This window comes from Chanodichthys erythropterus, chromosome 1 (genome assembly GCF_024489055.1).
Source record: "Chanodichthys erythropterus isolate Z2021 chromosome 1, ASM2448905v1, whole genome shotgun sequence".
Classification (NCBI taxonomy): Eukaryota; Metazoa; Chordata; class Actinopteri; order Cypriniformes; family Xenocyprididae; genus Chanodichthys; species Chanodichthys erythropterus.
Genome location: NC_090221.1, coordinates 11,561,440 through 11,633,528, shown reverse-complemented (window position 1 = coordinate 11,633,528; position 72,089 = coordinate 11,561,440). Strand labels below are relative to the sequence as shown.

Genomic DNA, 72,089 nt, shown 5'->3' with positions numbered 1-72,089 from the left:
TTTGTTTCCCACAGCATTGACATTATCAAGTATGTGATCTATGGCATTGCCTCAGCGTTCTTTGTGTATGGCATTCTTCTGATGGTCGAAGGCTTCTTCACCAGTGGGGCCATCAAGGACCTGTATGGAGACTTCAAGATCACCACCTGTGGACGCTGCGTCAGTGCATGGGTGAGAAATCACTGGGAGAACTTCATGCATTGTAATGTAGAGAAGGGCAATGACAAAGCCACTGAGATTAACTGCCGCACATAAAGATGGCATCCGTTTATAGGCTATAATAAAAGATAACATAGTGAACTCTGCGAGTTATTCTCTCACTTGTGAAACAAGAAAGATATGTTGTATAATTAATTTATAACACTGAGAGCTAAACTCTACACAGTGAATCTGTGTTCACTGTGTTTTCCTTTAATAGATATTTTCCTTTCTATGTATTTTACCTTACATGTTTGAGTTTTCTGAGAATATATATAAAATTCTTGATTCTTTTTAATTTAGTGTTTGATTGAGTATTTAGACTTCAGTCTTAATAATTATTTTCCTTCAGTTCATCATGCTGACGTACATCTTCATGTTGGCTTGGCTGGGTGTGACAGCATTCACCTCTTTGCCTGTCTTCATGTATTTCAACATCTGGACCATTTGCCAAAACACGACCATACTGGAGGGAGCAAGTTTATGTCTTGACCCGCGCCAGTTTGGTATGTTTCAAAATCTGTGGGTTTCAAATGTTTTTCAAATGTTTAAGTGTGGTTAAGAAGAAGTTTCAGTGATAATTTGTTTTGTTGCTGTAATTTTATTCTTTCTTACTGGTTGGTTATCCAAATAACCAAATAAAAGTGTGAAATATCCATTCCGATAGCCTAAAAACATAGATATTTTATATCTAACTATATATTTTAGGTGTTGTGCCCATTGGAGAGGAGAAGACTGTATGTTCAGGATCAGATAAGTTCAACAAAATGTGTGGATCGAATGAGGTGAGTAAACATCTGTATGAAGTATAGACTCACAAAAACCCAATGTTTTCAAATAGTTGTATAAATCATTTCCACAATGAAAAGCAATCCAGGACTCATTTCTCTCTCAATATTTCTTTCTGAAAGCTGGATATGACTTTCCATCTGTTTGTGTGTGCGCTGGCTGGGGCTGGAGCTGCAGTCATTGCCATGGTGAGTTTTGACTAATACCTACAACAGACTCTACACAATACACTACACAGCTCTTAAAATCTGAACAGATCTTAAAACACTAGGCATCATACACTTGCCGTCTTTTTAAATGCTTACAGAGATATAACAGGGCATCATACACTAAACGACTTTCAAATTGTTCCGAACACAACAAACTCGTCCAGAAACACGTGCCTCGTTGCTAGCAGACGCGTGACGGATGAAAAAAACTTGAAAGTGCAGGAGTAGACTGCTGTAGTTGTTGTAGCGACTCTGTGTGCTGAGTCGCAAAAGAAAAAAAATGAGCTTAGCGCTTTTGGATTCAGTCTTGGGTGGGTAGATGCATTCTACCCTCTATTGTATTTTATTGCAACAGTGGATGCTTCATACGCTACGATATGTGTTCAAAATATAATGTTTTGATATTCTCAGAATGGATAAAATAGTAGTCTAAAGCATTAGGGTATCAGAGTCCATGCCCATTATACAATATTCGATTTTCTGTTAAATTTGTCAACTTTGACTGTCCAAAATCTGCAGACTGGCACACACTTTCTGCAACTATAATTGCGACTCATCTAGACTGCAGATCGATGCAAAAATCTGAGCAAAAGTCATGTAGTGTATTTTAGCCTTTAGAGAAAGTGGTTTTACATATGTGACCCTGGACCACAAAAACAGTCACAAGCCGCACGGGTATATTTGCAGCAATAGCCGACAATACATTGTATGGGTCAAAATTATACATTTTTCTTTTATACCAAAAATCATTAGGGTATTAAGTAAAGATCATGTTCCATGAAGATATAATTTGTAATTGTAAATGAAAATTGTAAATGTGATATTTCCTACTGTAAATATATTAAAAATGTATTTTTGTGAGTGGATGTGCATTGCTAAGGACTTCATTTGTTTAAAATTTAAAGGCGATTTTCTCAATATTTATTTATTTTTTTTGTACTCTCAGATTCCAGATTTTCAAATAGTTGAATCTCAGCCAAATCTTGTCCTACCCTAACAAACCATATATCAATAGAAAGATTATTTATTCAGATGATGTATAAAGCTCAATTTAAAAAAAATTGTGGTCCAGGGTCACATATGGGTTCAGTACTGAAACTAATGTCTTAAACTAAACTAATTATTTTTATTAAAAAAAATGCATTTAACAAAATTAGTTATCCGCTAAAATTTTTCTATGTTCCTCACACATTAAAATGACCTACCTAAATGTAAAATTTAAAGTATATCACTCTGTACATCAATCATGATTTTTTTAATGGAGGTTTAAAGTATGAATCATAACAAATATGTTTATAACAATTTATAATATAATTATATAACAGTTTATACAGTTTATAATATAACTATATAATATTATTAATATAAATAATAATTTAACTTGCACCATATTTTTTGGGAATTAATTTATATTTTTAAAATTTGTTACAAAGTCTATTCATTTGCTTGCTTAATCATAGTGTGGCAGGGTTAGTTGGAAAAAAAAAATAATATATATATATATATATATATATATATATATATATATATATATATATATATATATATATATATATATATATATATATACACACACAGTACAGTCCACTAAGATTTTTAATGTTTTTAAAAGACGTTTCGTCTGCTCACCAAGGCTACATTTATTTAATTAAAATTACAGTAAAAAACAGTAATATTGTGAAATATTATTACAATTTAAAATAACTGTGTACTATTTAAATATATTTGACAAAGTAATTTATTCCTGTGATCAAAGCTGAATTTTCAGCATCGTTACTTCAGTCTTCAGTGTCACATGATCCTTCAGAAATCATTCTAATATGCTGATTTGCTGCTCAATAAACATTTATGATTATTTTCAATGTTGAAAACAGTTGTGTACTTTTTTTTCAGGATTCCTTGATGAATAGAAAGTTCAAAAGAACAGCATTTATCTGGAATACAAAGCTTCTATAGCATTATACACTACCGTTCAAAAGTTTGGGGTCAGTAAGAATTTTTATTTTTATTTTTTTGAAAAGAAATTAAAGAAATGAATACTTTTATTCAGCAAGGATGCATTAAATCAATCAAAAGTGGCAGTAAAGACATTTATAATGTTACAAAAGATTAGATTTCAGAGAAACACTGTTCTTTTGAACTTTCTATTCATCAAATAATCCTGAAAAAAATTATTGTACACAAATATTTTGTACAATTGTACACATTAAATGTTTTTGAGCAGCAGATCAGCATATTAGAATGATTTCTGAAGGATCATGTGACACTGAAGACTGGAGTAATGATGCTGAAAATTCAGCTTTGATCACAGAAATAAATTACTTTGTGAAATATATTCAAATAGAAAACAGTTATTTTAAATTGTAATAATATTTCACAATATTACTGTTTTTACTATATTCTTAATTAAATAAATGTAGCCTTGGTGAGCAGACGAAACTTAAAAACATTAAAAATCTTAGTGGTTCCAAACTTTTGGACTGTACTGTATATATATATATATATATATATATATATATATATATATATATATATATATATATATATATATATATATATATATATATAATATACATTTTTCAATTGGGCATCTGAAATAATAAACTAAGTGCAATGTAGTGTTGTCAAAAATATAAATTTTTCACTACATATCGACACAGAAATATCTGAAACGCTTCCAATACTTATTTTTCGCGGAATTGGTACACATGGTGTCGATGTCAAAATTGTGGCTAGTGAAAACGCAGAGTGGCTAGTAACTTAGGAAAACCACTAGCCACAGTGGCTGCAAGCAAAAAAGTTAATGTCGAGCCCTGCATAGCGGGTAATAAATTAATTCGTTTTTTTTTTATTTTTTTTTTTTTTTTTCTGGCATTTTTAAATGAATGCAATGCAAAGAATTTTTCCCTTTCAACATAATATTTTATATAATGGTGATGAAAGTCCTAAAGCTGACAGCAAAAAAATGTTTAGGGGAAAAGTTTAATTTCCTTCTTTTTCCTCCTGGCAACAGTGTGTTTATTTGTGTGATGCGAGCTAAACTAATGACATCACCTGCTTCAGCTCCTTCATGTAGGTCTAAATTGAAATGGGATAAAGTCATGAATTACTGTCATTGTTTTCCTAGGGCATTCTGGCGGGGGGGGGGGGGGATGAGTATTGGGGGTGTTGTCAGCTATCTCTCATCGCGTTTTCTTTGTTGTTATTTAACATCTTTGTGCCTGTCCCACCCCCCGTCTTCGTCTCTCTCACACACATACATGGAGAGACGCTGGGCATGTCGTTCTGTTGTCATGGAAACTAGGAGAAGAAAGGCCCTAGAGCTTGTAGCAAGCAGCACTCAGTAATTTGCGAGGAACCATTTTCTGAAAAAGAGAATGTGGTTGTTAGTCTGGTATGATGTAGCAAATTATAGAAAGAGCTTTTCTGTCCCCTACTGTGGAAAGAGCAAATTTAACTGATTGTTAAACATAATGCACCCTTGCACTCTCTGGTAATAATAACCAAGCTTTTCCTTTGTCAAGAAGAGAAATTCAGGGTGTGGCCCTATTCAAATGAGCATGCATAATGTAAATCTGATTTGCATAATGGTGCACTGAAGTAAACAACATATAGTGTATTCTCTCGTTCAGGAAAACAGTTCACTCTTACCCTATTTCATATACATCTATAAAATATTTAAAATCAAGACTGCTATCGCCACACACTTCTTTTGATTTCATATAAAGCGCCCCCAACAATATACACGCATGTAAAACCTTTCGCTAGTTTTGCTCGTAAGAAGAATTTGGACAGGGCCTTCATCAAGGTATTTTGTGCATAGGCTATTGAAGTAGACTGTACAATTTCCTCCTAACCAAGGCACACTGCCAGCACACATATGAGAGGAGTCTGGCTGCTTTACAAGGCTGCCTCCTGCTGGTGTCACTGCTAATTTTAGAGTGACAAACATGCGTCATCACAGTCTGCTAAGATCTATCTTATTCAAATGAGCATATTAGCATTTTTTAATCAAATAAATGCAGCCTTGGTAAGCATAATAGACTTATTTAAAAAAAAACGTACAAAACAAAACAAAAAAACCGTAGTCATTCCAAACTTTTGATTGGTAGTGTATTAAAAACCCTATATTTTCTGTAATGCGCTTTTCACAATACATACTGTATAGTTTCAAAGCAGCTTTACACAATGCATGCTGATTCAGAGTTATCATCATCTGAAGTCCTGGCAGAGGTTTGCGTCATCTCTTCACAGGTGTTGGGTCATCTGAAATCTTCATAAGAGGCTGGATCCAAATGAGTTGGCGTAATCTCTAGTTACCTCGGGATGAGCGTTACGATGCATTATGTGAATGCTTTGCTAAAGAGATATGTCCTTAATCTAGATTTAAACTGTGAGAGTGTTTCTGAGCCCTGAACATCATCAGAGAGGCTGTTTCAGAGTTTAGGATCCAAATGCGAAAATGCTCTCCCTCCTTTAGTGGACTTAAATATCCTAGCTACTACCAAAAATTGACAGTTTTGTGACCTTAAAGAGCGTGATGGATTATGGCAATGGAATACACAACCATTTAGGGCCTTAGATCAGTAGCAATACTTTGTAATCGATTTGGAACTTAATAGGTAACCAGTGCAGAGATGATAGAATTGAGGTTATATGATAATTTTATCAGAATTTAATAGAAGAAAATTTCTGGTCATCCAACATGGTCTTTATATTAATATATTATTTCAAAATTAAGAATATTGTTAGAAATGTACAAATAATAATACAATTAATCGGTTATTTAATAAATTTTTTTTCAAAATAAGGATACCTTTAAAGGAACACTCCACTTTTTTTTAAAATAGGCTAATTTTCCAACTCCCCTAGAATTAAACAGTTGAGTTTTACCGTTTTCGAATCCATTCAGCCGATCTCCGGTTCTGGCGGTACCACTTTTAGCATAGCTTAGCATAGTTCATTGAATCTGATTAGACCGTTAGCATCGCGCTTAAAAATGACCAAAGAGTTTTGATATTTTTCCTATTTAAAACTTGACTCTTCTGTAGTTAAATCGTGTACTAAGACCGACGGAAAATGAAAAGTTGTGATTTTCTAGGCTGATATGGCTAGGAACTATACTCTCTTTCCGGCGTAATAATCAAGGAACTTTGCTGCCGTTCCATGGCTGCAGCAGTGCAATGATATTACGCAGCATCTCTCACAAACGTCTCCATGGTTGCAAGGCACGTTCCCTGTGCAAGCAGGGGCTCACAGGCGCTGCGTAATATCATTGCACTGCTGCAGCCATGGAACGGCAGCAAAGTTCCTTGATTATTACGCCTGAATGAGAGTATAGTTCCTAGCCATATCAGCCTAGAAAATCACAACTTTTCATTTTCCGTCTGTCTTAGTACACGATGTAACTACAGAAGAGTCAAGTTTTAAATAGGAAAAATATCAAAGCTCTTTGGTCATTTTTAAGCGCAATGCTAACGGTCTAATCAGATTCAATGAACTATGCTAAGCTATGCTAAAAGTGGTACCGCCAGAACCGGAGATCGGCTGAATGGATTCAAAAACGGTAAAACTCAACTGTTTAACTCTAGGGGAGTTGGAAAATGAGCCTATTTTCAAAAAAAGTGGAGTGTTTCTTTAAGTTTACAGTAAATTCTCCCTTAAATTCAATCTGGCCATGTATGTAAACTAAAAAAAAGTGTCTGAAAAATAGATATGAAAATGTTTAGTTGACTTTATGTTGATGTTATTTGAATAATACATTTTTTTATTAAAGATTTAATAAATAGACAATTGTTTTAGAATAGTATAAACGCAAAGGTTTAGTTGACTCCGTGTTGACGCCATTTATGGTGTTGTTTCAGATCCACTACCTGATGGTGCTGTCTGCCAACTGGGCCTATGTGAAGGATGCATGTAAAATGCAGAAATATGAGGACTGCAAGTCCAAGGAAGAACAGGAGCTGCATGACATCCACTCTACACGCTCCAAGGAACGGCTCAATGCCTACACATAAGACAGGAAGCAGCAGCGGGGGCGAGAGGACCCTCGGTGCTTTCACTTCCTGTTGAAGGGAGTTTTGGCACTGGTGCAGTCCAGGTGGTGTGTCGTATGACCAACCCCATGGCCAACCCATTACCTCTCGCACAAACATTATTATTATTATTATTATTATTATTATTATTATTAGTGCTAGCAGTAGTGTTGTAGTTTTTTTCACATTATTGTATTTCATTTTTAAGAGATTGTGCTGGTTCTTTTTTCCACCACATATTACAATTTTTGAATATATTTCTTTTGAAAACATTTTAGCATCAATACATGAATCATTCTTATGTAGAGGGTCGGTTATTGGGGGAAAAAGCACATTTTTTTCATGTGTGTCTGTCTTTTAAGGTCTCATTATCATAGACTTAAATCATGATAAAAAAAATTTGGTAAAAAATTTCTCTCTCTTTCTCTCTCTCTCTCTCTCTCTCTCTCTCTCTCTCTCTCTCTCTCCTTTTTTTTAATCATCAGAAGGTATGAAGCCCGATACCAGCAGATGGCTTGCTCATTCTGCATTATTTTGGTAAAAGAAAACTCAAAAACTGAGACAGAAAAGACAAAAAACAAAATTAAGATATAACAGATGTACCATAAAGTGTTTATTTATTATTTTTCTACAGATGTCATTGCATAGCTTATCAAGATGATTACAAAAGAACAAAATGGTTATTATTTGCTTGCCGCGCTAGTCGAGTTTTCAGACCGCATCGTGCCAGTAGGTGGCGTTGTAACTTCTCTGAGAGGGAGAGGAACTTTCTGACCACTTTTGAGTGGACGTTAAGCATTTAAATCTTACTGTAGTGTCAGCGACCCCCTCTTCGGCAACAATGCAACTCTCCCTTTACTGGAAGCAAGCGTCACATGCACAACCCTACAGCGTTACGACCCCCTCTTTTTTTATTTTCCTACACAAACAGATGTAGACACAGTAAATCCTTCAGGGTTTTTATTTGACGCTTTTTACTTTCAGCTTTTGTACAAAATCAATGTGTAAATGTATGTACTGTATGTTAGCACTTAAACTTCAGGTGAATTTGTTTTAGACTGAAAAACACATTCCATGACAGGATAGGGTGGGCGGAGGGAGGGTGTTCTTCTGAAAGCGAAAAAGACAAGAGGTGGAGCAAAATCCAGGTGAGACACAGTAATGTTTTGTGACAGTTTCACTTTCTTTCGGTGGGTTTTTTCTTTACAAAGGGGAATATGACGATGAAAACAAATATTTAAAGAGCTTATACTATCTCAATGACAGTTACTCGTTGTCTTGCTAACAAGTCATTATTATATTGGATGATGGAGATGTCTTCTCATTCTTTTAATGCCTGGCAAGTCATGTTCCGTCAGTGTTTCTAAGAGCTAGTTTCGTGCACTTATTTGACCATTTTGTGAGCTCTTTCTTGGTGTAAGTGCATTGGGGTGCCGGCTGCCAAGTCAGACCCCTGTAATGTTAGGTAAAGACTGTGAACCTAAGTGTTATTTGTGGCATGGTCATGCATTCAATGGTAATCGTTTTTACTGGATCAAAAAAAAAAAATAAAATAATAATGATGATAATAATAATAATGAAAAAAAAAATCAAAGAAAAAAAAACAAGAAAAATGTTTTCATTTCATCTTTTTATGAGTTTGATATATGCGACTGTCTTGCTGGGTCATTCCCTTTCTCATAATGTGCAGTAATTTGAATCCTATGCTGAATACATTGCGCTGAAACTCCTACTCTTTGATGGTATAGTGTTTGATTTGTGCCTGTTTACTTTGTGGTGATCTCTCTAACTCCCTCCAAGTCCTCCTCTCACCTTTCTATTACTATTGCTTGTTGAGCCCCTAACTTAATGCTTTCTCTAACCCTTACCTCTCTCTCTCTCTCTCTCTCTCTCTCTCTCTCTCTCTCTCTCTCTCTCACTCACTCTGGCTCACTCTCTCTGTCCTCGTATAGTCTTTTTTTGTACTCTCACTAAAGAATGCTTAGTAGAAAGCTGTTCCATTAATTTGTTTTGTACATAAATGTGCCAACCGCTTGACAGTGGCTTTTCTGATCTGTAGGGACAAACTGCTTGCATAAATAAACTACACTGGTGTACTTGTTAATAAATACTCTACGGTTGTTGTTGTTCTTAACTATATGTGTATTATGTTGGAATTTAAATACACTCTAAAACAATTCCTCAGTTTACCTTGTGGTCAAATCTAAATTAATTGGTTTTGCTTAATAAAATAATCTGACTATAATGGGTTACACAAATGAAAGTCATTTGTAAAGATCAAATGATAAAAAATAAAGCACTTTGAGGGAACAATTGCATTTTTACAGTATTTTGAACTGGTGTTGTATATGTTTTATATTAGGCCTACAATATACTGCATGTTATATGACAGCTTAACATACTGTATATGGTGTTTTCATAAACTTAAGACAAAAATATCAGAAAAAAATGCCGTGGTATGCACTGCCACTATTAACATTAAATATTTAGAACTGACAGGTTTAAAGGTTTGTGGTCAGTAAAGTTTTTAAATGTTTTTGAAAGCCACTTATAGCCACAAAGGCTGCATTTATTTGACCAAAAAAAAAAAAAAAAAAAGGAATATTGTTGAATGTTATAATTTAAAAGAACTGTGATGGCAAAGCTGAATTTTCAGCATCATTATCCAGCCAGAAATTATTCTAATATGCTGATTTGGTGCTCAAGAAACATTTTTTTTTATTATCATCTATGTTAAAAACAGTTTAGTTGCTTATTATTTTGTGGAAACAGTAAAAAAAATTATTTGATTAAAGTTCAAAAGAACAGCATTTATTTTAAATAGAATTTTTTTTATAACACTGTAAGTCTTCATTGTCGAGTTTGATCAATTTAATGCATATTTGCTGAATAAAAGTTCCTACCTGTCTGCTATTTTCATTTAAACCACATGGAGGCAGACTACAAAAGGACATATCTCTCTTGTCTTAAATAACTGTAGCAAACTTGATAAAGGCATTTTTATTATCCATATGGTTTCACAGCAATTGTTTCTACGTCACATTTATTTTATTTTTATTTTTTATTTTTTTTTACAGTGGACTATAAATGTATATGTTCATTTAACATAAAAAAACACATTCATATATACATATTTACAATTCCCAACCTACTGAAAATGAAAATTAAAGTTTAATTTTTTTTTTTTTTTTTTTTTACTAAGAATTTTCTGATGAAAATCAAAAGGAAACAGAACACTTAAAAAAACTGAGAAGAAATGACTGAGATTAAGATAAATGCATGCAAACCAGATGTTGCTACAACATAAGGATGGACACATTTCATAGTGATGTTTTTAATTATGCATATTTTCCATTCATCCTCAAGCAGTGTTAATTTAAGCGCATGTATAAACACCCTTGGGAATAATCTTGTTTTGACAAATTGGTACTAAAGGGAAATGTGTTTATTCCCTACCTTAAGCAGTCTTTCAGCAACTTTTTATACATGCATTGTTGGATAGTCAGTAGGCCTACGTTATTCACTTCTCAATTTTACTGAGATCATTATCAGGTGTCACACACTTGTGAGAGTCACACAATTGACACTGTACTCACGCTCTCATGCCACACAACCATACAAAGAGGACACGGACAATGTGCTGACAGATAGGATTATTATCAGGTTATTTGATATAATTTGATATAAAACAATATTAACCTTTTTTTTTTTTGTTACAAAATTCCTTTTTAGGCACAATATTTAGGATTTTTTTTTTTTTTTTTTTTTTTTAAATATTAAATATCCAAAAACCCGGAAGAGGATTAGGGCCAAGCAATAATAAAAAAATAAAACCATCTCGAGATTAAAGTTGTTAAATTTCAAGAAAAAAGTCTAGATAAAATGTTGAGAATAAACTCATTGAATAATGAGAATAAAGTCATTAAATTACGAGAAAAAAATCGAGATAAAATGTTGAGAATAAAGTCATTAAATTACGAGAAAAAAGTCATTAAATTATGAGAACAAATTCGTAATTTAACGACTTTTTTCTCATCATTTAATGAGTTTATTCTCAACATTTTATCTCAACTTTTTTCTCGAAATTTAACGACATTTTTCTCATAATTTAACGAATTTGTTCTCATAATTTAACGACTTTTTTCTCGTAATTTAATGACTTTATTCTCAACATTTTATCTCGACCTTTTTCTCGAAATTTAACGAGTTTTTTCTCAACATTTTATCTCGACTTTTTTCTCGAAATTTAATGAGTTTTTTCTCGTAATTTAACGAGTTTATTCTCAACATTTTATCTCGACTTTTTTCTCGAAATTTAACGCGTTTCTTCTCGTAATTTAATGACTTTATTCTCAACATTTTATTTTGACTTTTTTTCTCGAAATTTAACGAGTTTTTTCTCGAAATTTAACAACTTTAATCTCGAGATGGTTTTATTTTTTTATTGGCCCTAATCCTCTTCCGTACTAAAACCACTAGAACAGTGTTATATATTTTATTAACTTGTGTACTTACATTATCCCAAATGTTTTCAAGAATGTTTAAATCCAGAGAAATAAGCAATTTTAACCAGGACACGGAAAGTGTCTGTGGATCATCAATAACATTATTCCCCTGTTACCCTCAATTTTGTAGAAACCACAGAAACACCAAAGACACTTTAATATATTATGTATTTTATTAGACAGGTGAGCAACTGTTTGGATGGATACATTCATCGACAGAAAACTAATCATGTCATGTAGCTCAACACAGTAAGTCTTAATGTTTAAATCTCGTTTTCTTGATTTACAGCGAGTACTATGTTTTACCATGCCTAATATATCTATCTAGCTTACTGTAGTGTGCAACTGCCGAGCGAATGCAGAGTAGCACTATAACAACTTTCAACACAAATATATCTAATATGATAAACAGTGCTGCGTTACCCCACATAGGCTTAACCAGAAGAAGCAGAAGAGGTGACTGCGGCATAGGCCTACTAAAAGTTCTGCTGCTCTCGAGCCATGTGTTGCGCTCGTCTCGCATTAGCAATCGCTCCACGGCCTCGTTAGCTCGCACAGCGCTGCTTCATAGAGTAACGTTAATAATCTCATCCATGAACATGATTTCTGCCCGAGTCCCATCCTGATTCTTTTCCACCGGCTGTAAACGTGAAGACAACACCTCCCTTGATTCCACGAAATCAAGGCTTCATCAAGCTATGCCTTTGTTTTGAATAAGTGACCTCTAGCGGTGAAAATGTACATATTGTGCCTTTAACGTGGCGGGTCAAATTGCTGTATGTATCGCCTCAGTTCAAGCGAAGCAGGAGCGCACTCTTCCTCTTTACTAGGCTACTAGTTACAGAACAAAATAAACATGAATGATCAGAGGGTGTTGATATCATCTCTCATGTAATCGCTCAATCAGTGTTTCAACCGCGGATAAAACCGCTTGTAAACAATGTCACATAAGGCCTAACATTTACCTCAGAAAAGCTATAATGTTATTATCATAAAAACGTCATATGCTCTTGTTCTTGTATAAATCAGTTGTAAATTAACTTTAATATTAATTCTGACAGGTTTGCCTAGTTTACAACATTAATCGAGAAAGATTTTGATGTATCAAAGGCTATATCACCCAATTCTCACTCCAAGCTGACCTCAAAAGTTGGCAGCTCTGTCATATCTCTCTCAACTCAGACAGAACAGTTTGGCCTGTCTGCCACCTGGTCTACTATTAGTAAATCATGACCTGTACTTCAGCTTACACACAGGTGTCATCTACCCTCAATGCACGCAACTTAACAGCGCCAGGCAAGGGAGGTGACGGAAGCCAAAATCACTCTCATACAGGAGGTGCAGGTTGGTAAAGTGTCTGGGAGCGTGCGGTCACATGATGAAATGAGAGAACCTTCTTGCTGTTAGCCGATTAGTGTGTGCCTACAGGACTTATCCTCCTCCTCGAACACAGTCACACACTCACACACACAAATAAACTCGTACACACTTCCCATCCCACACTGTTCAACTTTAGTGACCTACTCAGCCTTGAGAAATCCTCTTTCTAATCTCAGCCCGAGCACCTCCCAATCCTCCCACTCTTCTCAGCTTCCTGCGCCCCTCTCACCTGTTAGCATGCTAAACAGGATGCATTCGGCAATGCACTTTTCTTGCTTTTATTCGTTCTCGGCGCGGACTGTTAAAGGGCTTTTTGTTCACTGATGATCGAGTGGGATCTGATGTGTGTGAGTGTGAGTGTGTGTGTCCGTGCTGGTTCGTCTGACTGAAGGATGTATCGTCTGCTGGTGGCCCAGGTTCTCCTGGGCTGCTGGAGCGTGGCGCAACCCTTCTGTCCTTCCCAGTGCACTTGTGTGTACCACGGACGCAGCGATGGCACTGGCAGCAGGTAAGGACACTATTTTACTATAATAATAATGACACAAGTTAATAATAATAATTAAAAAAAAATAGAATAAACATATATAATAAAGTTTAATAAAATTTTACGTTTTTTTGTGTAAGATATGTATAGCCTTGCAAAAGTCATAATTTAGGTTCATCATAGAAATTGTAAAGGAAAAATTGTAGGCAGACACAGTATAAGAAATAGGATGTACTGGAATAAACTGAAAATTAATGTAGCATTTGGAAAAATATCAATATAAGTTTTAATTGTGGCTTTTAATGAAGTACTTTTAGAAATGTTTTTAAACCACAGCCAGATATTTCATATGTATATAAATGTGACAGTTCATCTTGTGTTGACGGACTGGCACTGAAGGGAAATCTGTTTACTTCCTAATGTAAGCTTCTTAATCTGAAGCAGTTGCTAAATTAAATGTTTTATTTGTACATTGTTGCAATGATATTTTTAAGTTTTGGATTTATTAGTCTGTTAAAGAATTTTAATTGTAAATATGTAAATGTATAGAGTTATATTAATTTTTCTTACATACATTTAAATAAATATATTGGATTTCAAACATCCTAACATGTCATAAATAAATAAAAAATAAAAATAGATTCACATGGGGTATAAGCTTGTGTTTATCTTAAGAACTTAGCTTGAGAGTGTGTTCACACATGTTACTGGAAACCATTTTGAATCATCAGAATGTTTTGTAGAGGGTATAACCAACTCAGACTAGTGTAAACGTAATTATACATGTAAAATAATTCCTTGAATTTTCCTTAAGAGGCTATATTCCTCATATAGACTAATAAAAACCCACAATGAACATCACCACACATAGGCTCATACTGATCAAAGTGATTAATCTCTGCTCTAAACATCTGCCACAGGTCTGTTCTATGCAATGACCCTGACATGTCAGATATTCCAGTCAACGTCCCCGTGGACACGGTGAAGCTGCGGGTGGAGAAGACAGCTGTGCGTCGAGTGCCCACCGAGGCCTTCTACTACCTGTCAGAGTTGCGCTACCTGTGGATAACGTACAATTCAATCACCTCTGTGGATCCTGGCAGTTTCTACAATCTGAAAGTTCTTCATGAGCTACGGCTGGATGGGAACATGATCGCTACCTTTCCCTGGGAGTCTCTGAAAGAGATGCCCAGTCTGAGGACCTTGGACCTGCACAATAACCGCTTGACTAGTGTTCCTGTGGAGGCAGCACCTTACCTGGTTAACATCACCTACCTAGATATTTCTAGTAACAAGCTAACTACCCTCCCTTCTGACCTGGTGGACATCTGGCCTCCATTTTCAGGCGTCCTGCCTAGTGCCAATGCTTCGCAAAAGACTGTTCTTGGTGGGTAAAAATGTTGATGACACACCTTAAATATGTAAAATGATGTTGAACATGCATTATTCAATTTGCATTTACATTATTTTTTAAGTATTTATTTTAAGGGGTCTTAATTTATCATTCTAAATTACCTTAGATTACTTTGTTGACATAAAACGAGTCAGCAAAACAAACTCTGTATTTAAGGAGTCACATTACTGGTATGAGCTTTCCCTTTTAAAAAAGAAGTGTGCTTAATGCTGGGTTAAATATGGACAAACCCAGGGATTGGGTTGTTTTCACCCAGCCATTTTTTTCAACCAATTTTGGATTTATTTTTTTAGCCAGCAATATAGTAATATAGTAAAAGGCATGTTTTTGCTCTCACCCAAATAGGGGCAAATCTGTGGGGTATTTTAAGCTGAAACTTGACCAGACCAGAGACTTATATTACATCTTGTGAAAGAGGGCATAATAGGTGCCCTTTAACCCAACCCGCTGGGTTTGTCCATATTTAACCCAACTTGGGTTGTTTTTAACCCAGCGTTTTTTAGAGTGATTGAATGTACACTTGTAATGTACTTAATGTCTTAAAGTATCAGACCAAAAGTTCAACCACTTGTACTATACATTCAGGCTATAATACATTTCATTTAATTTTAAAATGCAATCAATAAAGTGTCCGAAAATTTAGTTTTTTATTTCTGTAATAATTACATTTTTAAAAGTATGCTAAAGTTTTTATTTTTCTTTTACAAGAGTTAGCTCTTCCTAAAATGCTAAAATGCAAAGAATCTGAATGGATACTGTACATACAATATGTAAAACTGAAAGCAAGGTTATTCACTATTCACCATGTCTTTAATAGTAAGTCCAAGTGTGATCTTTAAATATCTAAATCTTTCTTGTGTCTTCACGGGCTCTCCCAAGTTAAGTACAAGCTAATCTTCTAATGGGACTCCCAGCTGTGTCTGAAGCTTGAGATTTGAGTTTCTTTGAAGAGCTCATCTGAGAAGAGGATGACTCATGTATTTGCTCAGTGACATTTAAAGAACAGATTCCAGCCGAAGAGAAAGTCTGATAGATTCATGTGTTTTTGCGAAAAACTGTGAGGGTACACTTGTATGACACTTGGTGAAAGTATAGAATACTTTAGTAGTTGTTGTAGTTGATATGATGTAATGGTGAACGTTTTGTCAAAGTTTTCATTTATTTTAGGCTACAACACTGATCACGGTTGACCAATCTACATGGATTGATTAAGTTTATTTTAAGAAAAAAAAAAAAAATAAAATAAACTGTTCTATTTTATGCATATATATATATATATATATATATATATATATATATATATATATATATATATATATATATATATATATATATATATATAGTATATATATGAGCCCGATCACACGAAAATGCGTGTCAATAGTACGAGTTTGTAATCTCGTAAAATATATACGCCAAAATGAGTTTTGGCGTGCTTATGGTACGCAGTTTTTCGCGTGCATATGATACGCACTTTATGGCGTATTATACGTACGAAGCCCCCACCCCCATCCTACCCAAGAGCGTATCATATACACGCCATAAAATGCGTATCATATGCACGCGAAAAAAACGCGTATATATATATATATATTCTACGATTACAAACTCGTACTATTGATACGCATTTTCGTGTGATCGTGTTGATATATATATATATATATATATATATATATATATATATATATATATATATATATATATATATATACACATTACAATTATGATATACATATCTACACACAATATTTTCAGATGTAATACTTGCTTGAAAGGGAGTGGAAAAAAGTCGAACTTATTTTCTCCCACCCCCAATTAATCAATGTAATCAATCAATGATTACAGACTGATTTTACAGATAAATGTAAAATCTTCAGCCATCTTTAAGGAGAGGATATTTCAGTGATTTTTACACCAATAGGTGGTGAAAAGAGACTTTACAAGAGTGTTTATTCAAATGAACCAATCAATCAATCATTTATTCAACCAATTCCTTCAAAAACACTGCAACATTCAGGAAGTGACTGTCCTCATAAGTGATTTAATGAATCATTCAATTCACCAATTTGTGCAATAATGACACAAGTGAATTCTGGACAGCATACTAGCATAGCCTACAACACTTAGTATTTCTGAAATATCTAGAAACTGTAATAAATTCAGAATCCCTCTTAATGAGTGAGTCATTGAATCATCCAATCAACTGGTTCATTTAAGAATGCCGCTATTGCTTTGCTTGGAGATATAATTTTCTTAGGTGATATAATCGGCAGTATTGTGTTTAAATTGTAAGTTACTTAATATAAAATTATTTATTGTACTGTTTAAAAGCAAAATCACAGTCGGTTTGTCCGAATAGACAGTGTGACTGGTTTTGTCTAAGGCTCGACTTAGACAACAGCATTTTTGCTTGTGTGATATTGCAACAGCATATTCTGTACTTTCACCAGAGGCCATACAAGTGTAAAGATGAGCACCAAAAGCTCAATGTGACCGGGCATTACCCTGTATCATCAGGATATTAGCAGTTACCACTATCCAGCTGTTGAGTTGCATCAGTGGACCGTCTAATTCCTTGTTTATAGTCAACTGATCTTCATCCTGACATAGACAGAATTATGGGTGGACTGTGGTGTTAATGTCCAACACCTGATGTATGCGTGCGAGCCAGACAAGACATCCTAGCTTTAGAATTTACAGAAAGATTTACAACTTTCGTATTTGATGACATCAAACTGCTGTTTTAGTATAGTAGTTGAATAAGTAAACCTGTGGTCTTTATTTCAGTATGTTGAGATGTCCTTCACCATTGCATTTACATTTACGCATTGTTGTTTTATCTAAAGTGACTTTGACATTGCAATGAAGGTATACATTTTATCAATTAATGCGTTCCCATGGGAATCAGATAGATAGATCTATTTACCAAAGAATTAACATATTGCATTCTTAAACATATTCTTATTTTTCAATATTTGCAGGTCTGCAGGACAATCCTTGGTACTGTGACTGTCGGATTTCCAAGCTCATTGAGTTATCTAAGATGACCAGTATACCTGTGGTGTTGATGGATCAGTTTCTATTATGCAGTGGACCAGAGAACTTAGCTGGTGTTCTGTTCCAGCGGGCTGAACTGGATCAGTGCCTCAAGCCATCAGTTATGACTTCAGCCACTAAGATCACTTCATCACTTGGCAGCAATGTGCTTTTGCGGTGTGACGCCAATGGTTTCCCTACCCCCACCCTTTCCTGGACCAGAGCTGATGGATCCGCATTCAACAACACAGGTATGAGGTCTCACAGTATGATTAAATACAACTTAATAACTGCCTAAAATCGGACTAAGGCTACGACCACATGAAGCCAGAGCTTACTCTATCCGATCTTTTTTTTCCCCTCGTCTCAAGAAATATCTGCGTACACACAAAACCACTGAAACGATTTAAAATGATGCAGTATACATGCCAGATCATTATGTGGTGCTGTAATTCTGCAATAGAGATACACTAAAAACAAATAATAAGTCTTGGAGCATGCGCATAAACCTTGCAAATAAAATAAAGCTTTATTTTAATAATATAGATGCTGAAAAACTGTCATAGAACAGAGGCAACTCTGCTGTATATATATATATATATATATATATATATATATATATATATATATATATATATATATATATATATACCTCCTTATGCTAATTGAGCTGATTAACTGAATAAGCTCCTCCCATGTTAATAAGGTTAATTATCTGAACAAGCTCCTCCCAAACTTTGATTTACCCAGTTTAAAAAAATAGCGGTTTCACCTTCTGAAAACGCCAGATCCGTCTGGACAAAATTCCTATATGATACAAGCTAAACTCATGCGTATACAGCTAAACTCATCTCTGTGTGGACAGGGCCTAATATTTTTACACAAAATTGAATTTATTTTTTTTTTAAAAACAACAACAACTTTGTTACCTCTTAATATGGTGGCAGATGTCATAAAAACACTTGTACTCTCACAGTTAGATTACTGTTCTGAGATTTGGTCCTGTGCCGCAGTTCCTCATATCAAGGCGCTTCAAATGGTCCAAAACAAGGCAGCTCGATGTGCTCTTCGATGTCTGTATAGAATAACTGTAAATTAGATGTTATCCTGGTTAAAGGTAAGGGAGAGATTTGAAGCCTCATTGCTTAATTAGACAAGAAATATTGTAGTAACTAAATTTCCAAATGTGCTTTATCAGGAGCTATGTTTTAGTTCTGAGGAGCACAATCATGAAACCAGACATGCCACAGAGGGCAGATTCAAATTACCCAAAGTAAAAACAAATCATGGAAAAAGCACTGTAAAATACAGATCCATGTATTCTTGGAACAACTTGCCAAGTGAAATTATTAATGCAAACAGTAAATATCAATTTAAAGTCCTCCTGAAAAGGCACCTTCTCTCACTTCAGTAGCACCCAAGAAGGAAAAATTGTATTTTCTATAGAATGTTTTGTATTATTGGAATCTCTATTAACCGCAATGAGTGATATTATCTCTCTATTACTACATTAAAGGTGCCCTTTAAAGCCCTTTACCTCGGCATAGTTGAATAACAAGAATTCAGTACATGGAAAAGACATACAGTGAGTCTCAAACTCCATTGTTTCCTCCTCCTTATATAAATCTCATTTGTTTAAAAGACCTCCGAAGAACAGGCGAATCTCAACATAACACTGACTGTTACGTAACAGCCGGGATCATTAATATATACGCCCCCAATATTTGCATATGCCAGCCCATGATCGAGGCATTAATAGCAAAAAATGGCAGATGGAGCAATAATAACTGACATGATTCATGATAACATGATATTTTTAGTGAAATTTGTAAATTGTCTTTCTAAATGTTTCGTTAACATGTTGCTAATGTACTGTTAAATGTGGTTAAAGTTACCATAGTTTCTTACTGTATTCACGGAGACAAGAGCCGTCGCTATTTTCATTTTTAAACTCTTGTAGTCTGTATAATTCATAAACACAACTTCATTCTTTATAAATCTCCAACAGTGTAGCATTAGCCGTTAGCCACGGAGCACATCCTCAAATTCATTCAGAATCAAATGTAAACATCAAAATAAACACTGTACTTACGCGATTAGACATGCTGCATGACGAACACTTTGTAAAGATCCATTTTGAGGTTTATATTAGCTGTTTGAACTTTTTTTTTTTGTTGTTTAAGGCAAGCGCAAGCTCTTGGGGCGTGGAGCACGAGATTTAAAGGGCCACACACCCTGATTCGGCTCATTTCTAATTATGCCCCAAAATAGGTGGTTAAAAAAATGAATTAAAAAAAAAAAACCTATTGGGTATTTTGAGCTGAAACTTTACAGACACATTCAGGGGACACCTTAGACATATATTACATCTTTTAAAAAAGTTCTAGGGCACCTTTAACATAAACTAGATCCTGTGTTTGTGAGTATGTATTTGTTTGTTGTTTTGTGGTTGTTGTTGTGTATTTTCTTTTATCTATAATTTGTATTATTGTTATCTTTTGTCATAATATCCATGTAAATGCACTATGTTAGAAGCATCGACTCCAGGAAGAATAGCTGTGTTTTCACAGCTAATGGAGATCGAAATAAATGCAAATACAAACAAATGAGGTTTTATTAACAAAGTTTGGCAGGAGCACATTCAGATAATTAACCTTATTAACACGGGAGGAGCTTATTTAGTTAATCAACTCAATTAGCATCAGGAAGTGATATATATATATATATATATATATATACAGCAGACTTGCCTCTGTTCTATGACAGTTTTCCAGCATCTCTCCATCACCCCATCTCCTCTGTTATAACTATTCCTATCCCAATCTTGGATGGGGTAAGTACTCTGGGTTCGGGCCAAATTCAGAGTTTGGATCCCTCCCCTCGGACAGCACGCCAAATACGCATAACCTTTACTCTAATTAATTATATGTAAGTGTGAAATTATTGTGTTAGTCTAAAGTGCATGTAACCTAGGACTGCACGATATTAGATTAAAAAAAATGTGTTATTGATATTGGTTAATAAATCGTTCATACTCATTTTCTGTTTTTTTATATTTTTGATTACCTTTCTGTCATCAAACGCTCATTTAAAATAATATTAATTAATAACACTGTTAAATGTAACCTTTAGCAAATCTCGCAAAAATTATCCTGTTTTCATACTATACATTATAGTTTTGTGATATCTATATTCATTAGTATCATTTTAAAATGATTGATTTTAGTTTTTAGTGTTTTATTGTTTTATTTATTTAGACAAAATAATATAGAATTTTAATGACTGGCTAACATGAAAATAAGTATAGGCATATTGGCCAAACTTATATATATATATATATATATATATATATATATATATATATATATATATATATATATATATATATATATATATATATATATATATATATATATATATCGGTGCATCCCTAATATAAACATTATATAAACATTATTTTTGCATGTTAATATATACATGAATTCATTCTGATAAATCCATATTAATCAGTTATAGACCATAACAAGAAACAGTTACTGGAAGAATTTTTATATCGGTTCATCCCTAATAATGCAAATAAATGCAGCCTTACCGTTAAAAAAACTTGCCGACCTAACTTATGAATGGTAGTATATGTATTTCATCAGATCTACATCTCTGTATTTAGTAGGAATATTGGTTATTAGGTATATCTAATGTGAACCTACTTAGTTCTAGCAATATATAAAGCATCCTTCCACCTTTTTCTTATGAACTTATTGTTTAGGATGTTACTCACCATTTCATCTCTCTGTAGTTGTGCAGCAATCTCCAGGTGAGGGGGTTCATTGGTCCATCCTCAGTTTGCACAATATCATGTTTAAGGATGCAGGCGATTACCTCTGCAAGGCCAAGAATGTCGCAGGGAAGGCCGAGGCATCCATTACCCTGTCTGTGGATGGGATGCAATCCACGACGCAGTCCCCACCGATGAACATAACCAAGCTGCCCGATGGTCAATCCGTGACTTCTTTTGCAGGGACTAAGATGCCATTGTATACTTCCTTAAGCCCTGTGCTTACAACCACTGCTGCCATGACCACAATGCCACCGCTGCCAACCAGGAAGAGTCTGGGACCAGGCGAGGGAGTTCAGAGGTCCCCACCTGCTGGAGACAAACCAACTAAGGTCCAGCAAAGTAAGGGCGGCAAAGGTTTAATGATGAGTGACAAGTTCAAAAAGAAAGCTGACCTTAAAGACATTGCGGTAGTGGAGGAGACAAGTGACACTGCGGTCTTATTATGGACCGCTGAAGGTTTCCCGAGCGATGCGCCCCTAACCGTGGTCTACTTTCCATACGATGCGAAAGACGATAAGGAGTCGGTTGATACGGAAGTTGGTCAAGGGAAGCTGCTTTTGGAGTATCTGATGCCTAACCAGCTCTACACAGTGTGTTTGCTTACTAAGGGTTCGGTGTCTGGGAAAGAGCAATGTGTGAATTTCAGTACTCTAGATAACGGCGGAGACGATGGGCAGAACAAAGTCCTGATGATCGCAAGCGCGATCGCATGCGCAGTTGCGGTGCCTCTCATTGTGGTGTTGCTCTATAAGATCTTGTGTCTATACTGTAAAGGAAACAGTAGTAGGAACAATGGACCAGATGATGACCTTTCAAAAGAGACATACGTAAAGTTTGAGACGCTCACCATGAAACAAAGGACTCTGAACGGGCAGGCGAATGATTTGTGGGCACGAAGGCAGACTCAGGAGTCGGAGAGGATGCTCCTGTGCTCACGCTCAAGCATTGACTCTCAGATGACGTACAAGAGTGACAGCTCTAGATCTGAGTACCTGTGCTAATGTATGGCATATCGGCTTTGTGTGTTATCCTTTCTACACACAAGCTGTGGCAACATCGGTTTTAAAAGATTATCTCTTGATATGCTATCAAACTCAATGCCTTACAAGACTTATTTTGACTCTACATTGCATTTTCTGTCTCATTTCCAATTTTTAAAAGCCATATTCTTCACACACAATTCTGTATTTCTTTTTATGAAATGCAGTGTACATAAATGTGTATTATTGTGTATGCCAACATGATGAAATAGTGTTATATAGATTTATGATAAATGTTATTAAACATTTTTACTGCCTAAAATGTATGTTTTTTTTTTGGTTTGATTTTTTGCTCATTAGAAACCATTGAAGGTGTATGTTTTTTTTTTTTTTTTGGTTTTATGTGCATGCAGTTGATGAATGGCAATGAAATATACCAAATTTAAGATAGATTACGATAGCTTCCCTTTCTTTCAGTTTTACATTTAAAATGGCTAGTCTCTCAAGTACGTCAGATAAGGATCAAATCAATCACTTTCTTTGTTACAAGGATAATATATAAAGTCGAGGTGATGTGTGTTAGTTTGAATGATTATATTATGCATTCCTCTAAATGCAACAGGTGCAGATGTTGCTGTTCTCTCTCGATTTTTTTTTTTTTTTGCCTTTTTCTATGTTTCTCTATATCTTTATCTTTACACATATTTATGTGCACTGTTTGTGTAAGCATATGTGTTTATGCGTTTTATATCTGTATGTGTGCCATGCATGTCAATGAAATATCCGTATTCCCACATTGTTCCATTAGCATGAAATTAGTTTCAGGGGCCATTCACAAAGTATACAGCACAGCATGAGACCTGAATGCAGCAAAGTCCTGAGACCTGCTTTGAAATGTGTAACTGTTTTTAATGTAATACTGTGTCTCGTTTTCAAGATGGTCACATTGAATACTACACTGTAAAAAAGAATTGTTGGTTTAACCAACCAAATCTCATGGGAATTTGTACGTATTTTACGAGGTGGCTAATTCGTACGACCTCACTCGTATGAATTAGTATGTTTTTTGCTAAATTGTACTTATTTTATGAGTTGCCAAATTCGTATGAATTCATACGAACAACCTAAACCCTAACCCCACCCCTAAACTTTCCCGTCACTGGAGTTTAGACAAATCGGATGAATTTGTACGAGAGAGGACGTAACCTCGTAAAACACATATGAATTGGTCATGAGATTGTGTTGGTTTAACTTAAAAAAGTAAGTTACTTGATTGCCTTTTTGATTGCCCTAGAATTAAAAATTGAATTTATATTGGCATAGTTAAATAAGAGTTTAGTACATGGAAATGACATGCAGTGAGTCTCAAACTCCATTGTTTCCTCCTTCTTATATAAATCTCATTTGTTACGTAACTGTCGGGGTGTACGCCCCCAGTGTTTGCATATTCCAGCTCATTTTTAAAGCATTACACAAGGGCAGGACGTCTGGATGTGCACAGCTGAATCATCAGACTAGGTAAGCAAGCAAGAACAATAGCGAAAAATGGCAGATGGAGCGATAATAACTGACATGATCCATGATATCATGATATTTTTAGTGATATTTGTAAACTTGTCTTTCTAAATGTTACGTTAGCATGTTGCTAATGTACTGTTAAATGTGGTTAAAGTTACCATCGTTTCTTATTGTATTCACGGAGATAAGAGCCGTCACTATTTTCATTATTAAACACTTGCAGTCTGTATAATTCATAAACAACTTAATTCTTTATAAATCTCTCCAACAGTGTAGCATTAGCCGTTAGCCACGGAGCACATCCTCAAATCCATTCAGAATCAAATGTAAACATCCAAATAAATACTATACTCACATGATCCAGCGCACGCATGCAGTATGCATGACGAACTCTTTGTAAAGATCCATTGTGAAGGTTATGTTAGCAGTGTAAACTTTGTTTATGCACTGTTTAAGGCAAGCGCGAGCTCCGTGGGCGGGGAGCGTCAGCATTTCAAGGGGCTGCAACATGAATCGGCGCATTTCTAATTATGCCCCAAATTAGGCAGTTAAAAAAAAGAATAAAAAAAAACAACTATGGGGTATTTTGAGCTGAAACTTCACAGACACATTCAGGGGACAGCTTAGACTTGTATTACATCTTGTAAAAAAACGTTCGATGGCACCTTTAAAGATTTAAAATTTGGGTTAATACAATGAAGGCGATTGGTTTAATCAACAGAAACTCAAAATATTATGTTATCTGAACTACATTAATTATAAGTTGATTTGATAAAAGAAAAAATGTTATGATAAATCATGAAAATAATTTTTGACTATTAAATTATGAGGCAAGAAGCTGAAAAAAAAATATGATGATGATACAATGATAAAAACAGAACAATGATCAATTATCATCTAATGCAGGTTTACATATAACCTCAATTATAAATGGCCAATATTACAATTATAAATGGCCAATATTCACAATATTACAGTTTTTACTGTATTTTTGATCAAATAAATGCAGCCTTGATGTGCATAAGGTATTTCTTTAAAACATTTAAAAAAGCTATAATGTAAATGTAAAATCATTACATAAATTCATTAATATTGATCTCTAGTTACGTGATCAGAAAAGCATTATTATCTTTTTCAGTACTAGTCTATCTCTATCAAGTTTAAATGTCAGTTCAATTAGTTAGTGAATTCTGTCCGGCGTGACGTCATTGCAGGTCCTGTGAGTGTGTATCAGAGCGGACATTGTGCTGCATTTCCTGTCCTGCTTAAGTAGAACAGAGCAGCTGTTGTCCCTGTACCTGCCGCATATTTCCCAGAGCAGTGCCTCTAATTCCTGTGACAATATGACAGTTATTCGTATAATAAGATTGCGTGTAGCGGCATTTACAAGCTCCGCCCCCATCGCCAACCCCTGTGATTCTTCACTCTGGGGGCCAGACAGAGACTATGCAGACACAACAACACATTAGTTTAATGGTTTGTGTGTGTGTGTGTGTGTGTGTGTGTGTGTGTGTGTGTGTGAGGGAGCATCCCATTACTCATGAGCAGCACAAAAAGGTGTGTCCACTCCTACTAAATCACATGCTTCAACTGAGAAAGGCCAGGAGGTGAACTCAGGGTGACTTGTATTACTCTTTTAAGTTGTAGAAGTGTAGTTTTTGTGTTGCTTGAGTTCCCTTACATCAGGGAAAACCCTCTTCTGAGCACTTGCTGGTCTCACCATGTGTCAAATTTACCATGGGACTGTCAGGAATTTCATACATTGCTTCCAAAACAGCTAGAGAGCAGGAGGACCGGAGAGATTGAGGCTCTGTGTGTATGTGTGTGCCTGACACAAATCTGGCCGGCATACAGGACTCTCAATTTCAACCAGCTCTGTGCCAAAAGGACACCTCTGGGATATAGATGCACTTTTTGGAGTCTTTTCTCCCAGGTTGTCATTTAGTTGAAGCTGGTTGGCTGTGTGTGTAAGATGTGTGGGGGTTACGGCTGCATGCTGTGGTGCAGTGATCGAGGAAATACCTAAGAGGAGAGCCCTGAAGAAACAGATAGGATTATGTTCTGGAGGACGATAGCGGCCACCTTTCACTTGTGGTTCTGGATGGTGAGTTGGGGCCCTGCTAGAGCTTCAGGCCCTGCTGAAGGAGCATTATGCTGGGGTGGACGACCCTGGGCTGCTGGGAACTTCAGCTGTGTGGGTAAGTGCATCATGTGTTCATTGAAGTTTTTAAATGTGAGAATGTATCATGAACAGGTTATGCATTATAGACACTTTTGCATATGAGTACTTATTATGGAAATAATTACTTTAAAAAAATTATACATAAGTGTGAACTGAATGTAATGTTTTCGGACACTTGATTGCTTGTTATTTACAATAAGATTAAAATGTATTATAGTTTGAATTTATATGAAATTAGTTGAACTATTGGTTAAACTGTATACTGGCAAATATATTGACAAGCATTTATGATAAACTACATTTAATACAATACAGTTAAAATTATTAAGTACTTTAATAATATGTGCTGTACTTAGTCAACATCAAAATATGGGTACTTTTTTAAAGCATGACATAAAATTATTATAATACAATAATTTCAAATGTTCTCTAACTACAAATGACACTTAATTACAAAGAGCACTTTTACTGAAGTGTACACTTAAGTGACTCTATTTTTTATTTATTTGCACGTTTTTCAGCTCATTTTTTTCTGTTTTTCATACAAATGGTCTCAAAAGACTAGAAATAAAGCTTTTTATGGCACTTTAAATGTGGTCACCAGCCGTTGGGAAAAAAAGCTCCATAAACATTCTGCTAAGAATGAAAGTTATACATACAGGAATGAATGACATAGGGATGAGTAAATGATGACTTGTAATTTTTTTTTTAGGGGTGAACTATTACTTTAATATTTAAAAGGGTGGCCATTACATGTCTATGAAGAGATAAAATCTTATTTGGAAACAAATCATTTTAGGAAACACTAAATCATAAGGGTTTTTGGACACATTTCCCAGTTTTTTGCTGCAGTGAGAAAATAACTTTACCCTCCCTTCATGAATCATAATATTTACTGTATGCATGTCTGTTAAATATCTATTAAATCAGAGTGTATCCTTAATATAAAGGAAAAACTCCCTTTAAAAAAAAAACTTTGCTTGATGTGTTTGACTAGAACATAAGAATTCAGTTGCTTTAATATACTCATCTCAAATGTTGTTGTAAATTAGTGACTATTGATTGTAACCAAAACATAATCTTTTTCTGTTATTTGTCTCTATACATATCCTAGCAACATGGCTGAGTGTTTGTGAAATCCACTCAAACAAGTTTGAAGGCCTCCACTGTGGTGTGTTGCTAGGATACAGATGCTTTATTTCTACAGGCATCTGTGAGATAGATGTGAACCTCTCCCCATTAAAGCATGAAAAGACCTGTCACAAAGCAACATTAATTCACATTCTGAATGACATTATTGGTGCTAATGTGGGTAGGGAATAAAAAGAAAATAATTAGCAATTTTATGACCAACAAAGAATGTATTTGTTAGCCGACAGGCCTCATTTATCAAAAAGCTTCATTTTAGGGTCACACCATAAGGTTTCAGGGAGGTTTCATGTTAAAGTTATTTAATTTCATTTAGTCAATACAGACACTAAAATACAATAAAATCAAAAAGTCTTCTTACTCTCAACTTTGAGCTTGCAGTTTACCAATTCAAAATCAGTAAATCTTTTAACAAAAAAGAAAACATTTTTGATTTTTACAGACCACAGTTTTAAATCAGGTTATGGACTTGTTAGACAATATTTAATCCTACAAAGGATCAATATTTAATCCATCTTACTTTAGTAAGAATTGAATTTCTGCTGAAATTTGCCTATATTATTTACTTAGACACACTATATTGTTTAAACAAATAAATATGTTCATGACTCTACCTTTTATTGCAGAACATTGTAGGCTAACACATCTGAAAATATGTTACATTTATATACAGTATATATATTAAAAGGGATTAAAAGATTAAAATAAGTTCTAGGTCTAATTATAGCTTATAGTGGTGAAGTAGTCCATTTAAACTCTTTGCAAATATTATTTTATTTTAAAAATATGCACACATTCACTCTTGTTTGTATGTCTATTATGTCAAAAATGTAAAAAATAGTCTCGTCTCATCACATGAATGACATCATTTAAATGATAGAATATTTTCAATTTAAAATGGAGAAATTTCAGTATCAGTATATTTCTGAGTATCAGTTCAGTTTGCATCACCGTATGTTACTGTGGATCGTTAAACATATTCATCGTAAAACAGTTGTCAAATATTAACAACAAATAAAGCAGTGCTTAATGGAGAGCAGCATTAAAGGGTTAGTTCACCCAAAATGAAAATTATGTCATTAATGACTTACCCTCATGTTGTTCCAAACCCGTAAGACCTCCGTTCATCTTCGGAACAGAGTTTAAGATATTTTAGATTTAGTCTGAGGGCTTTCTGTCCCTCCATTGAAAATGTATGTACGGTATACTGTCCATGTCCAGAAAAGTAATAAAAACATCATCAAAGTAGTCCATGTGACATCAGAGGGTCAGTTCGAATTTTTTGAAGCATCGAAAATACATTTTGGTCCAAAAATAACAAAAACTACAACTTTATTCAGCATTGTATTCTCTTCCGGGTCTGTTGTCAATCCGCATTCACGACTCCACAGTGAAGGTAAGGCGTAGTTTGATGACGCCAAGTTTTAGAGCGGAAACTTGGGACATGTGGTCTCCATCTCAACGGACAGTGCAAAAGAATAGGGATTGGAGTCTGGAAGAACTCATGTTCGTGGATGCGATTATTAACGTTACTGTAGTATGAAGCAGAGCAGGACCGAGTGTTGCGGGAGCTGAACGAGGAGCTGGAGCGATTGATCAACACACGCCTCACGAGCAACGGGACTTTTATTATGACACAGTCGCCGGCGCCGCTGCCGCTTTTCCGGTCATGAGTTTACAGGAGCTGTCCTTGTCGACAGAACCAGCGGCAGATGGTAAACAGTAATTATGTTCCATAAATAAGTAACACAATCCACCATAAAATGTGCAATAAGTAAACAAGGAACTGCTTGAAGCAAGCTGGTTTGCTGGACGCTAGACACTACTTCCGTATTTGTCCACGGCACTGTTGTTATGTGGTTTCTACGTCAGTAAAGGCGGTAACAAAGGGTAACTGACGTCATTGACAGGCGACTGCACTGCCCCGTGTCACTGTTTAGAATGGGGAATTTTCTCATGATTTACAAGTAGTTGAAAACATTAGAGATAATGTTAGTAATCAGCTGGACAAAATATATAACACTAGCCTAGTGGTTTTTGGATATTTTACTGCAAAAATTTTACATATTGTACCTTTAAGGGAACTTAAAACAATCTTTATATAGACCCTTTATAATAAATATCACACTTAGCTGTGCCTTTAATATAAAAGAGCCCATGCTAAGGTTTTATTTATTTTTACCTGCCCTGAACCATGTAACCTTGCAATCAGCTTCAAGATTTTCAGGTAGGACTAACAGGTACAGAAATTGAATAATCAAACACTACATAGACTTCACAGAATAAATTATAAATTGAATTAATCCTTATTAAAGTTACAAAAGTTATTCAATCGAGAGAAGCGAGTAATTTTCTCTTTGTCTGATGTTCTTTGGTTAACATTAATGACAAACAACAGCAGGTTTATTAGGACCGGACAAGACCTGACAAGACCTGACGCATGACACGGATCTGATACACACATCCTATTAACTCTTTACGTCATTTTACACTTTTACCGCATTTAGGACTGTGCTTACAATGATACTTGACGAAACAGAAATTTTGACAATTCTGTGTGCTTTTGTCCATTCAAGCGCGAAAGAGAACTCAAGCTTGTGCTCTGAAGCGGCAATCTGTGTGCATGTTTGTTCACAGATAGACATTTCACAGACAATGTGATCATATACTGTAGCGCAACAAAGAATGACAGAAAAAAAAAACAGATGCTGCATTAAAATGAAAAAAGCAAAAAAAATTGCATGTGTTAATTTTGACAGCAGGAGACATGAGTCCTTTTTGTGAGGATAAAAAAAGTCTACATCCTTTATTGTTTCTGGACCAACATTCCTACCAACCAATCAGAGCCTTGACCTCAACCTCTTACCCCACCCCAAAGATCAGAGGGCTGTGATTGGCTGATAGAAATGGTGTCCCAGAAAGAACAAAAATCTGTAAGCATATCTCGCTTTTGTAAATCATGTTTTACCATTATTGCCAAATTGCTTCTTATTAGTCAACAATATTGATATTGTAAATATATTATTTGTGGCCATGCTGTTTAATTTAAAGGTGCCATCGAATGTTTTTTTACAAGATATAATATAATATGTCCCCTGAATGTGTCTGTGAAGTTTCAGCTCAAAATACCCCAAAGATTTTTTTAAATTAATTCATTTTTTTTAACTGCCTATTTTGGGGCATAATTAGAAATGCGCCGATTCAGGATGCAGTCCTTTTAAATCGCGCGCTCTCTGCCCTGGAGCTTGCGCTTGCCTTAAACAGTGCATAAACAAAGTTCACACAGCTAATATAACCCTCAAAATGCATCTTTACAAAGTGTTCGTCATGCATGCGGCATGCATGCGTCAGATTATGTGAGTATTGTATACTATTATATTGTTTACATTTGATTCTGTATGAGTTTGAGGCTATGCTCCATGGCTAACGGCTAATGCTACACTGTTGGAGAGATTTATAAAGAATGAAGTTGTGTTTATGAATTATACAGACTGCAAGTGTTTAATAATTAAAATAGCGACGACTCTTGTCTCCGTGAATACAGTAAGAAACGATGCTAACTTTAACCACATTTAACAGTACATTAGCAATATGCTAACGAAACATTTAGAAAGACAGTTTACAAATATCACTAAAAATATCATGTTATCATGTATCATGTCAGTTATTATTGCTCCATCTGCCATTTTTCGCTATTGTTCTTGCTTGCTTACCTAGTCTGATGATTCAGCTGTGCACATCCAGACGTCCTGCCCTTGTGTAATGCCTCGATCATGGGCTGGCATATGCAAATATTGGGGGCGTATACCCCGATTGTTACATAACAGCAAAGTCCCTTTAAGACAAGTCATTTCACTCGGCGGCCATCTTTGAAACGCCTCTTGCGCATCCTGGGCATCATGCATCTCTTTGAATGGGGAAACATCAAATTCTCCAAAACTGTTTGCCAACCTTACGATTAAATTTCATATTTGAAATCACCAATGAAATCTAACAACATCATTTAGTTAGTTAACTCATAAATTTAGTTTCTAAACGCTCGAATCATGACAAAAAAAAAAAAAAAAAAATTCAGGCTGGATCAAGCTAATGCATATGCACAGACCTAAATGCGCGGAGGCGCGCGTCTGACTGTTTCTATAGAAACCGGTGATTCTAACGGCCGCTGAAGTGACGCGTGACTTTACCAATCGGCTATTGGCTCTTATTTAGAAGGCGGGACTTATTCCGCCATATCGCGCGTTACACTTTCTCACATTCATTCAAAACAATACCAGTGACACGTCTTTGTTATTTTATAGTCTTTGGTAACGTTAACAGTCGGTGTTATGTTGAGATTCGCCTGTTCTTCGGAGGTCTTTTAAACAAATGAGATTTATATAAGAAGGAGGAAACAATGGAGTTTGAGACTCACTGTATGTCTTTTCCATGTACTGAACTCTAGTTATTTGACTATGCCAAGATAAATTCAATTTTTAGTTCGAGGGCACCTTTAAGATTGGATTTTGTATTAGTTTGATTTGAATTGAGTTTTGAACAGGAAAATAAGATGTGTACACAAACTTGTTAAAATGGTTAACTTCAAAAGAGAATCAAATTAGAGATGATGTCTGTGTTCACTGCATTCAGTCTGTATCGTTTTGATTAGGTTTGTCAGAGCTTGTATTTGTGTCTTCAAAGATCCTGAGCCTTATCTGTTACTTGGCCTTGGAAATGGCATCCAGAGGATGAACCTTGATGGTGGGGACCAGAGAAGAATTGCATCTAGGGTGGGAAGGTCTATCTTGTTAGACTTCCATTTAAGTGAGGGGACAATGTTTTGGGCTGACACACATGCAGGACAAATCAACAGGGCAGGACTGGATGGAACAGGCAGACAGGTACTATTTATTAGATTTTTTACATATACAGTAAAAATACTATAAATACAGTATTTTCATTTTAAATGTCAACAGTGATTGTTTGTAGCCTGTTCCAAGCCTTTGGTTTATTCTTTCAGAAACTTCTCTCATCAGTGAAAAGAATCACAGGTCTGGCTGTGAACTGGATTGAAAACTCAGTCCTCTGGAGCAATGCAGATAAAGGAACGATACACAGAATGGACACAGATGGGAGGAATGAAAAGACTGTCTTGAGAGACCTTTCTCAGCCTAAAAGTGTTGTTGTTGATCCAAATGAGAGGTAAAAATATGATATCATTCGTGGAAAAGAAAAATGCAAGAATTGGAATAATTTACTCATTTCAGGTTGATCTTTCCAAATTAAAATGCACAATATTAGCAACAATAGCATTAAATACATTTTTTATTTTTAAACAAATATTAAAAATATTTTATTTTGTATTTAAAAAAAACATCAATGGCAATAAAGTTGTTAGCATATTGAGCTTGTGGAGCAATAGGTCAGACCTGTTACCCACAACAACATGTTTTACATTTTTTACTCTGTTCTCTCAGTAGTGTGACTCTCGGGGAGAGTGAGGATGACTAAAGACTTTGTCATTTTCACAGTTCTTTTCTGGACTGTGTTGCTCAAATCCTAGTTTGCTTGCTAGCTATAAATGTTGGAGCATTCAGACGTTCACATTCTTTCGAACATGGCTGGCACATAGGTGCAGTTTTAACAGGGTGTCTCCAACAGCATTCTACAGATGCACACTGACCTCACTTCTCAGTCAAAGGACTAGTCTGAAGAGATAATCAAGTGTTAATAAAGCAACCATTTTGGTTTAAATATATTATTTGATATTCATATTTTTTTCAGTCGTACTTCAGTATTTGCATTGATGCACAATGGATCATTTAATTTATATATTAAAACTTAAAAATACTGTTTATATAATATTTATATTATATATTATATGTCATATTTATATTAGGGATGCAGCGATATAAATGTCTGATATGCAGATACTTTTTTTTCATGTTATGGCTTATATTAAAATTTTTCAGTGATTTTAAGTGAATTTATGCATCACAACATTATAATGTACAAAATATAAAAAAAATGGATATTCATTTAGAGATTTTTTAAAGATTACATTTAACAGTATTAAACATTATGTGAGTGTGACTGCAAACTAAATCTAAATAATAGAGGTAATGAGCATGTTCAATTAAATATACAATTTACACTGATATAATATTAATATATTCAGCCGATAAGTGATATGGTAGCAATTAGGACTGTCATGTGATTCAAGTTTTTAATCTAATTAATTACACAATGTGTCGATTAATTAATCTAATTAGTCACAAATTAATCGCACATCAAATTTGGCTGGGAAATTACCCCCAAAAGATAACTTAGTCATTATTGTGTTAAATGACAATAATAAAAAAAATAAAAAAATAAAAAAATTGATTCAACATAGAATTGATTAGGCTACACATAAACTTTTAGGCTTCAACGACCATGAGGGTAAATTATGGCAGAAGTTTAATTTATGGGTGAACAACCTTTAATGTTCTTTTATTAATATGGAAATATTTTTTTTTTTTTTTTTTTTTTTTTTTTTTTAAGAAATTATACTCTAAATAAGAAACTAAAACTGCAAGTCTTTGAGTCATTCATTCATTCGATTTGTTCGAACAGCTGATTCATTCAGGAATTAAGTAAATGGCTAAATTTTTTTATTTTTTTATTTATTTTTTTATTTTTTGATTCCCTTGATTTGCTCAAAATGTGATTCGCTCAAAACACAGATTCATTCAGAAAGGAAAACACTGCTGTGTATTGGTCGGAGGCACACAACAGTTCTGCTCTGGCTTTATAGGTAATATTTTTGTTGGTAATATTGAGCAAAAGAAGACAATATTGTGTCAAAAATAACACAAAATTTACTTTGTGTTTATTGAACTGTTGTATAAAATCAATATCACATTTGCGCTCGTGGTATTTGGGACAAAAACAGTACTTGTGTGATTTTGCACTTGTTACTCATGTGATATTGCTTAACTATGTCTTGATATAAATATGAGACTTATATGGGGGCATTTTTGCCTCAATATCTTGAATTTTAGGGGCATTCTAACTGTATTATAGGCTCCATCACGCAGTGAGCTGTTGTCCTGCTTCATGTTTGTCATCAATCAACTGTATGAAATGTAAGATGAAGTATGTAGGTCTGGGGTGGGGCATTTTTTCCCCCCATAACTAATTAATTAAGTTAAACGTGTTAAATAGACATTCCTATAGCAATATATTGTGCATCAATAATTTATAATTATATCTTAAAAACCGAAAGATTTTTTCACTTTACGTTTATTTTGGTGCCATTGTTTAACAGGGGCATAAAATCTGAATTAATCTAAATGAGTCCTTTACAGTAAGTTACAGAGATGCGATATGATCTATGCAAATGATGTATAACAATGCTAGACTGATATGTACAACTTTTTTCCAGATATATTTTCTGGTTGTCAGATGGGGTGACTCCCAGTATCCAGCGTTCAGACGTGACAGGTGGGAAGAAGGCAACAGTGCTGAAAGTTGCAGACAGACTGAAGGTTCTGGCTATAGACCACCGGGACAGGAGACTGTTCTGGGTTCAGCAAGGCCAAGGAGGGCTCACTGCAATGGGCTCCTGCAACTATGATGGCAACATTATCAACGTCTTTAATCAGCCCTTTAGGTAAAATTATCCATTCTTTATCTAAAGGATAATGTACACCTTACATGTTTGTTCATTCATTCATTGATTCATTTAGTAAGTAAGTAATAAATAGCTCTTTATCACCCTTCAGGGATTATTTTGCGATATAGCTTGAAAGTAAATGATCTCCCTTACTGCAGAGATATTTATATAGTACTTTATACAGATTGTTTCAAAGCAGCATTACAGTGATAACAAGAAAATGATTTAATGACGCGAACATAGTTCATATCAACTGTAAAGCAGCACTAAAAAGAAAATAGTGCCAGCTGAAGTCAGTTCAGTGTTGATTCAGTTCAGTTTTAAAGATTTTCAATTACTAAATTAGTTTAATCTATAAAGCATTTTTGCAGAAATACAGTCTCAGTTCAGTTATTATCCAATAGTGCCAGTGCAGGCAATATTATTTTTTAAATATTAAGCGTCCCCAACGAAGCAAGCCAGATGCGACAGAGGCAAGGAACCCAAAATCCACTGGGTGACAGAATGGAGAAAAAAAACCTTGAGAGAAACCAGGCTCAGTTGAGGGGCCAGTTCTCCTCTGATTTCCTAACTATTTAGGAAATAGTTTTCCTCAGACAGCAGTCATTTGTATAGTTTTGCAGTCATTATGTAATAATATTTGAATTCAAAATGTGGCAGCTGACCAATCAGAATCAAGTAGTCAAGCCATCCATGTAATAATTGCTTTAAGTGAGTGTTAAAAGACTAAATCTAAATGTAAATATATAGGAAATGAGCATGTTCAATTAAATATACAATATCCAGTGATAATTAAAAGAAGAAAAAAATAAACTTTTCACAAATTATAGTCTATTTTTCTACTAAAGAAATAAGTATTTTTACAGTAAAGATGTCCTCCCCGCTCTACCTCTAGACCACAGGCTCTAAGGATGACGATTTTCCTGGATTATGTGTACCTAACAGACTTTAAGTCAAAAAGAATAACACGAGTAAACAAGTACACAGGGGGCCGAGGGGAGAACGTCAATTCCAAAAGGATGCCGCACCCCCCTGCTGATGTCAAAGTGGTACATCCCATCAATCAGCCAGTGGTGGAAGTTCCAACTCCATTTAATCCAGGTTGGTAATAAATTTACACATAATCTTAATTGCTTTAATAAAATATGCTGGATTTGCATGCAAAATATCTAAACAAAACATATTTAATTATTACTTAAGTTATTTGTAATTGTTACAATTATCCCACCCTTCTATCTATAATCAAACTGTGATGAATGACCCATAAGAATAAGTATTCCAGTCATCCATGTGATAATTACTTTAAGTGAATGTTAAATAAAAGCAGTCTAAAACTAAATGTACAGTTAAATCAACTCTGCTCAGATAACATTTGGTCCCTCTCTGAATAGTGTTAAAATAACACTGATGCAAAGTTAAAGTTAATGAGATAATTAAGCTATTAATTAAGGGATGATTGAACATTAATGATGAACACCTGCTGTTAACAAGCAGAAGAAAAGAGAAACACAAGAACTACAAGTAACTTCAGCCAAAACCATTTAATTGAAATCAACTGAAGGTAAAAGACATTAAATCTCTCAAGATATGATTTACTTATTACTAACCATATTGACTTTATTTCTGTCATGTCTGAATATTTTTTTATTGAGAATTAACAGAGGTTTAAATGTTGGTGTTTTATTGGTCAATAAATTATGCCATCATTGTGGTGGACAGGGTTTGTTTTTGGTGGGCTCTTGACCTTTTTATGTTTTTAAAATAATTTGTGTTTGAGCAAATGCAATAGTATTTCGCAGCAAACACTTGTGCATTGCCAAATCAAAAGACTAAAGGAGCAGTTATTCTGCTTATTAACAGCAGGTGTTCATCATTAATGTTCAATCATCCCTGAATTAATAGCTTAATTATCTCATTAATTTTAAGTCTGCTTCAGTGTTATTTTAACACTATTTAGAGAGGGACCAAAAGTTCTCTGAGCAGAGTTGATTTAACTCTTGACATTTCATTCAGTAAAGTTTGGCCGTTTTGATTCATATGCTTTTTAATGTTTGATGATCCCGTTATTTTACATATGCATCTGCTTACATATGCTATCGCTTTTTTCTGCTTCATTTTCGCCTGTGTTTTGATCCAGAGCTTCTGTACATTTTCAAAAGATGCTCCCTACCGTATAACAGTGAAAACACGGAAATAGAGTTAATTGCTTTATTAAAATATAAGTATTTGCATTCAAAATATCGAAATAATGCACATTTAAATATTCATTATAATATTTTATAACAATTAATTAATTGTTCCAATTATTCCACCATACTACCTATAATCAATTTGTATCAAATCAGGTAATTAAAAGTTCTTAAACATCACATAAAGAGCAACTTTATAACATATTGGTGGTCTGTGCATGGAAAGAGATGCTGTTTGTTCTTGTGCAGGCTGCAATCGACACACAGGAGAGTGTGTGAAAGTGTGTTCCAGTCGCAGTGACACGGGTCCTTGCCACTGCAGGGATGGTTTTTCCCTCAGTAAACAAGGCAACTACTGTGAAGGTACAGCCTCCGTTTCCTTTGTGAAACAGTACCATCTAAGATACATGGTAGAATTGGTGTAGAAATTCACAGCTGTCTTCTTCTTTTGTTCAAAATGTATTTGTCTGAAAAAAAAAAAAAAAAAACTCTCTCCTTCGTGTTTAGATATCAATGAATGCGCCCTGTGGAATCACGGCTGCTCACTGGGATGTGAGAATGTTCCGGGCTCTTACTTCTGCACCTGCCCTAAGGGTTATGTGTTGCTGCCCGATTTGAAGACCTGCCAAGGTAGGACTGGGGGGAGGATGGGGGATTGATAGCACTAGTAGAATACATGTCAATGAGCTTGAAGACATGGGTCAAGGAGAGAGAGAACTATAAAAGAAAAAGGGCTTGAAAGAGGCATAGATGATCTCTGGACATTGTTTCTGCTCTAATTGTGCACTGAGGCAGAACCGGACAGTGCGGTGCAATAAGATAATGAGGTGACATCAGTAATAAGGGACATATTTAGTCAGCAGCTTTGCCTTGCTAAGCAGGTCAGTAGCAAAGCAACAGCGAGATTAACCCTTGTGCATCGGATACTCATACGCACATGCGATCAAGTATGTTGTCATGTTTTCTGGCTGTCAGAATATTCAGAATGATTAGTGATGAGGAAATGACAATAAAAGAATTATAAAATAAGTAATGGAATAGATTTTTATTTATTGTTAATAATTAATTTAGGATAATAAATACATTCAAGTTTTGAATGCAGAAAAAAATGTAAATTTGTGCAAAAAAAAAGGAGGTTATTTTAATATTTTAAATGATTTTATCATGAAACAGAAGTTGCGACAGTCTTTTGACATATATTGTGTGAAACAGCTGCACAAACAAGAAAAAGAATGTAGGGCGGGATTTGATTTTGTCCATTGAGAATTGATTGGATGATTTTGGTTTGCTATTGCTGTGATGTCATGTAAGTGATAGATTGTCCCACCCTCACGCCAGTAAACGCATCATCAGAGAAGAGACGAGATGTTGCTGCAAGAGGGAGGTGAAGTTATTTTGATGAAAGATTATGAGGGCTCATTAATTTATAAATCATTTATAATAGATACTGTAATATTGCATAAAAAAATAGAAATGGTAAATGGTAAATTTCATGTTTTCAAGCTTAGTTTGAGAGTGAAATTGTCACATAATCAACTTGTTAACTGTCTCTGAGTGCCACATGCTTTCACGATGGACCCCTTTCACACTTTCACCTTTGTGGGTGGGATTATGGTCCTGATTGGATTGGAGAGTGTGTCCCGTTAAGAAGCTTGTTTCCCACCATATGCCTTCTTCAAAACCTATCATTGGCACTGGTGACAGTACCATTCCCATTTCCGGATAAAAATGGCTTCTTAGCTCTCTGGAATTAAATCTGTATTTATATCTGTTTTAATTGCTGCCATTATTTAATGTAACTGGACTGGTGGCACTGTTTTTATATGTATCCATTGTTAACCTGAATAAATAAGAATAAACATATAGGATGATTGGATTTGGGATTGTTAGGTGTTAAAATAAGGACTCTCTGATAGGCACAGTGCCACAAGGTCTGTTGGTACAGACTGAGAGGTGTTCGTGGAAACATTGAGGTGAGAATTGATCATCTGAGGACAGGGCTTTTATAAAATGAAAGATTGAGGCCATTAGCTTTAGACTTGTTTGCGTTATCTTGTCATCCAGCAGCCGGCTGTTCAGCCAACAACAGGTCATTCCATTTCCCGAAGTGACCACGCCATCCTATTAATGCTTGGTTTGAGAAGAATGTGTGAAGTGACAATTAAATTGAAATGGCAGGGTTATGAAAAGGACATTTTAAACCCTAACAGTTGATATTGATTTTACTGTTGTTATGTTTGGGGTCCCAGAGATCCTAATGATTAATGTGTAAAATAAAAATAGTAATTTTGAAATTGACTTTCTATTCACTATGTTATTTATTATAATGGTAGAAAGATAACCAGTATCCATTCAAGTAATGTTGTTCTGTTTGGGGTCAATTTCATGGCTAATTTGCATTGTAGAAAACAAAATCTGTTCATGTGAGAATTTCCTGCATGTATATAATTCAAATGTAAAATGTAGTATTATATTAAACCTTCAAATTCCAAACAAAATGTACTTCAAGGGGCTATGAAATACATCACCAGTAAATACTCTTTGTTTTTTGTATTTTAAAATATATTTTAGAAAATATAAAAGTATTGTTATATATATATATATATATATATATATATATATATATATATATATATATATATATATATATATATATACAAAATGGCCTAAAAATACATGTGGAAAAATAACTAAAATTTATATTTATTTATTTGGTCATACAGTTTAGCTGTGAAAATGTGAATAATTTTAACAAAATAAGAGAGATCATACAAAATGCATGTTATAATTTGATTAGTACTGTCCTGAGTAAGATATTTTACATAAAAGATGTTTATATATAGTCGACAAGACAAAAAAAAAGCTGAATTTATTAAAATAACCCCATTCAAAAGCATGTGAACCATTGATTCTCAATACTGTGTGTGGTTACCTGGATGAACCACATCTGTTTTTTGTTTTGTGACGGTTGACCTTGAGTCACTTGTTTGTTCTGAGCAGTTAAAATGAGCTCTGTTCTTCAGAAATGGGGTTCACAAACTTTTTCTTGCAACTGCAACTATATATATATATATTGATAAAATTAATTTGTTTTAGTAATATATTGTTGTAAATGGCAGAATGAATGGCCTGCTTACCTTTGTCCCTGTGTCTGCAGAGACTAAACCATGTGTGGAGAATGGTACAGTTTGTGATCATGCATGTGTACACACAGCAGAAGGAGATGTGTGTGTCTGTCCAGAGGATTCTGTGCTAAATTCTGATGGCCATTCATGCACAGGTTTGTGTGTGTGTGTGTGTGTGTGTGTGTGTGTGTGTGTGTGTGTGTGTGTGTGTGTGTGTGTGTGTGTGTGTGTGTGTGTGTGTGTGTGTGCGCGCGTGTGTTTATGTTGAAAGCAACACTTTAAAACCCATAAGTTCAGAATACTCGTTTTTCTGTAGACACTGATTACCTAAAAAATATTAAGTAAAGCAAATATATATTTTTTAAAGTAAACAATAAAAGTAAACAATTATAAATAACAATTAAGTGAAACTAAAAAGCTTAAATTTGTTGTTTTTTTAATGTAAGTGCACTTTGTTTACCATATGTAATGTTTTTCATTTTTCAATTATTTTGATGCAGTGGTTGTAAAACCCGGTGAGTTCAGAATACTCAAAACATTTAAGTAAACAACTCAAAGATTATCTTAGTAGAACTTAAAAAAAATAATTTTGTACTACACAAACTTGCTCATTACAATTTAATTGAAATATTGAATTATCTAACACCTAATCCTTATGGTTAAGTGTTAGTTAGCAACAGCACAGCAGCATGCACTAAACGGAACCATCAAAGAGACTATCACTATTTATTTGCATGAATCAACATGCAGTATACAGTATATAGCCTTAAAGTTTTGCTGCCCATTCCTGACCTAAGCACTATTCTTCAGTGTATAATTTAAGAATAAGGATTACTCAGAAATGTTTAGCTACACAAAAATAAAACTAAACTCCTCATTCAGAAAATGTAATTGTTTTAAGTTGGATCAGTGATTTAACGGACTTTAATTGTAGTGTTCTCAATCTTTGTAGTACTGTTCGGGTTTACAGTGATGCAAATCTGTTTTCTTCATCTGTGTGTTTCAGGCTGTTTGTCCGCTGATCGGGGGGGCTGCAGTCAGTTGTGTGTGACTTTATTTCCAGGCAGGTGGGTGTGTGAGTGCCAGCCTGGATACCAGCTACAGCCCGATGGTAAACACTGTGCTGCCACAGGCGAGTCCTACAAACTTTCTTTATATTCTACATTCTGCCAGGGTGCCTGTCTGTCTCCCACACTTTGTCTACTAGAATTATTGGGTTAAGCATGTAGTTAATCAGTATTTAAGTGCATTTGCTTCCAGTGACCTAGAACGTCTGGAATCTTCTGGAATCTCTTTATTTTTTCTTCAAGCAGGACCTCCATCGTACCTGTTGTTTGCCAATGTAGTGGATATAAGAAAGATTAACACAAATGGCAAACAGAGCAGAAAACTGCTGGAGGAACCGAGAGGCACTATCATTGCTGTGGATTATGATCCAGTGCAGAAAAGGGTAAATGATCACACAAACACCATCACACACATGGCTGTGAGAGTTTATGGATTGCTCAGGTTGAAGAGGCCACTGCAGTTATGATGTGTCTATAACTGCCATCTAGTGGACATAAGATGTAAATGCCAGATGATGCAGGGAAACAGGAATGTTCAGGGGCTCAGTGCTCATGTGAGACTGTTTTCTCAGAAGCCTGTAGGTCTCAAAATATTTCATTACTTATGTTAGTCACAGTGCTACAACAGATACTATCCCCTAAACTTATCCTACACTCTAACCTTAACCTGGTTTGGGAAAAAGAAAAATCACACCTTGACTATGTATTGGATTTGAACAGATTGCAGTGAGGACATCTTGGCTCACATTAATAATGTTTGAAAATGTATTTACTGTCATCTAGTGGCCACAGAGTACAAGTACATGAAGATACATTTGTATTTTCATTCATTTGCACATTTTATACAGTACATGCTTAATAGTGTGGGGATGAAACATGGAAAATAGTAAAAAAATAAATAAATCTACAACAATTAAATAAATTCATAAAAATTAAACCCACATATTTAATCGTATATATATATATATATATATACAATTAAATATGTGGGTTTAATACTAAACTACATATAGAAATAAATTAAAGATAAATTAAAGATTAAAGAAATACTTCTTTAATTTCTATATGTAGTTTAGTATTTTTGCTTTTCACAATGTTATAGTTATAGAGGGTGAATCCTGCAAAAAAACACCCTCTTTTTTTACATTTATTCTTTGTAAAAAGACATTTTATATATATATATATATATATATATATATATATATATATATATATATATATATATATATATATAAAATATACACTGCCCTCCAGCACAAATCCTTACGACTTTTTGGTGCAAATACATTACAGTAACTTGACATTATCATTGAAGACCAGCAATAATAATTTTCATTTTTATTACATAATAATGGCAATATATACTTGTCAAAGTCAGACCCTTTGCCAGCAGTGATGCCTGGTTACTGGTTTAAACTTGGCCCAGGTTTGTAAAAGATTTTTGGGTCAGCAAACCTTAATAGCTTCAATTGATTGCCAATTAAGTTTAGAATACAATGAACCAATTAGAACCCAGTTTAGGTCAGATAGCTGCTAATGGTGGATATTTTGATGAATCGAAAATGTACGTTTTTTTCTATGTATAAACTGTTTATATAATAAAATATGTTTTCGTAGTTTGTGTTGTCCCTTATCAGTGCAAAATGATCACAAATTAAAAAGGATTCATGCAAATATTGTCCAAAACCCCACTTTTAGGGCGTTTCCAAACTTTTGGAGGGCAGTGTATATATATATATATATATATATATATATATATATATATATATATATAAATAAATTTTTCTTTGACCAAATAATGATTTCTCATATGGAAGTAGTCACTTGGGTTTGTTTGTTTAGGTGTATTTTGCAGATAAAGGCCTGAAGCGTATTGAGAGGGCTTCACTGGATGGAGGCTTCAGAGAGATGCTGTTCTCCACTGGACTCGACTCACCGGAGGGTCTGGCTGTAGACTGGGTCCATCGCAGGCTGTACTGGACTGATAGAGGGTGGGCTGCAGACGAATACAGACACACTTCCTTAAAAACGTACTTATTTGTACAACTGACTTTAACATTCTGCTTTTCAGATTATCCTCTATTTCCCGCAGCAGTTTAAATGGCCTTGACAGGGAGATTTTTATAGATAAAGACATCCAGAAACCCAGAGGCATTGCCCTACATCCTCAGGCACAGTAAGACCTTTGAAACTGCATGTTTCTTCTATGCAATTTGCCTAAATCCTGTCAACTTAAAACTGTACAGTGGCCATAGCCATTTTATTCTGGATATTTTTTTCCCAGGAAGAGTTGAACAACAACAACAAAAAAATACATTTATTACATTATTTAATCACCCTCATGTTACTCCAGTAACCCATGTTATTACATGAACTTTTCGTCTGTGTGTCTGAAGGAAGGTATATTGGACAGACATGGGTAGTCGTCCTGCAGTGGAGCGGTCAGGTCTGAACAGAGAGATGCGTGAAGTTGTGGTCAGCACTGGTCTGGTGTCTCCTAGTGGAGTAACTGTGGATCACGGCTCCCAGCGTCTGTACTGGTGTGACCTGAGCAGAGGTGTGATTGAGTCGGCCAAGCTGGATGGTTCAAATCGCCATATACTAAGTGAAAACCAAGTAGGTGAGGCACACACCTTCAGTAGACAAACAAATACTGTATGTATACATGGAAGTGAGCATAGCTGATTTTATACTGGTTTATGACAAAACACCCTATAGACAACATGCTTTTCTGTGTGTAATATGTTTTCTGTTAATCATTTTTGCTTTGGCTCAGGTCACCCATTTGACGTTGCAGTATTTGAGAATGTGCTCTGGGTCAGTGACTGGGAGGGTCACCTGCTTCACCGGCTAGACATGAGAATTGGACAAAACCTTGAACTTGTCCATGATGACACTATGCAACCAGCTTCTCTGGCAGTTGTCCACCCTCTTGCCAAACCGGGTACGGATGCTGTGTCCCATTATTCGTATATCTGCTTTGTGTTTAACCATTGTTTTTATTGGTGTGTATAAGGGCATAAGGAAATGGAGGTTGTTACTAGCTAGTTTGTAACTAAAGATGGAAACAGATTGGACTGGATCATTCCTTTTATGCATCAAAGGGATAGTTCACCCAAAAATGAAAATTCTGTCATCATTTACTCCCCTCAAGTTGTTCCAAACCTGTGTAAATTTATTTGTTCTGCTGAACACAAAGGAAGATATTTGGAAGAATGTCTGTAACCAAGCAGATTTCGCCCCCTATTGACTACCATAGTAGGAAAAATAAATCATATGGTAGTCAATGGGGGGCGAGTTCTGCTTGGTTACTAATATTCTACAAAATATCATCTTTTGTGTACAACAGAATAAAGAAATGTATACTGGTTTGGAACAACTTGAGGGGGAGTAAATGATGAAGAATTTTCATTTTTGCTTGAACTATCCCTTTAACTCCATAATTTTAAAAAACGTTGTTTTAGTCTTTGAAAGTACACTCTTTCAAAAGTTTGGGATCATTAAGATGTTTAAATGTTTTTGAAAGAAGTCTGTTGTGTTGAACAGTTGTGCTGCTTAATACTTTTGTGGAAATCATAGATTCTTTGATGCACTTATGTGTACGTACAGTGTACTTACCTAAGAAAGTATTGGGTAATATAAGTTAACTACAATGGTTAAGGTTAGGTTAAGGGTTAGTACCTAGTTATTACTCATTACTATAATAAGTACATAATATGTACATGGGGAAAGAGACTGTAAAATATATTGCTACCAAAATATGAAATATGCTCTGCTTAAGCTTAGGCATGTAAACTTTTTTAATAATAACCTTATTTACACAATAATAAAAAAAAAGAGAAACATTATGATGGAATATTTATTTTACTTTTTTACTCTTTTACCTGAACAATTGGCGGTTTGACAAACAAAAATGGCAACATCTGCTCAAACCAATGTAGTTATATTATTCCACTGAAATTTCACTTATTGTGATAAAGTGATTTTTTTGTTTTTTTAAATGTGATACTTTATTCAGTATAGTGGGACATATGCTGCATAACTAGAATGACTCCACTTATGTTGCAATTCATGTTTTTATCTTCTAGGAGCAGATGTTTGTCTTCATGAAAACGGAGGATGTGCCCAAGTCTGTGAAAGCAGACTGGGATTGGCTCATTGCTCATGTCACTCAACACACGTTCTTTCAGCTGATGGAAAAGACTGTCTGTCAATTAATACATCATTCACTGGTCAGTGTAATGAGAATTAAAGGGTTAGTTCACCCAAAAATGAAAATTCTGTCATTTATTACACACCCTCATGCCGTTTCACACCCGTAAGACCTTTGTTCATCTTCGGAACACAAATTAAGATATTTTAGTTGAAATCCGATGGCTCCGTGAGGCATCCATATGAAGCAATGTCACTTCCTCTCTCAAGATCCATAAAGGTACTAAAAACATATTTAAATCAGTTCATGTGAGTATTCAAAACACTGATTCATTATGCTCCATGCTTCCTGTAGCAGAGTGTCAAATCAGCTGTTCGGAGCGCCAAAGTCACGTGATTTCAGCAGTTTGGCGGTTTGACACGGGATCCGAATCATGATTCGATACTCTGATTCATTGTGCTCTGATGCTTCCTGAAGCAGTGTTTTGAAATCGGCCATCACTATATAAATAGTTTCGTTTTTTTGGCGCACCAAAAATATGTGAATCCAAAAATATAATACAATACAATAAAAATATTCTTGTCGCTTTATAATATTAATATTGAACCACTGTACTCACATGAACCGATTTAAATATGTTTTTAGTACCTTTATGGATCTTGAGAGAGGAAGTGTCCATTGCTCCCTATGAAGGCCTCACTGAGCCATTGGATTTCAACAAAAATATCTTAATTTGTGTTCCGAAGATCAATGAAGGTCTTACGGGTGTGGAACGGCATGAGGGTGAGTAATAAATGTCATTATTTTCATTTTTGGGTGAACTAACCCTTTAAGTTAAAATACAAATATATATATATATTTTTTTAAATACTAAATAATTAAACCATCAAAGCAATTTGAAAAGTAACTTTCTGCATAAAAAAGAGCTGTATTTTTCCACATAGAATCAGATGATGGTGAATCAAGTGATCGTCTGAGAAATAAAACACTGAATGATGAGAGCACACCACTGGCCATGCTTTACACAGAGAAGATGATTTCAGGTAGAACAATATCCACAACTAATTCATTCATCATAGACAAAATATTTATTTCTCATTTTCATTATACAAATTTTGGTCACAGAATACTGTGATTGACTAATCGAAATCAAGTATTCCATAAATTAACTTGAGAATGATGTTCATTTTATTTAGACCAGGATGACTGCTACTCTCTCAGATGTGATGTGAACGCTCAGTGTGTGCCGCAGGAGGGCCGAGCCGTGTGTCAGTGTGTGAGAGGTTTCACCGGAGATGGAGAACTGTGTGTGGGTAAGTGTGTGTAAGTCTGTGTGTGTTTGCACTACATGTCAGATGATTTTGATTTCGTATAGACTGAAGCAGCAGGTCTGTGATGTATGTGTGAAACTGAATTTGAGTGTAGGGATATTGATGTGTATGTGGGTGCGGTATGCACCTGTAATTAGATGTATTGATCAGGCTTTATGTAAATTTAGGTTTGTTTATATGAGCACATACAGTATTGACAATATGTGTTTGTGTGTGTTTGCACAGATGTTGATGAATGCAAAGCAGGCCTGGCAGATTGTAGTGTTTCTGAGACTGAGTGTATGAACACAGCAGGTGGATATTTCTGCCAATGCAAGACTGGATTCAGTGGAGATGGTCAGCACTGTATGGGTACGACAAAACACATTCAATACATTATATATATAAAATTACAGTTAGTTTCGGTCATCAAATCTGGTCTAGCAGCATTCCAAATGTACTGATATAACCAGGGGTGCACATAACTTTTTTGGTCTGGTTCTCAAGGGAGCACCTGGAGATGTTGCTTGGTACACACACTTTGCTCTCCACACGTCTTTTCTCTCGAACATGGTAGATGATGATAATAATTATTATTATTTATTTTTTTTAATGAACATTAAAGGTGCCCTAGAACTTTTTTTAAAAAGATGTAATATAAGTCTAAGGTGTCCCCTGAATGTGTCTGTGAAGTTTCAGCTCAAAATACCCCATAGATTTTTTTCATTCAATTTTTTTAACTGCCTATTTTGGGGCAAAATTAAATATGTGCCGATTCAGGGTGTGTGGCCCTTTAAATCTGGTGCTCCATGCCCCAAGAGCTCGCGATTGCCTTAAACAACATAAAAAAAGTTCAAACAGCTAATATAACCCTCAAAATGGATCTTTACAAAGTGTTTGTCATGCAGCATGTCTAATCGCGTAAGTACGGTGTTTATTTTGATGTTTACATTTTGATGTTTTCTGAATGAGTTTGAGGCTATGCTCCATGGCTAACGGTTAATGCTACACTGTTGGAGAGATTTGTAAAGAATGAAGTTGTGTTTATGAATTATACAGACTGCAAGTGTTTAAAAATGAAAATAGCGACGGCTCTTGTCTCCGTGAATACAGTAAGAAACTATGGTAACTTTAACCACATTTAACAGTACATTAGCAAAATGCTAACAAAACATTTAGAAAGACAATTTACAAATATCACTAAAAATATCATGTTATAATGGATCATGTCAGTTTTTATCGCTCCATCTGCCATTTTTTGCTATTGTCCTTGCTTGCTTACCTAGTCTGTTGATTCAGCTGTGCACATCCAGACGTTCTGCCCTTGTCTAATGCTTTTCATAATGTTGGGAACATCATGGGCTGGCATATGCAAATATTTGGGGTGTACACCCTGACTGGTACGTAACAGTCGGTGTTATGTTGATATTCGCCTGTTCTTCGGAGGTCTTTTAAACAAATGAGGTTTATATAAGAAGGAGGAAACAATGGAGTTTGAGACTCACTGTATGTCATTTCCATGTACTGAACTCTTGTTATTTAACTATGCCGAAGTAAATTCAATTTTTGAATCTAGGGCACCTTTAATGACACAGACAACAGCAAGAATATTAGGCTGCTGTCACTTTAAGATGAAATGCATGCACCGAATATACTGACACACATCCGGTTTATTTCTCAACTGTTCGCTAATGATATAACGGAGAGAATACTCTCTGAGACAGGTATTTTGACATAATTTTGTGTGTATGTGTCCCTTCAAGCGAAAGTAAACGCAAAACAGGTATCAATTCGGTGTTCGAGCGCTGTCTGAAACGCGCCTCTCTCTCTCTGTCTTTCTCTCACTCTCGCTCTGCGTGCGCGCGCTTCGGGTGTGGCACAGATTCGCCTCTTTTTCTGCTTTTAAAATCAATTAAATGTGTTAATAAACTTTCCCACTATGACGGTTAAACTTAGCAGTTAATCCGCGAATCACATGCGTGCCGAACCGTTGGGCCTTATCCTATATCAGTTATAGGACAATATTTATGATATACACTACCGTTCAAAAGTGTATTGTCAAAGACATTTGTTACTAAAGATTTATATTTCAAAAAAATGTTGTTCTTTTGAACTTTCTATTCATCAAAGAGTTACCACAAAAATATTTAGCAGCACAAAATTGATAATAATAAGAAATGTTTCTTGAACAGCAAATCAGCATATTAGAATGATTTCTGAAGGATCATGTGACTGGAGTAATGATGCTGAAAATTCGGCTTGGCCATCACAGAAATAAATACAATTTTAAAATGATTCAAATAGAAAAAGTTTTTTAAAATTATAATATTTCACAATATTGCTGTTTTTACTGTATTTTTTTTATCAAATAATGCTGCCTCGGTCAGCGATATTCTTTTAAAAAAATGTACTGACCTCAAACTTTTGAACAGTATGAGGTAGCCTACATATTTTTCCCAAATATAGAGATCATTATGTGTATTTTACAGATATAGATGAGTGCAGACTGAATATGCACGACTGCGATGTAAACGCAGAGTGTCTGAATGCTGTAGGAAAATATCAGTGTAAATGCCGATCTGGATTCACAGGCACTGGATTCAGCTGTCAGGGTAAGATTCATCTTTTGAATGTTTAAATGTATTGTAGCTTTTGTTTGAGTTGTCTACATGATTTATGTATTATGTGCCGTTATGGCTTGAGACCATTGTTTGATAGGACCTACTGATCTGAGTTCGTGAAAAAGAGTAATGCACTGATGTATGATGCAATGAAATAGTGACCTAATTTTCATGTTCTGTTTCATTGCAGAGAAGTCTAAGGGTGCCCCCTCTTGGCTGAGTACGGGTAGTCCACTTGATGTCACATCCCCATGGCAACACAATAACGTTGTGCAGAGCTGCCCTTCCACTCATGACTCCTACTGTCTGTCTGATGGAGTGTGCTTCTATTTCCCTGAAATGGAGTCTTATGCCTGCAAGCAAGTGTTTGCTTATATACTCTAGCTTTTGTCATGCATAAAAACTTTAACCTGATTTTTTTTAGATAATCATTATCTGTTTTTCATTATCCCTTTTAAGATTAAAAGCTAAGCTGATTTTTAAAATGTGGCTTTAGGCAGTAAGCAGTAGATGGCAGTCTTGTACTAAAAATCATTTGGCTTTTTTATTGAATGTTTGCCCTTGACAAAAAGGACATACGTTAAGCATATTCCATAGACCATTTTATCATTATATTATGTTCTCTCTGTCCACTGACTGAAATAATCAATATTGCATTTAATGATTGTGTGTGTGTGTGTGTGTGTGTGTGTGTGTGTGTGTGTGTGTGTGTGTGTGTGTGTGTGTGTGTGTGTGTGTGTGTGTGTGTGTGTGTGTGTGTGTGTGTGTGTGTGTGTGCTGCAGCTGTGCATTAGGCTACATGGGGGAGCGCTGTCAGTTCAGTGATCTTGAATGGTGGGAGTTGCAGCAGGCTGAAGAAGAGAAGAGGAGGAATATGGCTATCGCAATGTGTATTGTGCTCTTCATCACTCTTCTGTCCATTGCTGCCTGCATCACTTACTGCTATGGGTGAGAGTGATAGACAGTGCTAGCATATAGTTATTATCAATTAATAGAGGCAATGGATTTTCAAAGAATAAATAATAAATAATCTAAACTTATATATATATTTTAGAAATAGATAATATCTTCACTACATGACCAGAGGTATGTGGACACCTCAAGAATTGAATTAAAATTTTAAATTCTATAACTTTATGGTTCAAATTAAAGGGACTGAGTTCTTCAATTCTGAATTTGCACAACCCTGCCATGTATCATGGTCAAGAAAAACTAAAAATATAAAATTGAAAAAGGTACAAAACCAAAGCATCTGCCACATTTTCAATCTTAATGCCTCAGATTTGTAGTGGATTCAAGGGACAAGATGAAAATAAAGACTGTGATAAAAATGGCTCAAAAACTGCCTTTTTCCATTTCATCAAACACCTGTAATGTTTCGATTGCTGTTGGTCTGGGTTCATTTCCCTGCTTTACCGGGTGAACAGCGTGTAAAAGTGGCATTAAATTGTTTATTAGTAGAGGAGGCTGGAGCCAAAGCCAATGAAACATTTAAAGATGTTTTCATCTCCTTGAGCATGTGTCAGAAGACTTTATACACACACACACACATCAAAACAGCTGGGTGATATTTTCCTCGCCCTGGCTAAGTATCTAATTCTCTATGCCTGTGTTTAGGGGGTTTAGTGACATTGAGCCGTGGTGTGGTGTTTTCTAAAGCAGCATACTCATGTCGGGTTCCTCTGGCCCCTGCACTTCAATGCAGCAATTGCACACTTTCAATTACATGCTTGGTTTAACTTGTACTACAGCAATTACACATCAAAATAGGTCATTCCTATGCCCCCAAATGGACTCAGTGATCTATAACCTTATTTAAAAGCTACATGGGTGGCAATTTTTCTGTCTAATATTGCGTTTTTCACTTGGTTACTCGTGTTTCCATTTTATTTTTCTTCCATTTTTCTATCTATATCAACTTCACACACTAACACTCTCACATACACACACGCACACACAAACACAATACTGGTTTGGTTTATCCCAAAGCCTATTATTGCCCCAGGTGTAGGGGTGAGACACACATATCAAATACACATGTTTGTAATAATGCTACTTATTATACCTTCACGTCTCACTGCAGGTCTTCATATTTCATCCTCACTCAACAGGATCCAGAGATTGGTTTTGCCCTCGGTGTCAGTTAGCAGGGTGCCAATCCATGAATGGAAAAAAATCAAAACACCTCAGATTACTATTTACATAGATATGAGGGTTATGTGACTATTATACATTTCATAGGAGCCAGTTCAATGAATTTGACATTTAGCCTTTTAGAAACAAGCAAACAAAAGAAATGTATTCAAAGGTCATTGAATCTACAGACTTCATAACTAAACCAGACAATGTCAATGTTTTACTGTTTATCAGGTCTAAAAGACATTTTGCAACATGTCCCTCAGAGGATGACGTGGGTGACATAAGCATGAGTGAGGACAGTTTCACTGAGACAACAACCACTCCACAAGTAAGATGCTTGTTCCTAATGTCAGTTTTTGCTTTTTCTGTAAGTGACTTCTTTGCTTTTATTGGACTATATTGTAGATTTGCACATTGTGTGTATGTAGGTCTATGTGGTTTTGGACACCTCTCCTTGCGGTGATGAAAAGGTCCTTCATGTTGTAGGGTGTCCCAGAGCAACAATATGCCGCTCTTGCTCTTCAGATGATGCCGGTAACAAAATCATCTCCCATAAATTACAGCCAGTTGTTTCAGTTGTTTTAAAATAATCTTCAGAAGTCATGATAGAGATGGGGAGAATGACAAATTCGCCTATATATATATATATATATTACATATACATATACATACACATACACATACATACATATATACAGTGGGTACGGAAAGTATTCAGACCCCCTTAAAAATTTTTCACTCTGTTATATTTTAGCCATTTGCTAAAGTCATTTAAGTTCATTTTTCCCCTCATTAATGTACACACAGCACCCCATATTGACAGAAAAACACAGAATTGTTGACATTTTTGCAGATTTATTAAAAAAGAAAAACTGAAATATCACATGGTCCTAAGTATTCAGACCCTTTGCTCAGTATTTAGTAGAAGCACCCTTTTGATCTAATACAGCCAACCAGTCGTCCTGTCCCTGCAGCTGAAAAACACCCCCACAGCATGATGCTGCCACCACCATGCTTCACTGTTGGGACTGTCTTGGACAGGTGATGAGCAGTGCCTGGTTTTCTCCACACATACTGCTTAGAATTAAGGCCAAAAAGTTCTATTTTGGTCTCATCAGACCAGAGAATCTTATTTCTCACCATCTTGGCAAACTCCATGTGGGCTTTCATGTGTCTTGCACTGAGGAGAGGCTTCCGTCGGGCCACTCTGCCATAAAGCCCCGACTGGTGGAGGGCTGCAGTGATGGTTGACTTTCTACAACTTTCTCCCATCTCCCATCTCCCGACTGCATCTCTGGAGCTCAGCCTCAGTGATCTTTGGGTTCTTCTTCACCTCTCTCACCAAAGCTCTTCTCCCCCGATAGCTCAGTTTGGCCGGACGGCCAGCTCTAGGAAGGGTTCTGGTCGTCCCAAACGTCTTCCATTTAAGGATTATGGAGGCCACTGTGCTCTTAGAAACCTTAAGTGCAGCAGAATTTTTTTGTAACCTTGGCCAGATCTGTGCCTTGCCACAATTCTGTCTCTGAGCTCTTCAGGCAGTTCATTTGACCTCATGATTCTCATTTGCTCTGACATGCACTGTGAGCTGTAAGGTCTTATATAGACAGGTGTGTGGCTTTCCTAATCAAGTCCAATCAGTATAATCAAACACAGCTGGACTCAAATGAAGGTGTAGAACCATCTCAAGGATGATCAGAAGAAATGGACAGCAACTGAGTTAAATGAGTGTCACAGCAAAGGGTCTGAATACTTAGGACCATGTGATATTTCAGTTTTTCTTTTTTAATAAATCTGCAAAAATGTCAACAATTCTGTGTTTTTCTGTCAATATGGAGTGCTGTGTGTACATTAATGAGGGAAAAAATGATTTAAATGATTTTAGAAAATGGCTGCAATATAACAGAGTGAAAAATTTAAGGGGGTATGAATACTTTCCATACCCACTGTATTTACACATATATAACCACATAACTTTAGCATGAAAAAAGGTTTTTGAATATATTTTTCCTAAGAAATCAATAAAAATTGCAAAAGTTTTAAAATGATAAATTATATCATATAATTTAAATTATAAAAACAAATCAGCAATTGTCTTGGCATCGTAATGATTTTTTTTCCCCTTCATTATGATATCAGGACAGTTGCTGATACTGTATATATATTTTTTTTTTACGTTATGCCCCCGAAATTCAAAAATTATAAGGATTATGTATTTAAGTCATTATATTATGAATTGCTTTTTGAATGTTATTTTGAATAAATTAATAGATCCAGACTAAAAAAAAGTGTCATGCCATTGACCCACCCGCTTTGTCTGAGTACTTATATCCTTTTTTCCCCATTTTCCTTTTTTTTTTTTTTTAACTAGGAGGCATTTTTGCTTCAGAAGAGACTGTGAAGCTACAGAGAGACAACAGTAGTCTGGATGTTGCCAACTGCTCTGTATCCTGCGATGTGCACAAATTTCTGGTTACAGAGAAGGCCACTGATAATCTCATCTCCTTAGAAGACCCTCAGGCAGCACCCCAGTGATTCACCACAAAAATACTTCATTGGAGGCTGACCCATGAACTGCTAATGTCAATATGTTCAATGTTCAAAGTCACTGTCATTCAGTGTTACAGTACAGCCAAATGTGGGACCGCATTCAAAACGAGGTTGTTTGAACAAGTTTCCACATTCAGGTTGCAGCAGTTATTTGTCAACATTTCATACAAATCATGTGAAATGTTACTCTTGGTCAGATATAAATATGCCAGTCATGCTCACATCAGCTGACTCTCAGCTGATCCATGTCTAGCTATAGGAATACAAAGTCTATCACAGCATCCCAATACAGTATAAGGTCCATTCAGTATTATAAGCAGCTTTATCATGTTGCTCAGGAGCTAATTATTCTCCTCAGTCAGGACTTGACCTTCTGATATTCCTCTTCGAATCAGATTGTCATTTATCTTGATTTGTCGTTACATTAAATTATTGTCATTAAGAACATTAATGATATCTACAATACATGGAAGGCTGCATGGATGCGCAGGGAGTTCTTGCCCAGAACAGAAACACACCGCCAATCCAAACTGTATGCTAATTGTAAATAATTTTGGATGATAGTAGTCCTGACAGAAAATTAGGTCACTATCCGGTCACTATTTGAAGTAAGGAGATGAGCCATGCAAAAATAGTGCACATCCCTCATATGGTTTTATGCAATATATAAGAGCTATAGGATGTGTTGAGACATTCTAAAGAGGTCATCTAAAGAGTCCTGTTCATCTGAAGAAGGTTGAAGATTGTCGCATTTGAGCCATAAGCCACATTAGATGCAGAATCCAAAACCTATAAATAGAGCTATAGTATGCAATACACCACCTCAGAGCATATTGAGTAGGATCTTATATTGAACTTTGCATTATAGTTATGAAAACTGTAATTGTTTTATTAATGGAGCATGAAAACGAGAGACACATCCTGCTTTGTGAGCAGAAAATAACATGTACTTGGCCTATTTTGCTTTAGGTGCTACAGAACAACATTTCAGTGGCACATCCGACTTGCTAACATCAGCATTGGTCTCACAAAGATATTACTAGCTGAAACACATCTACGATAAACCAACAATAAAAAAATCTCATAAAACATTACCAAATTGATTACATTTGCTATCAAAAAGATATAAACAGATTTCAAATCTGATATTTAAGAGAATTAAAGTCTCAAAGTAGTGAATGAATCATGCTTAAATTATGCAAGAAAAGGAACTTTTAGTAGGTAGTGAAATTTCTCACAAGTCATGGGAATTTAAATGCAGTATTTTTGCACCAAGTTATATGTATAAATATATTTATATATATTTTTATATTTATTTATATATATATATATATATATATATATATATATATATATATATATATAAAATATAGCTATGGAAAAATTTAAGAGACCACTTAACATTGATTTCTGAACTTGGAGTGGTCTCTTAATTTTTTCCATGGCTGTAATATATATATATATATATATATATATATATATTTATAAATATATATAAATATATTTATACATATATATATTTATACATATAACTTGGTGCAAAAATACTGCTTTTAATTTCCCATGACTTATGATATATACACACACACAATGTCTATTCTGGTTATAAGGTTAACGTTTTAACCTACATCTGCTGTTTTGAGCAAAAAGGCTAGAACAAATTAGACCAGAAAGTACAATATCCGAACTAATGCCTTTTGTTCTCTCTCCATTTTTTTCCCCATCTTATTTTTTATTGTTATTGTTGTTATGTTGGATATACATATTTATAACCAAACTGTAAGATATAGACATGTAAACATCCCAGAATAAACGAGAATTAAGCTCTTTGTGCATCATGTCCCAAGTCTCATTTGCACTAAATAGCAAAATATAGCATTTGAAGAGAGATGAAGCATACCAAAACATGCAAACAATAAATGCATTTAAAAGCATTTAAATAAAAAAGCATTTGCATAAAAAAGCTTTATATGTAAATATATGTAAAGATAATTTGTTGGTGCTTAATTTTATCTGTTAATTGTGTGCTACACAACTTTCAGCTGATGATTCGAGTGCTTAATCTTTGTTAGCATCTATTGTTAGAATACTTGTGATGATTTCATCAATTGGTTGCAGCTGCTATGTTGGTGTAATGGATCAATGCATGTCTTTTTGCAGGTAATAAAGACCTATGAATGAAACAAATGGTCATTAGATAAGTTTGAACACATTAGTATTTCACTGAACGTTCTTTTCTCGTTTTCTTTCCATAGAAAGAATATTATAAACAGGGGTGCACATAACTTTTTTGGTCTGCTTCTCAAGGGAGTAACTGGAGATTCTGCTTGGTACTCACACTTTATGTGGCACATGTATCTTACAAGTTGTCATCATCACTTTTCTCCTGACTGCTCTCCTCACCATCTTCTTTTCTCTCAAGCATGGTAGATGATGATGATGTTTTGTTTTTATTTTATTAACATTTATGACAGACAACAGCAGGAATATTAGGCTGCTGTCACTTTAAGTACGAATTGCACGAACCGAATATACTGACACATCCGGTTTCTTTCTCAACCGCTCACTTATGACATAACCGAGAGAATACTTGCCAAGACTGGTATTTTGACAAAATGTTGTGTGTATGTGTCCCTTCAAGCACACACACAAAAAAAAAAAAAACACGAAAGAAGAATTAATTTGGTGTTCGAGGCTGTCTGAAAGCGCTCTCTCTCTCTCTCTCTCTCTCTCTCTCTCTGCGTGCGCGCGTTTCGGGTGTTTGAGGCACGCAAATCCCAATTTCCAACCATTCTTCCGCATTTAAAAATCGTTTGAATGTGTAAATTGGCAAGACAAAACACGTCCAAATGATAAACTTTCACATTATGATGGTTAAACGTAGCAGTTAATCCGCAAATCACATGCATGCCAAAATGCGCGGCCTGGTCCGTACGGATCACGGATCAACTGCGATCCGTTGCACGCCTAATAATTAATAAACACACTTATCATCATGATTGCTATCTTACCAGAGATGGAGAAACATCCTGTAAGTAAATGTGTCCCTGTCCCCAAAAATGTTGGTACTCAAAAGCGCTTCCCTCCACGTTTTCTGGTAGGCATAATTTATTTCTACCACGCATGCGCACCAGTTATGTGCACCCCTGATTATAATACTGGAACAGACTATTGCTTCAGGAACCAAAAACTCATGGCGAAGAATCTCTTGTGTATTTTTAGGTTTCTTCTTTTTATTTATGCAAAGTGTATATGGTGTCATTCCCTCGTCTTTTAAAATTACAATTCCATTTATTTATATAGTAGACACTTGTATCCAAAGCCACTTGCAAATGAAAATAAGCAGAAGCAATTAAAGGAAAAACACAATGCAAGTAGCACTACCATACTAATGTTCTACAGCAGAAGTAAGGTGGAGAAAAATTACTATCAGCAACATCTGACCTCTTAACTGAGGTCAACTATCTGTTAGCTAGCCTTTTGTTTAGAGGGAAGAACAACCCACACACTTAGCACACAAGCTCTCTCCTTTAATCTCTTTTTCTTGCCGTCACTTGCCCACATATCTATTGATTTTCAGAGAAGGTCCACTTATCTATATATTGCTCTCTGATACGATGAACACTGGAGCCCAGGTTGCACTCCAAACTGGGGGGAATGGAGCTTGTAATAGAGATGAAATTGAACCTACGTCAATTTCTCTGATAATACATCTTCCAAAAGCCAAGAGACTACAAAATGGGTGGACATGTTTTTCTTTAACCTCTCAGCATTTTGACATCTTAATTTTCAATGGTCTCATCAAAGGCCATTTTGGGGTCATATTTGTGTCAATATATTTATTTACTGTAAAGTCAATATTTCACTGTAAATGTTTTTATGATTATTATTATTTTTAAGTGAATAAGCATAGTCTAATTTTATAACACTACAGTGGAGCCAAAGGAGAGCATTTGGTTAATTCTATAAATTGTTATTACTATTTGATTCAGTTGATATATTTCATCATTAAATTGATAGGTAACAATTTCACCATTTTGATCCCCAATTTCAATGGCAGGCTTTGTCTGACCAGCCACATAATTTTCTTGACCAGATTACACTATAAATTTGAATACATATTTAAACTCAGATCATTAAAATATTTAAAACCATAACAGCAGGTTGATAATAGGTTATTTTTGAGGTTGATAATAGGTTATTATTTAGATTAAAGAGAGGACTTTTACAATAATGTAAATGTCCACCACAGTAGAAAGTAATGATGCTGGTTGAAAGTAATGATATGATGCTGGTTGCATGTTGTTGTGATAAACCATTTTTAGTTGTAGGTGGTTAACTTTTGCGAACATTAAGAGTGTTTTTCTTAAATGAAAGAAAATTCAATTTAAACTCAATTTAATATTTAGATTTAAAAAAAGAAATTTAATATAATGTTAACTTATTTGTTCATTATTTTGAACCGGAGAACCACTCACCATTTCAAAAACAGACACTGCAAAAATTAAACTAATTAATTGATTGATTTTAAGTAAACTGAATCATAGGGTGCACAAAATATTTGTGTGAGATTGAATGCTTCATCAAAGGAAAAGAGAGCCAAGTTTTCCTAATTTTTCCAACTGACAAAACGTGAATCAAGATCTGAAACAATCTGGCCACACTCCCTCTCTCAGTTGTAGGGAATTAAAATGTGGGGGATCAAAGGATGAGAGAGTTAATCCACCAGATAGTGAAAGAGAAAGACGGCGAGAGAGAGAGGAAAAGAGGAAAAGTGTGCGAACAAAGGTGTTTGCATTTGGCCTGCAACAACGGATCAGTATCTCGCTTTCAGAGTTCTTTTTTCCCCATCCTTTTCCCTCCCATCGGACAGGAAGCAGTTGGTCTGTGCAAAAGGTGCACAGATGAGGAGACTAAATAAGGCATTAGATGCCCACTCAAAGGCTTTGTTGTTGATCCTCCAGGTCAGCGCAGAGCCCCTGTGGCCTGTGACCTGCCCAGAGCTCTGCTGCTTCGCTAGGCTTTGAGTAGATTTAGTGCAAGGGATAATGCATGAATTTGGGCACAGGCACATGTGCTTAAGGTTCAGTTTTATCGACGAGGATGCTTGTCAGTCCCCTAATAGACTGAGGACTCTGAGAGAGTGTCCTTTTGTACAATGTGTGATAAACAGACAAAATCCTAATCTGTTATTCTCTGAAAATCTTCCCTCATGCTCTCAAATCTCATTCACTTTACTCAGATAAATAATATGACAGGTTTGGCATCAATGATGCTAGATGTCTTTTTTTCTTATGCCTTAGTCATTTGCATTTTGACCAATTTGGATATAAGACATTTGATCTCTGTCTGTGGTTAAGGTTATGAATTATAACTTGGTCTTTTTAACACAAAAAAGCTATTATACAGCTTTAGAAGACTTACAGGTGCTGGTCATATAATTAGAATATCATCAAAAAGTTGATTTATTTCACTAATTCCATTCAAAAATTTAAACGTGTATATTATATTCATTCATTACACACAGACTGATATATTTCAAATGTTTATTTCTTTTCATTTTGATGATTATAACTGACAACTAAGGAAAATCCCAAATTCAGTATCTCAGAAAATTAGAACATTACTTAAGACCAATACAAAGAAAGGATTTTTAGAAATCTTGGCCAATGGAAAAGTATGAACATGAAAAGTATGAACATGTACAGCACTCAATACTTAGTTGGGGCTCCTTTTGCCTAAATTACTGCAGAAATGCAGCGTGGCATGGAGTCGATCAGTCTGTGGCACTACTCCGGTGTTATGAGAGCCCAGGTTGCTCTGATAGTGGCCTTCAGCTCTTCTGCATTGTTGGGTCTGGCATATCGCATCTTCCTCTTCACAATACCCCGTAGATTTTCTATGGGGTTAAGGTCAGGCGAGTTTGCTGGCCAATTAAGAACAGGGATACCATGGTCCTTAAACCAGGTACTGGTGCTTTGGCACTGTGTGCAGGTGCCAAGTCCTGTTGGAAAATGAAATCTGCATCTCCATAAAGTTGGTCATCAGCAGGAAGCATGAAGTGCTCTAAAACTTCCTGGTATACGGCTGCGTTGACCTTGGACCTCAGAAAACACGGTGGACCAACACCAGCAGATGACATGGCACCCCAAACCATCACTGACTGTGGAAACTTTACACTGGACCTCAAGCAACGTGGATTGTGTGCCTCTCCTCTCTTCCTCCAGACTCTGGGACCCTGATTTCCAAAGGAAATGCAAAACTTACTTTTATCAGAGAACATAACTTTGGACCACTCAGCAGCAGTCCAGTCCTTTTTGTCTTTAGCCCAGGCGAGACGCTTCTGTTGTTCAAGAGTGGCTTGACACAAGGAATGCGACAGCTGAAACCCATGTCCTGCATACGTCTGTGCGTAGTGGTTCTTGAAGCACTGACTCCAGCTGTAGTCCACTCTTTGTGAATCTCCCCCACATTTTTGAATGGGTTTTGTTTCATATTCCTCTCCAGGGTGCGGTTATCCCTATTGCTTGTACACTTTTTTCTTCCACATCTTTTCCTTCCCTTTTATGAACAGCCAGCCTCTTTTGCAATGACCTTTTGTGTCTTGCCCTCCTTGTGCAAGGTGTCAATGGTCATCTTTTGGACAACTGTCAAGTCAGCAGTCTTCTCCATGATTGTGTAACCTACAGAACTAGACTGAGAGACCATTTAAAGGCCTTTGCAGGTGTTTTGAGTTAATTAGCTGATTAAAGTGTGGCATGAATAGTGTCCTCAATATTGAAACTTTTCACAATATTCTAATTTTCTGAGATACTGAATTTGCGATTTTCCTTAGTTATAATCATCAAAATTAAAAGAAATAAACATTTGAAATATATCAGTCTGTGTGTAATGAATGAATATAATAAACAAGTTTCACTTTTTGAATGGAATTAGTGAAATAAATCAACTTTTTGATGATACTTTGTGGATCTTTTCTTAAAGGTGCCCTAGAATTAAAAATTGAATTTATCTTGGCATAGTTAAATAACCAGAGTTCAGTACATGGAAATGACATACAGTGAGTCTCAAACTCCATTGTTTCCTCCTTCTTATATAAATCTCATTTGTTTAAAAGACCTCAGAAGAACAGGCAAATCTCAACAAAACACCGACTGTTACGTAACAGTCGGTGTGTACACCCCCAATATTTGCATATGCCAGCCCATGTTCCAGGAATTAGACAAGGGCAGCCAGTATTAACGTCTGGATGTGCACAGCTGAATCATCAGACTAGGTAAGCAAGCAAGAACAATAGCGAAAAATGGCAGATGGAGCAATAATAACTGACATGATCCATGATTACATGATATTTTTAGTGATATTTGTAAACTGTCTTTCTAAATGTTTCATTTGCATGTTGCTAATACTGTTAAATGTGGTTAAAGTTACCATAGTTTCTTACTGTATTCACGGAGACAAAAGCCGTCGCTATTTTCATTATTAAACACTTGCAGTCTGTATAATTCATAAACACAACTTCATTCTTTATAAATCTCTCCAACAGTGTAGCATTAGCCATTAGCCAATGTTTTATGCACTGTTTAAGGCAAGCGCGAGCTCTGTGGGCGGGGAACGTGAGCATTTAAAGGGGCCGCAACCTGAATCAGCGCATTTCAAATTATGCCACAAAATAGGCAGTTAAAAAAATTAATAAAAAAAAAATCTATGGGGTATTTTGAGCTGAAACTTCACAGACACATTCAGGGGACACCTTAGACTTATATTACATCTTGTAAAAAAAATGTTCGATGGCACCTTTAAGACATTTTTTGAAGCTCAACACTTATTTTCACATAAATTGTTGCATTGAATTGAACGAGACAAGTGCACAAAAGAATGAATTCATGAATGATTTACACAGTTTTTTTTTTTTTTTTTTTTCTGCTTGTGTTTCATGCAATGAAAGTGAATGGTGACTGGGGTTGCATTATGCCTGTGATCTGCTGTTGGGTTCAACAGACAGAAAGTCAATCAGGTTTGGAATGACACAAGGCTGAGGAAATTATTTTTACTGGGGTAAATTTCTTACTTTGCAGGGATCTTGGCATAGTATGCTTAAATATAAGTTTGAACAGGAATGAAAACCTCTTCTAGACCTGTGCCTGGATCATCTATAGGCCTACCGGAAACAAGGACAAAAAACCTTGGCAGAAAACGAAACTGCTGCAACCTTTTTACTACCTCAAATGTCCCTTGTGAATATTTTATTTATATTGATTGCATTTTATGTTGAAACGGAGTAGCCTATTGACCAACAGAAAGCTGCTTGAATGTGACGTTTTTGTGAGCTGTGTTTCATACATTATATGGACAATGGACCTTTTTGCTCATGTAATTTCACTGAAATTTCGCAAATGTGACTGCACCTTTACTCTGTTCCGTTGCAACATGAAATACAATCAATATAAATAAAATATTCACAAGGGACATTTGAGGTAATTATTGAGTCAGTTGCGTTCATTGCTTTAACAAAAGTAGGCTTCGGTCACGTTTTTTACAAATATCACTGGACAGTAGTGTCCTGAACATACACTAAAAATATGGATGAAGCACCTCCACTCTCTTCCATTGTAGAAAAGTGAAGCCGCCAATGTCCCAATATGGCACTGACATCTTGTGCCGTTTTGGAACCTGAATCTGAGAAACTGTCAATCACAGCTGTCAATCATGACGTCCCCCCCCCCCCCCCCCCCCCGTTTTTATAGCATCAAATAACTAACTAAAACCAAACTTATTTAAAAAAAAAAAAAGAACACTTACATCAGCGTGATAAAAACTGCCTAAAATGATAGAAACCAATTAACCAATTATGACAGAAAAAATTATCTGCAGTGTAATTTAATTGTTTAGGTTGTCTTCCGTCCATAATAGCCTACATGGTGAGGGCGGGGTTTATGACCTATACTGGGACCAACCACCTGGGGGCGATTGAGATACTTTGGCTTCACTTTTCAGGACTTGTGCAGCACGCTTGGTCCTGAAACGTTCGCAAACGACCCCATCTGTAGTAGGGTGTCATGTGATCTCAAACCGTCTGACACATGGCGCTCTATAGGCTGTATATTTAATACTATTTCTCAATTACGTTTCTAAAACGTAAATGAAATGATTGAGTCCACCTTTAAAGGGTTAGTTCACCCCAAAATAATGTAATTTATTACTCCCCCTTATGTCGTTCTACACCCCTAAGTCCTTCGTTCATCTTCCGAACAAAGATTAAGATATTGTTGATGAAATCCGATGGCTCAGTGAGGCCTCTATTGAGAGCAAAGCCATTCAAACTCTCAAGGTCCATAACTGTACTAAAAACATTTTTAAAACAGTTCATGTGAATACAGTGGTTCTATCTTAATATTATAAAGCGACAAATTATTTGTGCGCCAAAAAAACAAAATAAAGACTTTTCAACAATATCTATATGGGCCGATTTCAAAACACTGCTTCAGAGCTTTACGAATCGAATCAGTGAATCGGAGCACCAAAGTCACGTGATTTCAGCAGTTTAGCCGTTTGATAGGAGATCAGAATCACTAATTCAAAACAAAAGATTCATAAATCTCAGAAGCTTCATGAAGCAGTGTTTTGAAATTAGATTGATCAATAAATAAGTATTTGGATTGAATCCATAAATAATAGGCTAGATTTCCTATTCCTAAAATTTCTTATTTATTTGCAGATTTACTACTTGCTGCAGTGGCTTGCATCCACAACCATTTTGTTATTAAATACATAAACCCACCTATAAAGCAGCTATGAAAAATACTTTTAAAATACATTTCTTTCTGTAGTAATGGCTCTCCATTAGAGAAAGCTTGCGTTAGTGTCACCTGTCCAGTAGAGGGCGATGTGAAACAGCATTAAGAGTTAGCGTGAGTCTATATGCAGGTGTTAACAGCCAACGCTATCTCATGACCAATTCAGCCCTTGTGGAGTATCGTGGACCATGTGGAATAGGTAGGTTATGAAATAAGTGTTTGTTGCCCTTATCCACCCCAGGTCTGCAACGAAACGACTCGCACTGCACTTACAAGATGTTTTTTTACACTGACACGCACACGTTTTTGTGACGGATTATTTAAGATGCTGTTTGCTGGATTATTTTGTTTGTTGCTTGTTTTTACTTTGTGCAATTTGTTGTTTATAATGATAGCCTAATAGTGATGATGATGATGTTTGCGTTAAAAATGACAGTGTGTGAACTGGATAAATAAGTACATCATGGATGCAGCATTATTTGGACAAGTGCTTTTTGTGTGGCCTTATGTTGCATATACTTTTGATGAAATGTATTCAAAGTATATATTTGCTATAACCATATTAGTCTTTTAGTACTGTAATTTGGAGGTATCAACATGGGGAAAATTCCTTAATGGGTGCTCATGTTTTATTTTACCTGTTTTTAGGCATTCATGCTGTAGCTTTAAAAGTACATTAGGGTAAGGGGAAAAAATCATGTATTTTCTATTTATCTATTGCATTTCTTGAAAAATGGCCTACCATTGGGACACATACATGGGCTTGTCTTTTTATTTGAGATATGGTTGATTGGTTATTAGCTTTAACAGTGTTTGGAAAGGCATATCACACTATTGTTGTTGTGCATATATTGTTCGATGTATGCTACAGTTGCCAAAATAAGTACTGTATACATTGCAATGGATATCATATTCCATAATGCAGTGTGCTTAACATTTCCAGTGTGATTTAACCAGACAAAATATCAACTGGGATTTTTTCTTTACTCATTATTTGATCATCTTGCAGACATTTTCAGATTTGATCAGAAATTGAAAAAACATCTTTTTGGAAACTGTAATTGAATTTCATTCTCTAAATTAAACATGATGGTCATGTGACAATGTAGCATACTTTTAAAACCTTTATTTTGGGGTGTTTCTCATTTCTTATTTGTGCATCCTCGTTTCCTTTCCTCATGCCTCTGCTGCAAGGAAAGAAAATGAGAACGGAGGAATCAAAGGAAATTTTGTATTTGTATACTTATTTATATTAGCAGTATAAAGTGCACACTATTCAGTAAGTAGCTACTAGGCTATACTGTTCAATTCTGAACATACCCAATGTATATAAAGTATATTTATTCAGACTTATATGAGCAGTGTTGGGAGTTACGCATTACAAGTAATGCAAGTTTTGTAATCCGATTACTTTCTTTCAAGTAACTAGTAAAGTAATGCATTACTTTTAAATTTACAACAAAATATTGTGTATATATATATATATATTATATAATATATTATATATATATATATTATATATATATATATATAAGTTATTTTTTCAATAAGTAACACAACTTAGTTTTCTCATTCAGACTGATAGGCCTACCTTTTCTGTCCCAATGTTGAGAGAACTCGGGGGTCAGAGGCGTTGTATGAAGTAAGAGTCCAATTTTTGTATAATCCGGAATGGCAGCACAGCTGAAAGGTTTGTTTGAGCTGCGCATTCAGCTGTACATGTGTGTGAATTTGCATTTCCTTGCAGCCTGAGCCCAATTCCTTTCATTTTTGGTGTGAAAGGGCCTTTATATTTGCCAAAAATTGGTGAGAAAAAGTTACTTTTTAGGGAGTAACTTAATATTGTAACAGATTACTTTTAAAAGTAACTTTCCCTAACTGTAAATGAGACTTGCTAGTCATTAATTTATATTTACGCAAATATTTTTAACTTTGCCGAATTTGTATTTTCATTCATTGTAGTCGGTTATTAATAATCATGCATAATTTTCTGAAAGCAGTACAATTTTAAATCTATCCCAGTCTTGACTGACATGCTGCACAGTCTGTGGAGTCTTTGACCTTTCAAAATGATAAGTGATATTTTCTGAGCTAGACAGAGCATGGCACATCTGACCTAAGGCTTTGTGTGGCATTCTCCGTAGGCTAGTGAGTGAGTCAAATCAAGTTTATTGCCTTACACGTGACTGTAATGCAAAGATGAGAATGAAATATAAATTTGGTGTCACAAAGGAAGATAACTCAGTTGACAGTACACTAGATCTAGACTTTAGAGAACATATTACTGTCTGAGGAAGTATATATATATATATATATATATATATATATATATATATATATATATATATATATATATATATATATATATATATATGTCTGTCTAGATGGAACAAGTTTACTTCTTACTTTTTTCCCTTGATGCCGAGTACTTCAAATTGTGCACTGAAGTAATTTTTGTCATTTTTCCTGTAGCCCGTGACTGGTTGAATGAGTCCTGAAGGGCTGAACTTTCATCTTGTCAGCCACATTTTGTTTTTCTTTTTCACCAGTTTTTCTTGTTTCAGAAGCAGTAAGTATGCAGGGATGATCAGGAAAGTGAAACTGTAAAGGACCTGCTGATGACTGATACAATAATTCATGTAATTTTGGTTGTACAAATCAACTGAATCTGAATGAAAAGGATTTCAAGTTATTTGACGTTATTTGACATTTCATGCACACTTAGTTTACCAGAGTATCCTTGTGTCTGTCACTACAATGGTTACTTGGCACTTAAAATGTTTTCTTGAAGTGTCACATACTATAACTGTGACTTGAAGATGGATGCTTTTGATTTATTGGTTTGGTGTTTGCCAAAATCTCAAACTTTTTGAATCCAGGGCCTTTGTCTGAGACTATATTAGAAGAACTTCCTATCTAAGCTGATATCTACCTTTGGTACTTTTGATGTAATAAAAAGAAATATATTTAAAAATATTATTTCATGCCCTGAATATATGTTTGTATAATGTTTTTAGCATTTTAAATAAGATTGTGTTAATATTTTAATTTCTAAATTGAAATCATTTTAACACTTATTGGACAGCATTTTATCACACTTTGTCTCCTGTCCAAGTGAAATATGGCATTATGTGATGAAATCTGTGCCATTTCATAGTACTTTTAACACCATTTCCATAAAGTTTTAAATGTCTTTTAGCAAAATTTCTGTCACTCTTTCTCACATATTTACTGCCCAACCCCGGTCAACAGACACAACATGCTGCTTAGTATGGCTTTAGAAACCAGGACAGTCTGAACTTATGTCTTATGTCATTGTCGCTGAGGCAATAGTGCTCCCATCTGGCATGTCGCTGAGCCTGTTCGCCGCAAGAGTGACAGCTCAGATGTCTTTTCTGAGCAAAATATGTACCAGTAAGAAAATCTCACAGTCCTACCAAGGTAAACAAGGAGAAATTGAATTAAAAACCACAGACACATTATTATTTCAGCACTCTTGGCTCTTTGTTAAAATCGTCTATAGATGCTTTACATGTATACAGTGCAAATGCACAAGAGCACAATAGACACAATTCAGTGACAGATTATTCAGGTTTGTTACAGTGAATATAGACATTTTGTGTAAGTATGCTTGACTTCATGGTCCTTTAGACAGGGCTTGTTTGGACTCTCTATGCCGTCGGTCTTTGGAACAGATGATAATTATGACCTTAAGCCATGGGAGGAAGGCCAGGCCTTTCAGAGGTCAAAACAACCACAGATTCAGAGAGGTCCGATGATTCATACTCCATATGGGCCTCAGGTGTTCTGATGATCATTTGGCTGAAATGTCCTCAAAATGGCCATCATTGGTCTTTTCTTCTCTCTGCCTTTTTTGTGTGTGTGTGTGTGTGTGTGTGTGTGGTTGCTTGTGTATGTGTGATCCAATGGCATTAACATTTCAGGCCTATTAGACTACCATGACTATTTTGCCCTTTTTTGTTTTCTTTTTTTTTTCTAAAATGATATGAACATCAAATGGAAAACTCTTAAGACCTGAGAGGATTTTGGTGCTGCGATGCTGAACACACTCTGGCATTTTTAGCTCAACACTGACCAGTCATCCATTGACATGGCTTTCGTACAAAACTACCATACACACTCTAGTATCTAGTATCAATACAAAATAAAAATGCAACAGTAACATGTAATGTTTAGACATAACCACACATGTATTGATTCTATCCATATAATTTTCTCAGATTTTTTTTTTTTTTTCAAAATGTCTCAGTCCATTTCAACTTCTTAATTCTGTTATAATTTATTTTGCATCCCTTTTTAATCTGTACATTTTTTTAAATGCAGAGAATTGAATTGGGCACATAAACATCACATAAAGACACATTTTTTTGTTCAACTGATATAATCATAATGATTTCTCAGTGCAGCTCAAGAGAGCGCCCCTAGTGGCAGGGAGATTTATCTCTATACGTTAGTAGTACAGTATGCACAAGCTTTGATAGTAGCGTCTCATGGTCTTCGCTTCTTTCTTCTGCAAGTCCATAAGCCCTAACTGTAAAGACTCATCCATCCACTATCCCTTCATTGGTCCACTTTGATTTCCCCCATCTCTCATTGATTCACTTTTTTAAAAATCATTTTCTTGATTTATTGGCTTTTCCTGGCTGCATTGGATTTGGTCTTGGTAATGTAGGCTTCGAAGAAGAACTGGCAGAAGAGCACAAAGTAGCTGAGGTACATGAGGGACGACCACACAATGTTCTGCACATGGGACGGGCACTCTTGGCCTTGCTGCATCCACGAATACACCAGATAGTTGACCACGCAGCCCATCACCATTTGGGTGATCTGCGTCAGGGTGATGAACATGGCAAACTTGCGAGAGATTTTGAAGCCGGCGGCCCGAAGAGCGTAATAAGAATACATGACGGCATGCACCAGATAGTTCATGGTCATGAACCAGCCCCCGCCGGCCACCATGTCCTTGTAGGAGTACCATGAGTAGAGCAACACTGTGATGTGATGATACCAGTGCAGGAAGATCAGCTTTTGCTTGCGCAACACAATGAATAGTGTGTCTCCTGAAAGCATAAGCAAGAAACTGATTGTGAGGTGGAGTATGGAGAAAGTAAAGATATTACAATTGTTTGTTAAAACAAAAAACGCCGGTTACTGTGAATCTGTTGGCTGTCTCAGATACGCTATCTCTTTGGGTTTTGAACATGGTGATTGTGTAGTGTTATTGATAATAATGAGTAGAGATTACGGTATTAAATTAAATGTTTATGTTCTAGATCTTGAATATCTAGTCAAGGCAAAGTTTACCAAAGCAATCACTAGACAAAACAAGTTTTATTTGACTAATGTAGCTAGTTCAAACAGTGTAAACACCACTGTGCTGTAGAATGGTCCAAAATGATTCCTTAAGACATTTCAAGTTTTTAATGTTAGTTTTTCTGTGATTCTGATTCTCCAGTCGTGCAATCTGGTCTGTTATTCCATGAGAACAACCACTACAACTATTAACAGACTGCTCAAGTGGGTGCTGTGAGTTATCCTGTGGTAATAAAATATGTTAAATTAATATTTTGTGTTTAATTTAATAAGTAGCTGCATAGGCAGCATAAGTTCGAAGTGGGGTCTTGTATCACCCCAAAGAGGTTTCTTGTGCATAACTATCTGGTTACTGTCGACTATCCCTTAGCCTTGCCGTACCCCCCTTTTTTTTTATATAACTCTGCCCGCCCCCTAGTTTGTGAACCACTGCATTAGGTCATTAGTTGTAGAGACGACTATAAGTAAAGCCACATTGGCTCAACTAATGATGTGACATTAGCTATTAGGGGTGTAACAATATATCGTGTCACAATATATCGCAATACAAAAAATGCAACAATATCATATTGTGGATTGTAACAATATGTGTTGTGTATAGTTCACCCAAAATGAAAATTACTGTGCGAGGGGAAAAAATTCACATTTACAGAGTTTTAGTGTCAGCACTGCATTGAACTACAATTTATAATGTTGAATATGATGTATAATATTGCAATGAGGGGAATATCTGTGGGTCCTGATAATGCCAAATATCTTATGTTACCAGTAAAAAGTGGCCTACATTATTTTAAATATATCTAGTCAGCGACAGAGTGCAAACATTTATCTAAAACAAATCTGTGTTTCAGCATTCGAATCATGAATATTTTTATTTTGGTGTCACCATTGCCCTGTGCATTCGGTTACCAGCACCAAGTGCAAGCCTATTTATTTCCACTCCCAATGTAATACCAAATTTAGCAGTTTATTCAACAGTACATTTTTTTGTTATCCTTTTACCATGTCTTGGAGTATCACAATAATACCGTATCGTGCAGTGTTAATTTTGACAGCATTTTGATTTAGTTTTAGTCATATTTTAGTCATCGGAAAATGTTTTAGTTTTAGTCTAGTTTTAGTTGACTAAATATCATAAGATTTTAGTCAACTAAATCTACAGCAGATTTAGTCGTCTAAAATCTAAATTAGTAAAATTGTAATGCATTAAGCATTTCTCTAACAATACACAGATCCAATACACTGATACACATATGATATTCTCCAAACTGTTTATGTTCACTTAAGACGACCAACTGTGCTTTACTCGCATCTGTTTTTGACAGATCAAGTGCAAAAAGACACGAAAGACAGCTCAGTTTAGTACTTGTCAGGGATGGACACACTTATCATTGAGGTACTATTATAGTTTTTGTTTAAATTTTGATTAGATTTGATTTTCATTGTAATTTTAGTTAAAATTTTAAATAATTTGTGTTTGTCTTTTGATTTTTGCTTTTAAATGTCTATAAAGTTTTCTATTTCTGTTTTAGTTATTTTAATACATCAGGTTAAGCTACAGCTTGGAAACTAGATTAAATAAAATGTTTTTTTTTAATTTATGTTTTATTTCAGTTAACTTTTATTTTAAGTAATGAAAATGTTTTATGGTTTATGTTTAGTTCACTATAATAACCCTTATACATGTAAAATATATTGAATAATGTGTCAAATAATGTTCTTAGTCTTTCCTTCCTGTGACAGAACTCTGAATTAAATAGAAATTAAATTAAATACACTTTGTGTAAACAAAGTAACAATAATGACCAGGAAAAAATAATAATTATAAACTATCCCGAAATACACCGTGACTCTTATTTTGAAATGTCTGCAGTCTGCTCCTTTAAGTTCAGATGAGGGAGATAAAATATGCATTCTTACAACCGTCTAAAACATATTACCATATAAACATTGTGTAGTAAACATTGCTTATAAGCTAATGTTGATGAATTATGACAATCGCTTGGCATAAATGTGCGCTATTCATTAATTGTGAAGCAGTCTGAAGTGCTGCTGGGCGAGCCTGTTGAGCGCGCAACAACGCTGCATTTTCACGCAGTTAGATCAGCTCGTTACACTTCAAATGTGCGCATCTTCCACACAGGACAACAGTCCTGATTGGATATCTTCCCAAATCATCCCTCTCTATCATTTTCGTCTTGTTTTTATTTGTTTAGTCATAGTTTTAGTCATTCAAAATGCATTTTTATTTAGTCACTGTCTCGTTTTTGTCAGTGAAAAAAAATGTCATTGTCGAAGATTATGACAAATTATTCGTCAACGAAATTAACACTGGTATCATGATATGTATCGAATCATTACACCCCTATTAGCTATGTTTCCATCCACATTTTTATGCAAATTTTGAGATTATTGCATACAAAACATTGAATGGAAACGCTAAGATGCGCATAA

At 35.3% G+C, this 72,089-nt stretch overlaps 4 protein-coding genes across 4 annotated transcripts in view; 3 read left to right on the top strand and 1 right to left on the bottom strand.

The window, feature by feature from the left end:
- The window catches only part of gpm6aa (glycoprotein M6Aa), a 22,393-nt gene extending 12,933 nt beyond the window's left edge, over window positions 1-9,460 (top strand). The window contains exons 3-7 of the mRNA XM_067380378.1: window positions 15-171; window positions 551-704; window positions 907-983; window positions 1,110-1,175; window positions 7,061-9,460. Of these exons, the coding sequence (XP_067236479.1) occupies window positions 15-171; window positions 551-704; window positions 907-983; window positions 1,110-1,175; window positions 7,061-7,213 (607 nt within the window). The 3' untranslated portion in view covers window positions 7,214-9,460. The remainder of the gene's footprint in view (window positions 1-14; window positions 172-550; window positions 705-906; window positions 984-1,109; window positions 1,176-7,060) is intronic.
- A 4,048-nt stretch (window positions 9,461-13,508) lies between these two features.
- On the top strand, window positions 13,509-22,889 carry lrit3a (info leucine-rich repeat, immunoglobulin-like and transmembrane domains 3a). Its single transcript, XM_067380263.1, has 4 exons — window positions 13,509-13,624; window positions 14,521-14,987; window positions 17,996-18,301; window positions 21,847-22,889. The coding sequence occupies exons 1-4, from the start codon at window positions 13,509-13,511 to the stop codon at window positions 22,887-22,889; spliced, it is 1,932 nt and encodes a 643-aa protein (XP_067236364.1).
- Window positions 22,890-26,442: 3,553 nt separating this feature from the next.
- Window positions 26,443-54,506, top strand: egf (epidermal growth factor). Its single transcript, XM_067380145.1, has 24 exons — window positions 26,443-26,584; window positions 32,398-32,597; window positions 32,717-32,898; window positions 35,123-35,350; window positions 36,249-36,454; window positions 37,792-37,905; window positions 38,050-38,172; window positions 40,700-40,822; window positions 41,674-41,799; window positions 41,981-42,117; window positions 43,577-43,725; window positions 43,806-43,910; window positions 44,131-44,354; window positions 44,511-44,678; window positions 45,823-45,966; window positions 46,832-46,930; window positions 47,084-47,200; window positions 47,444-47,569; window positions 49,687-49,809; window positions 50,009-50,177; window positions 50,602-50,766; window positions 52,189-52,285; window positions 52,386-52,491; window positions 54,329-54,506. Exons 1-24 carry the CDS (start codon window positions 26,443-26,445, stop codon window positions 54,487-54,489), a joined length of 3,534 nt encoding a protein of 1,177 aa, XP_067236246.1. The 3' UTR covers window positions 54,490-54,506.
- Window positions 54,507-67,784: 13,278 nt separating this feature from the next.
- Window positions 67,785-72,089, bottom strand: part of elovl6 (ELOVL fatty acid elongase 6) — a 17,492-nt gene continuing 13,187 nt past the window's right edge. Inside the window, exon 4 of the mRNA XM_067387860.1 lies at window positions 67,785-69,382. Within this exon, the coding sequence (XP_067243961.1) occupies window positions 68,949-69,382 (434 nt within the window). The 3' untranslated portion in view covers window positions 67,785-68,948. The remainder of the gene's footprint in view (window positions 69,383-72,089) is intronic.

Coding starts and splice junctions, on each gene's coding strand:
- lrit3a (XM_067380263.1), top strand. CDS start 13,509: ATGTATCGTCTGCTGGTGGCCCAGGTTCTCCTGGGCTGCTGGAGCGTG. Junction 14,988..17,995: donor TTCGCAAAAGACTGTTCTTG/GTGGGTAAAAAT, acceptor CAATATTTGCAG/GTCTGCAGGACAATCCTTGG. Junction 18,302..21,846: donor ATCCGCATTCAACAACACAG/GTATGAGGTCTC, acceptor ATCTCTCTGTAG/TTGTGCAGCAATCTCCAGGT.
- egf (XM_067380145.1), top strand. CDS start 26,443: ATGTTCTGGAGGACGATAGCGGCCACCTTTCACTTGTGGTTCTGGATG. Junction 43,911..44,130: donor GCCCTACATCCTCAGGCACA/GTAAGACCTTTG, acceptor GTGTGTCTGAAG/GAAGGTATATTGGACAGACA. Junction 50,767..52,188: donor TGCATCACTTACTGCTATGG/GTGAGAGTGATA, acceptor ACTGTTTATCAG/GTCTAAAAGACATTTTGCAA.